Raw genomic sequence first — 72089 nt, 5'->3', positions numbered from 1 at the left:
ACTGTAGACGTTAGGTTCCTGGAGAAGACAATGTAAGAGGACATATGGTTGCAGAATAATAACTTGTCAATCTTCTCTGTTTTTCCAGAAATCTTGGTTGAAGGATTCACGCTAATATTTCCTGCTAATACCACGGCTATAACATCCTCACACACATTGCAGAATAATAACTTGTCAATCTTCTCTGTTTTTCCAGAAATCTTGGTTGAAGGATTCACGCTAATATTTCCTGCTAATACCACGGCTATAACATCCTCACACACATTTGCCTGTAGAAATGTGTTCATCATCCACTGTAGTTGCTAGCAAGTTTGGTATGATGAAGGATATCTCATGTATTGTACTCAAACGTTTGTATTGCTAATACCACGGCTATAACATCCTCACACACATTTGCCTGTAGAAATGTGTTCATCATCCACTGTAGTTGCTAGCAAGTTTGGTATGATGAAGGATATCTCATGTATTGTACTCAAACGTTTGTATTGTAATCAAACATGGTTGCATACTGTAATTCTGCTGTAGCGTTGATGAGCGCCTCCTGACTGATCTGCCAGTTACCGATGTCTCCCTTGACGAAGCCCGCAATAATGACAAACAGAAGAACCAGGATGTTGATGGCCGTGAAAATCTTGTTGACTATTGCCGATTCCTGGACACCGAAGGCCAGCAGACCTTCACAGGATGGAAACACATGGAACATGTGATCATCACCATCATCATCATTATTATTATCACCACCCTCTTCATCATCATAATCACCATCTTCATCATCATTATCATCATCATCATTATCACCATCATCATCACCATCATCATCATTATCATCACCATCACCATCATCATCATCATCATTATCACCATCATCATCACCATCATCATCATTATCATCACCATCATCATTATCATCGTCATCATTATCACCATCATCATCATCATCATTATCACCATCATCATCACCATCATCACCATCCCCATCATCATCACCATCATTATCACCATCATCATCACCATCATCATCACCATCATTATTATCACCAGCATCATCATCATTATTATTATCACCACCCTCTTCATCATCATAATCACCATCTTCATCATCATTATCATCGTCATCATTATCACCATCATCATCATCATTATCATCACCATCATCATTATCATCACCATCATCATTATCACCATCATCATCACCATCATCACCATCCCCATCATCATCATCATCATTATCACCATCATCATCACCATCATCATCACCATCATTATTATCACCAGCATCACCATCATCATCATTATCATCACCATCGCCATCATCATTATCATCACCATCGCCATCATCATCATCACCATCATCATCACCATCATCATCATTATCACCACTATCATCGTCATCATTATCACTATCATCATCATCATTATCACCATCATCATCATTATCATCACATCATCATTATCACCATCATTATTATCACCATCATCACCATCATCATTATTATCATCATCGTCATCATTATCATCATCATCATCATTATCAACATCATCAGTACCAGACAGTTTTAATGTCTGTATGTGGTTAAACGAACCAATGATCAATCAATCAATCATCAGATTCAGTTTACCTGCCAGGAGCATAATGAGTCCAGCAGCAAAGAAGTCTGGGTATTCTGCGAGGCCCGGGAGGTTCATGGATACGTTTTCTTTGAAGAAGTTCCCCATGGCGTTGCCGATGAGGTCATCAAAGGTTCCGCTCCATGCCCTCGCCACACTGGACGTCCCTGACAGGATAATGACGAGAGGAGATTAGCCAATATGACAATAGATGGATCAATCAACCCTTTAGACTAGTGGGAATCGGCCTTTATGGATAGGGATAAATGGAAATGTTTCTTACAGAAGAAATATAAAAAGCACATGCGTAACCATGGTAGCAATTGAAAAGGAACAGTTTAGAAATAATGGGACAAGTATTATATCAAAAAAGGTGAGAGGACGCAACAGTTCACCTGACGCTAGACTGAATCCAAACATTTCCCTGTTGATTTGATGTGCATTTCACATTTACTGTCCTCTTTCGTTCTCTCTCTCTCTCTCTCTCTCTCTCTCTCTCTCTCTCTCTCTCTCTCTCTCTCTCTCTCTCTCTCTCTCTCTCTCAATTCAATTTAAGGGCTTTATTGGCATGGGAAACATATGTTTACATTGCCAAAGCAAGTGAAATAGATAATAAAGAAAAGTGATACTAAACAATAAAAAAAAAAAAGATTAAAGACATTTCAAATGTCATATTATGTGCAAATAGTTAAAGTACAAAAGGGAAAATAAATAAACATAAATATGGGGTGTATTTACAATGGTGTTTGTTCTTCACTTGTTGCCCTTTTCTTGTGGCAACAGGTCACAAATCTTGGTGCGGTGATGGCACACTGTGGAATTTCACCCAGTAGATATGGGAATTTCTCAAAATTGGGTTTGTTTTTGAATTCTTTGTGGGTCTGTGTAATCTGAGGGAAATATGTCTCTCTAATATGGTCATACATTTGGCAGGAGGTTAGGAAGTGCAGCTCAGTTTCCACCTCATTTTGAGGGCAGTGTGCAAATAGCCTGTCTTCTCTTGAGAGCCAGGTCTGCCTTCGGCGGCCTCTCTCAATAGCAAGGCTATGCTCACTGAGTCTGTACATAGTCAAAGCTTTCCTTAATGTTGGGTATGTCACAGTGGTCAGGTATTCACTGTGTACTCTCTGTTTAGGGCCAAATAGCATTCTAGTTTGCACTGTTTTTTGTTAATTCTTTCCAATATGTCAAGTGATTATCTTTTTGTTTTCTCATGATTTGCTTGGGTCTAATTGTGTTGCTGTCCTGGGGCTCTGTGGGGTCTGTTTGTGTTTGTGAACAGAGCCCCAGGACCAGCTTGCTTAGGGGGCTCTTCTCCAGGTTCATCTCTCTGTAGGTGGCTTTGTTATGGAAGGTTTGGGAATCGCTTCCTTTTAGGTAGTTGTAGAATTTAACGGCCCTTATCTGGATTTTGATAATTAGCGGGTATCGGCCAAATTCTGCTCTCTATGCGTTATTTGGTGTTGTACACTGAGGATATTTTTGCAGAATTCTCTCTCTCTCCCTCTCTCTCTCTCTCTCTCTCTCTCTCTCTCTCACACTCTCGACATCTCTCTCTCTCTCTCTGCCTCTCTCTGCCTCACTCTCCCTCTCTGACTTTCTTTCTCTCTCTCTCTCTCTCTCTCTCTCTCTCTCTCTCTCTCTCTCTCTCTCTCTCTCTCTCTCTCTCTCTCTCTCCCTGCTTCTCTTTCTCTCTCTCTCTTTGCATCTCTCTCTCTCTGTCACTCTCTTTGCCTCTCTCTGTCTCTCTCTGTCTCTCTCTTTGCCTCTCTCTCACTCTCTCTCTCTTTGCCTCTCTCTCTGCCACTCTCTCTCTCCCTCTCTTTCTGCCTCTCTCTTTCTGCCTCGCTCTCGCTCTCTCTCTCTCTCTCTCTCTCTCTCTCTCTCTCTCTCTCTCTCTCTCTCTCTCTCTCTCTCTCTCTCTCTCTCTCTCTCTCTCTCTCTCTCTCTCTCTCTCTATATATATATATATATATATATATATATATATATATATATATGCTGTCTATAGCTCTGGACTGGAGCCAATAAATGGATAATGGTGAATCACCGTTTTACTGCAGGGGGTTAAAGTCAGAGAAGAAAGGTTAAAGGAAGACATTGGATTCTTGTTCTTCTTGATTCTTGATTTATGGTTGATCATTTACGGTTCTCAGTGTTCCCAGGCACTGAGCCAAAATGTTTAGCGTCACACCAGGGAGCCAATGTTATATTAACAACATTATAAACATGCCTCAATAAAGATAAACACTCGCAGCCTAAATTCTTTGGTATTCTACAAGGTGTCGGAAATGTTCCACAGGGATGTTGATTCATGCTGACGTGATGGCATCACGCTGTTGGCGACAGGTTGGACGGTGGAGTATTCATGCTGACGTGATGGATTCACGCTGTTGGCGACAGGTTGGACGGTGGAATATTCATGCTGGGAACAGCCCGTTCCATCTCATCCTAAAGATGTTCTATTGGGTTGAGGTCTGGGGACTGACCAGGTCTGGGGACTGAGCAGGTCTGGGGGACTGAGCAGGTCTGGGGACTGAGCAGGTCTGGGGACTGACCAGGTCTGGGGACTGAGCAGGTCTGGGGACTGACCAGGTCTGGGGACTGAGCAGGTCTGGGGACTGAGCAGGTCTGGGGACTGACCAGGTCTGGGGACTGAACAGGTCTGGGGACTGAGCAGGTCTGGGGACTGAGCAGGTCTGGGGACTGAGCAGGTCTGGGGACTGACCAGGTCTGGGGACTGAGCAGGTCTGGGGACTGAGCAGGTCTGGGGACTGAGCAGGTCTGGGGGACTGAGCAGGTCTGGGGACTGACCAGGTCTGGGGACTGACCAGGTCTGGGGACTGAGCAGGTCTGGGGACTGAGCAGGTCTGGGGACTGAGCAGGTCTGGGGACTGAGCAGGTCTGGGGGACTGAGCAGGTCTGGGGACTGAGCAGGTCTGGGGACTGAGCAGGTCACTCTAGTAAACTAAACTCACTGTCATGTTCCAGGCGATGTGTTTCCGCTCCTCAGTTGTCCAGTGTTGGTGATGGCGTGCCCACTGGAGCCGGTTCTTCTTGTTTTTAGCTGATAGGAACCCGGTGTGGTCGTCTGCTGCAGTAGCCCACCGTGACAAGGATCGACGAGTTGTGCGTTCCGAGACGCCGTTCTGCACACCACTGTTGTACTGGGCCGTTATCTGTCTGTTCGTGTTCCGCCTGTTAGCTTGCATGGTACTTGCCATTCTCCTTCAATCTTTCATCAACGATTTGTTTCCTCCCACAGGACTGCCGCTGACAGGATGTTTTTTGTTTGTCACACCATTCTCGGGAAAATCCCTAGACACTGTCGTGCGTGTAAAGCCCAGGAGAGCGGACATTTCTGAGATACTGGATACTGTGCGCCTGACACAGACGATCATACCATGCTCAAAGTCGCTTAGGTCATTCCTTTTGCCCATTCTAAAGTTCATTCGAACAGTAACTGAATGCCTCAATGCCTGTCTGCATGCTTTATATAACAAGCCACGGCCACGTGACTCACTTGCTGTAGGAGCGATCCATTTTTGTGAACGGGGTGGTGTACCTAATAAATTGGCCGGTGAGTGTAGATCAGATAGGAACTAGAAGGAAGAATCAGCCTGAACTAGAATGAAGTAGTATATTGTTGTATCTTACCTATGACATAGGACAGCAACAGATTCCACCCGGTAATAAACGCCAGTAGCTCTCCTACCGTCACATAGCTGTACAGATACGCAGACCCCGTTTTGGGGACGCGGGCCCCGAACTCAGCGTAGCACAAGCCGGCAAAGACAGAGGCCACGGCAGCAATGAAGAAGGATATGATGATGCTGGGACCTGACGACGTCCTTGCAACCTGATAAACACGACAATCAATCAATAAAATAGATTTTATAAAGCTCTTTTTACATCAGCAGATACCCGGACAAAACCCCAAAGCGCAAGCAATGCAGAAGCAGAAGCCCAGTGGCTAGGGAAAACTCCCTAAGAAGAAACCTAGAGAGAAACAAACATTCCTGAGTCATCTGATAATGATGATAGCAATCAGACATTACATTTGTATAGTGACTTTCATTAGAAGAGATAGATAGAAATACATCATCTTAAGGAAATTCAAAGTGGATCAGGAGAATTTTAAAGGAGAATTTTTACTTTTTATAAGCAATCTTAAAAAATATATATATGTAAATGGTGTGTTTTAGAAAGTAAAGTGTTTTAGAAAGTAAAGTGTTTAAGAAAGGCCCAGACACTTATTTATTTTTTTACAATTTTACAATTTATTTATTATTTTTTACCTTGAACAGCGATTCACATCCTCATCCACATTGTGTATTATATTCCATTGTGCATTATATTCCATTGTGCATTATATTCCACTGTGTACGACTCAAACTGTTTCCCTATCTAGCTGTTCCATTCTCCATGTAGACTGCTGCTAGAATGGACGGAGACGTATCACTCGAGCCGCAACAAAATAAAGCGTTACGTTGCGGATAAAGTTCGGAATGACACACTTTCATGTGTGCAACATCTACAGACCTGTATCACTATACTGGGACCGGTTCCGTCTCTAAAATGACCTATTTGGGTGTTTTTGTTTATGTTTTCTCAGAGCATCCATACTGCACAACGAGAAGGAGCAAGTGAATCGATGGTTGGGGTAAGTTTCTCAAAAACAAGTGAAATTGCACCCTTGTGTAACATTCCATTTAAAAAAAAATAGAGATTTGGTTGTAAAAAAGCTAAATTCTCCTTTAATTGTTGAAGTGTTACATTGTTAAGTTAAAGTGTAAAAGTAGTTCAGGTGTCTAAACTAAAATGTTCTTAACGATTGTTTATTTTTTGTGAAAAAAAAGCACCACATTTTGCCAATGTCTTCATCAAATACCATCAGAGCATCCCCCTCCTTGCTTTAGGCCAACATATCATTCCTGTCAAGAGTCGTTCCTGTCAGTCCTGTGCTGTTTACTCCTGCATCAAGGTTCATCCCAAACTCAACCTTCCTGGATACGTTTATTCATTGAAAGTGGCACTCCAGTCTCCTTTTCACCTCATTTAACACCTGATTTACTGAACAAAAGTCACATCTCAATAGGTGGTCCAGGTATCCTCATGACATGGCACAAGTGGGGTGGGGGGGGGGGGGGGGGGGTGTTACGTTGAAGTGTTACGTTAAATTGTTACATTGAAGTGCTACGTTAAATTGTTACGTTGAAGTGTTACGTTGAAGTGTTATGTTAAAGTATTACGTTGAGGTGTTACGTTAAAGTGTTACTGAACAACATTAAAGTGTTACCTTAAGGTGTTATGTGTTACGTTAAAGTGTTACATCGAAGTGTTACATTAAAGTGTTACGTGAAGTCTTACATTAAAGTGTTACATTAAAGTGTTACTGAAGAACATTAAAGTGTTACGTTAAGGTGTTACTGAACAACGTTAAAGTGTTACGTTAAAGTGTAACATTGAAGTGTTACATCGAAGTGTTACGTTGAAGTTTTACGTTGAAGTGTGACTTTGATGTGTTACTTTGAAGTGTTACATTGAAGTGTTACATTCAGGTGTTACATTGAAATGTTACGTTAAAGTGTTACATTAAAGTGTTACTGAACAACATTAAAGTGTTACGTTGAAGTGTTACGTTGAAGTGATACGTTAAAGTGTTACGTTGAAGTGTTGCGTTAAAGTGTTACTGAAGAACGTTAAAGTGTTAAGTAGTAGTGTTACATTGAAGTGTTACGTTGAAGTGTTACTGAAGAACGTTGAAGTGTTACGTTGAAGTGTTACGTTGAAGTGTTACGTTGAAGTGTTACATTAAAGTGTTACTGAACAACATTAAAGTGTTACGTTGAAGTGTTACGTTGAAGTGATACGTTAAAGTGTTATGTTGAAGCATTACGTTAAAGTGTTACTGAACAACATTAAAGTGTTACGTTGAAGTGTTACCTTGAAGTGATACGTTAAAGTTTTACTGAACAACTTTGAAGTGTTACGTTGAAGTGTTACATTGAGGTGTTACGTTAAAGTGTTACTGAACAACATTAAAGTGTTACCTTAAGGTGTTATGTATTACGGTAAAGTGTTACATTGAAGTGTTATGTTAAAGTGTTACATTGAAGTGTTACGTTGAAATGTTATGTTAAAGTGTTACATTGAAGTGTTACGTTGAAGTGTTACATTGAAGTGTTACGTTAAAGTGTTACGTTGAAGTGTTGCGTTAAAGTGTTACTGAAGAACGTTAAAGTGTTACGTTGAAGTGTTACGCTGAAGTGTTACGTTGAAGTGTTACTGAAGAACGTTGAAGTGTTACGTTGAAGTGTTACGCTGAAGTGTTACGTTGAAGTGTTACTGAAGAACGTTGAAGTGTTACGTTGAAGTGTTACGTTGAAGTGTTACTGAAGAACGTTGAAGTGTTACGTTGAAGTGTTACTGAAGAACGTTGAAGTGTTACGTTGAAGTGTTACTGAAGAGCGTTAAAGTGCTACGTTGAAGTGTGACGTTGAAGTGTTACGTTAAAGTGTTACATTGAAGTGTTGCCTTAAAGTGTTACTAAAGAACGTTAAAGTGTTAAGTAGTAGTGTTACATTGAAGTGTTACGTTAAAGTGTTACTGAAGAACGTTAAAGTGTTAAGTAGTAATGTTACATTGAAGTGTTACATTGAAGTGTTACATTAAAGTGTTACGTTAAAGTGTTACTGAAGAACGTTAAAGTGTTACGTTGAAGTGTAACGTTGAAGTGTTACATTGAAGTGTGACGTTGAAGTGTTACGTTGAAGAGTGACGTATAGTTAAGTGTTAAAGTGTTAAAAATGTTAAGAGGTAAAAAGGTGAAGAAAAAATAGAGCATAAGTGCAACTATCAGATTGTTACTATGTTACTATTCATACATCTCCCCTGCCCCCAAGGTAGTCCCAACCCCTAGGGCAACCAACTCAACAGTGTTAAGTTAAAATAAGTTAGTTAACTAAGAAGAAGTTGTATCCATACCTCTCCAGAGAGAACGTAGACCCCTGCCCCCAGGGTACTCCCCACCCCAAGGGCCACCAGGTCCAGGGTGGTCAGACAGCGGTTGAAAGTGGACTCCTCTCCCTCGGGCTCCAGAGGTTTTCTCCTGGACAGGCTCCGTACAAAGGAGCTCAATGAGTGGCAGGTCATCCTTCTACTAGGGTCAGGGTCAGGGGTTAGGGGTTGGGGGAGGAAGAGAGGGGGGATGTAATGAGAGAAGGTAGAGAGAGAAAAGGGGATCAGTGAGGGTGGGAGTGAGTGAGAGAAGGGGAGAGAGAGAGAGAGAGAGAGAGAGAGAGAGAGAGAGAGAGAGAGAGACAGAGAGAGACAGAGAGAGACAGAGAGAGACAGAGAGACAGAGAGAGAGAGAGAGAGACAGAGAGACAGAGAGAGACAGAGAGAGACAGAGAGAGACAGAGAGAGACAGAGAGAGACACAGAGAGACAGAGAGAGAGAGAGAGAGAGAGAGAGAGAGAGAGAGAGAGAGAGAGAGAGAGAGAGAGAGAGAGAGAGAGAGAGAGAGAGATAGAGAGAGACAGAGAGAGAGAGAGAGAGAGAGAGAGAGAGAGAGAGAGAGAGAGAGAGAGAGAGAGAGAGAGAGAGAGAGACAGAGAGAGAACAGAGAGAGACAGAGAGAGAGAGAGAGAGAGAGAGAGAGAGAGAGAGAGAGAGAGAGAGAGAGAGAGAGAGAGAGAGAGAGAGAGAGAGAACAGAGAGAGAACAGAGAGAGAACAGAGAGAGACAGAGAGAGAGAGAGAGAGAGAATGGATGAGTGAACATGTTGGTGAATAATTGTCAGATCACCCCTCACACTGAATAATTTCTGACTACATGATGTTCAAGAACATTACTTTCTAGTAATTTAGCTATTCAAAAGCTACATTGAAGAAAATAAACACTGGAAATCAATGTAAAACTGTCTGTCTTTACCACGTAGTTTAAGACATACCTCTAAGTTTTTAAAAGATCAGAAGTATAATATCAGAAACATTATTGATAACATGTATCGGTTTCCATGTATTTTATGAAGTCTTCTATATACAACCGTGCTCTTTGTAAATCTACTGTCAAATCCATAAGCTACTCTATGGATTGTCCCATTCTTACACAAGGCATACTAATTCCAAAAGTTCAGCACCATTGAGTGGAAACCTTGCATTCTTCTTTTATAAATTTTATAACACCAAAATCACTATAATTAGTCAAATATTTGTTTTGTCTGCTTACCTGTTGGTGAGTGATTCCCTGCTACAGAGCTGTGCTGTGTTTAAGAGAGACAATTGATAGTGTTTGTTAATCTGTCCTTCAATCACTTCATTATTTTATGCCTCCTCCTTTATCACCTGCCGGACTGAAGAGTGCTGATGCTTACCGTTTTTCTCCTGATGCCCATTGGTTCTACAACTACGCCCTAATCTGCTACATGACTCTGGGTTTTACACAACCTCTAATAACTAACCACACACACATATCTAGCCAAAACGGACAACTTTTATCCATAGGATAAACCTAAATGAGTCAAGTATGTAATAAGGAAATATTTACAGTATGTAAATACATGTTAATTAAACATTTATGTCATATAAAAAACATGAATTAGAAATGTAATATCTAATAACAGGTGTGTGAATCAATAGAACGTATACTCACCTTACGATAGAAGTTTTATGTTGTCATGTGTTCTGAGATGGAACATTGACAATCAGAGACATGCTGTTCTGTTCTGCTCTGTTCTCTCTCTCTCTCTCTCTTTCTCTCTCTCTCTTTCTTTCTCTCTCTCTCTCTTTCTTTATCTCACTCTCGCTCTCTCTCTCCCTCTCTCTCCCTCTCTCTCTCTCTCTCTCTCTCGCTCTCTTTCTCTCTTTCGTTCTCTCTCTCTCTCTCTCTCTCTCTCTCTCTCTCTCTCTCTCTCTCTCTCTCTCTCTCTCTCTCTCTCTCTCTCTCTCTCTCTCTCTCTCTCTCTCTCTCTCTCTACTGGTTATTCTGTAGGGCCACCACTCGTTGCTTCCTTTTTTTGGAGGGGACAGAGACGGAGGGGGGCAGAATGAACCAGGGTATGATCCACTAGCCAAATGGAACTATCTCTAAGGAGAATATATACAGTGGGGTCTATAATTATTGACACCCTTGATAAAGATGAGCAAAAATTATTTTAAATACTGAGCTATATTGTATGCTCTTTTTAAAGAGAGAAAGAGATCTTGTTTAACAAGTAATGTATGTCATGTAAATACATGTTAATTAAACATTTATGTCATATAAAAAACATGAATTAGAAATGTAATATCTAATAACAGGTGTGTGAATCAATAGAACGTGTACTCACCTTACGATAGAAGTTTTATGTTGTCATGTGTTCTGAGATGGAACATTGACAATCAGAGACATGCTGTTCTGTTCTGCTCTGTTCTCTCTCTCTCTCTCTCTCTTTCTCTCTCTCTCTTTCTTTCTCTCTCTCTCTCTTTCTTTATCTCACTCTCGCTCTCTCTCTCCCTCTCTCTCCCTCTCTCTCTCTCTCTCTCTCTCGCTCTCTTTCTCTCTTTCGTTCTCTCTCTCTCTCTCTCTCTCTCTCTCTCTCTCTCTCTCTCTCTCTCTCTCTCTCTCTCTCTCTCTCTCTCTCTCTCTCTCTCTCTCTCTCTCTCTCTCTCTCTACTGGTTATTCTGTAGGGCCACCACTCGTTGCTTCCTTTTTTTGGAGGGGACAGAGACGGAGGGGGGCAGAATGAACCAGGGTATGATCCACTAGCCAAATGGAACTATCTCTAAGGAGAATATATACAGTGGGGTCTATAATTATTGACACCCTTGATAAAGATGAGCAAAAATTATTTTAAATACTGAGCTATATTGTATGCTCTTTTTAAAGAGAGAAAGAGATCTTGTTTAACAAGTAATGTATGTCATGTAAATACATGTTTATTAAACATTTATGTCATATAAAAAACATGAATTTGAAATGTAATATCTAATAACAGGTGTGTGAATCAATAGAACGTGTACTCACCTTACGATAGAAGTTATATGTTGTATGCTCTTTTTTAAAGAGATAAAGAGATCTTGTACAAGTAATATTTTTGTTTCTTCAAAAGGTAGTGGTCAAAATTATTGACACCCTTGTTTTAATACCTTTCAATACCTCACTATGAGAATAACAGCACTGAGACATTTCCTCACATGTTTTATGAGATTGGAGAACACATTAAGAGGGATCTTAGATCACTCCTCCATACAGAATCCTTACAGATCTTTGATATCCTCGTCTGCGCTTATGGACTGCGCTCTTAAATTCAAACCACAGGTTTTCAATGGGTTTCAAGTCCAGAGACTGAGATGGCCTTTTTACAAAATGTTGATTTTATTGCCAGTTAACTATTTCTTTGTGGATTGTGTTGTGTACTTGGTGTTATTGTCTTGATGGTCAAGTTTTACTTGGTGTTATTGTCTTGACGGTCAAGTTTTACTTGGTGTTATTGTCTTGCTGATCAAGTTGTACTTGGTGTTATTGTCTTGACGGTCAAGTTTTACTTGGTGTTACTGTCTTGCTGATCAAGTTTTACTTGGTGTTATTGTCTTGCGGCCAAGTTTCAGCCTACTGGCAACAAGGTTTTTGTCTCGAATGTGCTGGTAAGGGAGAGTAGGGTACGTTGAGCCAGCATCACTCCGTCAAGGGAAATATCACAGTATTTCTAACAAAGATATATACACATATTTCAGGATGTTGTGTATCCCTGGAAATAATCTGAATTAATGTAAACATAGCAGTTTTGAAAACATTGCAGTTTTGAAAACATAGACCCCAAAAAAGTGGTCTCTTTGCACAACTTACCCTGGGTATGGGCCGTGGTACAGGGTAAGTTGAGCCGTCTATACATTTCTGTGCTGAATGAAATATTACCACTAGCTTTTGAAAACCATGTCCATCTTTATTTTCCAAACACAATTCAACACAATCACAATCGCTTTTTGTCTTTTAATAATTTTAAGTTTCTTTTAACACACCTAAGAAACACTTTGCACTCTTTTTTTTACACTATTAAAGGGGCAATCTGCAGTTGCTGTATCCATTTGTGGACTTGTGAATAAATGATATGTAACCATTGATTCTTAAAGAATATAACTTGTAAATATGAGCATGTTTTACTCTACTGTCTGTAAACAAAGTAAATGGTTGAAGGATTCTGTATTTGCTGCTTATTGTCCCCTGATTCCTGGAATGTTCCAACCAGGATTTCGGAAAACCAGGGAATTTATTGAAAGTTCCAGGACTTTTGTAACCCTAACCCCAAGGTTAACATTTCACCTATATTAGCCCTTACAGCTTCGAGGATGCACTTTCAAGCTAGGTTTAAGACCTCATAATGAAGCTTATAGAGACTCACAGACTACATGAAAGTATGACCTCTTCCTAAATAGTTGGTCAAATTATTTATTTTGTTTATGGTTTCCTAGAATCAAGGGTGGCTCAACTTACCCCTTTGGGTCAATTTACCCAATGCTGTTTAGCGAACACCAGGCGTTTAAATTTGTTGGATGACATGAATGTAGAGCTCTTTGGCCACACACACCAGTGGTGGGTTTGTCGTCCAAATGAGAATGCATAAGCAGAAAAGAACCCCATACCTACTGTAAAATACGGTGGTGGCTCTATGATGTTAAGGGGCTATTTTGCTTCCACTGGTCCTGGGGCCCTTGTTAAGGTCAACGGCATCATGAGTTTTACCCAGTACCTGGACATTTCTGTCAAAACCCTGTCTGCGTCTGCCATCAAACTGAAACTTGGCCACAAGTGGATCTTCTAGCAAGACAACAACCCCAATAACCACATCAGAATCTAAAAATAAATATTTAATTGGCCACAAAACCAACATTTCGCAATGGCCATCTCTGTCTCCAGACATTACATTTATTGAAAACCTGTGGTTTGAATTAAAGAGGGCAGTCCAGAAGCGCAAAGGCTATCAGGGATCTGGAAAGATTCTGTATAGAGGAATGGTCTAAGATCCCTCCCAATGTGTTTGTCACGGTCGTTATAAGGAGTAGACCAAGATGCAGCATGGTATGTTTCCATCCTTTATTTTGGAATAGAAAACTTAAAAGAACAAAAGAACAAACAAACCTTGAAGCTAAATAATAATGCTCACAGGCAACTATACATAGACAAGATCCCACAAAGCACAAAGGGGAAATGGCTGCCTAAATATGATCCCCAATCAGAGACAACGATAAACAGCTGCCTCTGATTGGGAATCATACCAAGCCAACATAGATGTATAATTACCTAGATGACCCACCCTAGTCACACCCCGACCTAACCAACATAGAGAATAACAGGCTCTCTATGGTCAGGGCGTGAGTGTTCTAGAACTCATAAAATATCTGGTAGGATTCTGTATAGAGGAAGGGTCTAAGATCCCCCCTAATGTGTTCTAGAACTCATAAAACATCTGGTAGGATTCTGTATAGAGGAAGGGTCTAAGATCCCTCCTAATGTGTTCTAGAACTCATAAAACATCTGGTAGGATTCTGTATAGAGGAAGGGTCTAAGATCCCCCCTAATGTGTTCTAGAACTCATAAAACATCTGGTAGGATTCTGTATAGAGGAAGGGTCTAAGATCCCCCCTAATGTGTTCTAGAACTCATAAAACATCTGGTAGGATTCTGTATAGAGGAATGGTCTAAGATCCCCCCTAATGTGTTCTAGAACTCATCAAACATCTGGTAGGATTCTGTATAGAGGAATGGTCTAAGATCCCTCCTAATGTGTTCTAGAACTCATAAAACATCTGGTAGGATTCTGTATAGAGGAAGGGTCTAAGATCCCTCCTAATGTGTTCTAGAACTCATAAAACATCTGGTAGGATTCTGTATAGAGGAAGGGTCTAAGATCCCCCCTAATGTGTTCTAGAACTCATAAAACATCTGGTAGGATTCTGTATAGAGGAAGGGTCTAAGATCTCTCCTAATGTGTTCTAGAACTCATAAAACATCTGGTAGGATTCTGTATAGAGGAAGGGTCTAAGATCCCCCCTAATGTGTTCTAGAACTCATAAAACATCTGGTAGGATTCTGTATAGAGGAAGGGTCTAAGATCCCCCCTAATGTGTTCTAGAACTCATAAAACATCTGGTAGGATTCTGTATAGAGGAATGGTCTAAGATCCCCCCTAATGTGTTCTAGAACTCATAAAACATCTGGTAGGATTCTGTATAGAGGAAGGGTCTAAGATCCCCCCTAATGTGTTCTAGAACTCATAAAACATCTGGTAGGATTCTGTATAGAGGAATGGTCTAAGATCCCTCCTAATGTGTTCTAGAACTCATAAAACATCTGGTAGGATTCTGTATAGAGGAATGGTCTAAGATCCCTCCTAATGTGTTCTAGAACTCATAAAACATCTGGTAGGATTCTGTATAGAGGAAGGGTCTAAGATCCCCCCTAATGTGTTCTAGAACTCATAAAACATCTGGTAGGATTCTGTATAGAGGAAGGGTCTAAGATCCCCCCTAATGTGTTCTAGAACTCATAAAACATCTGGTAGGATTCTGTATAGAGGAAGGGTCTAAGATCTCTCCTAATGTGTTCTAGAACTCATAAAACATCTGGTAGGATTCTGTATAGAGGAAGGGTCTAAGATCTCTCCTAATGTGTTCTAGAACTCATAAAACATCTGGTAGGATTCTGTATAGAGGAAGGGTCTAAGATCCCCCCTAATGTGTTCTAGAACTCATAAAACATCTGGTAGGATTCTGTATAGAGGAATGGTCTAAGATCCCTCCTAATGTGTTCTAGAACTCATAAAACATCTGGTAGGATTCTGTATAGAGGAATGGTCTAAGATCCCCCCTAATGTGTTCTAGAACTCATAAAACATCTGGTAGGATTCTGTATAGAGGAAGGGTCTAAGATCCCCCCTAATGTGTTCTAGAACTCATAAAACATCTGGTAGGATTCTGTATAGAGGAAGGGTCTAAGATCTCTCCTAATGTGTTCTAGAACTCATAAAACATCTGGTAGGATTCTGTATGGAGGAAGGGTCTAAGATCCCTCCCAGTGTGTTCTAGAACTCATAAAACATCTGGTAGGATTCTGTATAGAGGAAGGGTCTAAGATCTCTCCTAATGTGTTCTAGAACTCATAAAACATCTGGTAGGATTCTGTATAGAGGAATGGTCTAAGATCCCTCCTAATGTGTTCTAGAACTCATAAAACATCTGGTAGGATTCTGTATAGAGGAATGGTCTAAGATCCCTCCTAATGTGTTCTAGAACTCATAAAACATCTGGTAGGATTCTGTATAGAGGAATGGTCTAAGATCCCTCCTAATGTGTTCTAGAACTCATAAAACATCTGGTAGGATTCTGTATAGAGGAATGGTCTAAGATCTCTCCTAATGTGTTCTAGAACTCATCAAACATCTGGAAGGATTCTGTATAGAGGAATGGTCTAAGATCCCTCCTAATGTGTTCTAGAACTCATAAAACATCTGGTAGGATTCTGTATAGAGGAATGGTCTAAGATCTCTCCTAATGTGTTCTAGAACTCATAAAACATCTGGTAGGATTCTGTATAGAGGAAGGGTCTAAGATCCCTCCTAATGTGTTCTAGAACTCATAAAACATCTGGTAGGATTCTGTATAGAGGAAGGGTCTAAGATCTCTCCTAATGTGTTCTAGAACTCATAAAACATCTGGTAGGATTCTGTATAGAGGAAGGGTCTAAGATCTCTCCTAATGTGTTCTAGAACTCATAAAACATCTGGTAGGATTCTGTATAGAGGAAGGGTCTAAGATCCCCCCTAATGTGTTCTAGAACTCATCAAACATCTGGTAGGATTCTGTATAGAGGAAGGGTCTAAGATCCCCCCTAATGTGTTCTAGAACTCATAAAACATCTGGTAGGATTCTGTATAGAGGAAGGGTCTAAGATCCCTCCTAATGTGTTCTAGAACTCATAAAACATCTGGTAGGATTCTGTATAGAGGAATGGTCTAAGATCCCTCCTAATGTGTTCTCTAATCTCATAAAACATCTTAGAAAAAGGTGATGTATTGAAAGGTATTATTTTGAACCCTACCTTTTTGAGAAACAAAAATATTACTTGTTAAACAAAATCGCTTTCTCTGAGCAATTGTATTAGTATAAAATAATATAATTTCCCCCAAAATGCTAGCATACAATATACAGGTATCTGCCAAAATAAAGGAAACCCCAACATGAAGTGTGTTAACAGGGTGTTGGGTCACCACGAGCCAGAACAGCTTCAATGCACCTCGGCATAGATTCTACTAGTGTCTGTGTCAGGTTTTGGCCAAGACTGTTCGGGTTTTGGTCACTAGATGTCCCCATTGCACCTTTTTTGTACCTTTTGTTTTTCTTGCTCTAATTATTGTTTGCACCTGTAGGTCATTCCCTTGTTAGTATTTAAACCCTGTGTGTTCCTCAGTTCCTTGCTCAGTGTTTGTAAGTTAGCACCCAGCCCCAGCCCAAGCCTTGTTTTATATAGATTTTCTCTTGTTGGATTTTCCAGAGGTTCTCTGGTTTAGTTCTTGTGTATTATTTGAGTAGTCTTTTGAGGTTTGTTTTTCCCTGCTGTTTTTTACCACTTTGTGGAGTTTCTTTTGTATTTTGGAGGATTTCCATTTTGTGCCTCTTGGCTTTATTTTTGGACATTGTGGATTTAGTTTCTTTGCCTGAAGATTTTGTTCTTTAATTAAACCACCATCTCTAGTACTGCTGTGTCTGCCTCATCTTCTGGGTTCTGACGATTATTAGTGACTGTTTCTCGCACCGGGTCCTGACAGTCTGGAACTCTATTGGAGGGATGTGACATCATTCTTCCACGAGATATTCCGTTATTTGATGTTTTGTTGATGGTGGTGGGAAAACGCTGTCTCAAGCGCCGCTCCAGAGTCTCCCATAAGTGTTCAATTGGGTTGAGATCTGGTGACTGAGACGGTCATGGCATGTGGCTGACATCGTTGTCATGCTCATCGAACCATTCAGTGACCACTCGTGCCCTGTGGACGGGGGCATCGTCATCCTATTGGGGCGTAGCCATGGTAACCAAAAGAATGTCCTGCCCAGCATTTTCATTCATGACCCTAAGCATGATGGGATGCTAATTGCTTAATTAACTCAGGAACCACACCTGTTTTCAATATACTTTGTATCCCTCGTTTACTGAAGTTTCACCTTTATTTTGGCACTACTGTAGCTAAACATTTGATTTGTTTATTTTATACAGTCATTTTTTTGCTTCTCTTTATCAAGGGTGTCAATCATTTCAAAACCCACTGTAGCTGTCTGTCCACACCGTTTATTTATCAGCCAACACCACGACACACCCTGCACCCCACGACACCATGACACAGCCTGCGTTGTTGCCCTGTCCCCAACATCTCAGTTAGGGCCGACTCTGGGGAAGAGGTTATGTTTTTCTCTGTCAACAGCTGACAGGCAGCTCTAACTATCAACCCTGACAGAAAATGGCAAAATAATCACTATTAACTGATAGATGAAGTCATAATTATCCCTATCGGTCTTGTTAGCTAGATAATTAAGATGAAAAAGAGAGCAAGCGAGAGAGCGAGAGAGAGAGAGAGAGAAGGGGACAAAGCTGCTTTCATGGTTTATAACCTTGGTTCGGGCTGTACACTTACTCTTTGTGACTGTGGGGTTGTTTCGTTTTATTTCCCCCTGAGCCTCCTCTCGTCTCCCGTAAAGGGACTTCAGCCAACCCTAATCTCTCCTGGCGTCCACCTCCCTACTTAGGGACGGACTGGGATCAGAAATCGGCCCGGGCATTTCTAACACACAAGCCCATTTCCCCCCCTGAGGCCTCTTTTATTAGTCAAATCATTATAATTCTTCTCACTGGGCTAAAGATGAACCAGCCAATCTGGCCTATGGCCAGACCTTTTCTTTCACTACCCCAGGCCTGCCTCTCCACCCCCAGGCCACCCCTGCCCTGCCCACCTGCTCCAGTGCACGCCCGTGTACCTTTGACCAATCTCCTCATGGCTCAGGCCTCCTGCCCCAGGGCCCCATATCTGCACATCTTAATAACACAGATAAGTTCTTCAGAGTGCCAGTAATGATATTAGTAATGTTAAACCACAGAGGTGCTTCGGGAAAACAACAGAAGGACAGAAGAGTCATGCTCTCACACACACGCACGCACACGCACGCGCACGCGCACGCGCACACGCACACACACATACACATACACACACACACACACACACACACTGCTGCTGTGAAACAGAACAGTCATGGTTCGTGAGGAAGGTTTATAAGCAGAGAGAGATAACGAGGAGGCAGAATCACACTGAACCTCAGTAAAGTCCACATGCATGGAGGCAGTGTCCCAAACCGCACCCTATTCCCTATATAGTGCACTACTTTTGACCTGAGTCAAGTGACCTGAGTGACCTGAGTGACCTGAGTCCTAACCTGAGTCAACAACCACCCGGGCCACTGCCTGTTCACCCCGCTATCAGCCAGAAGGTGAGGTCAGTACAGGTGCATCAAAACTGGGACCGAGACTGAAAAACAGCTTCTATCTCAAGGCCATCAGACTGTTAAACAGCCATCACTAACATTGAGTGGCTGCTGCCAACATACTGACTCAAATCTCTAGTCACTTTCATAATTAACATTTGGATGTAATAAACCCTCATAGCTGGATCATGACTGTACTTACATCACTGCCAGATGTAAGCACTCACTCCCTGAACTTGCTTCCCGACTCTCAGCGCACACGTTACAGAATGACGCCTCACCTAAGGGAAGCATCAGGGAGTGTTTTTTGTTTCGGTGGGAATTGCGTCGGGTCTGGGAGCCGCTACAGGCTCTCATGCCTCAGACAGATCGCCAGGCTCCCCTGCTACAGCCGGCTCGTCAGGCTCTCATGCCTCAGACAGATCGCCAGGCTCCCCTGCTACAGCCGGCTCGTCAGGCTCTCATGCCTCAGACAGATCGCCAGGCTCCCCTGCTACAGCCGGCTCGTCAGGCTCTCATGCCTCAGACAGATCGCCAGGCTCCCCTGCTACAGCCGGCTCGTCGGGCTTTCATGCCTTCACCGGATTGCCAGGCTCTCCTACCTCCACCGGCTCATCAGGCTCTCATGCCTTCACCGGATTGCCAGGCTCTCCTACCTCCACCGGCTCATCAGGCTCTCATGCCTTCACCGGATTGCCAGGCTCTCCTACCTCCACCGGCTCATCAGGCTCTCATGCCTCAGACAGATCGCCAGGCTCTCCTACCTCCACCGGCTCATCAGGCTCTCATGCCTCAGTTGGTCTGTCAGGTTCCCACACCCCAGCCGGCGACAGGTCCCACGCATCAGCAGGGGTGACCGTTCGGCTCCTGATCCCCGGGATCGTCCCTTTGGTTGGCGTCCTGCAGCTGAAGCCAAACCGGGGAGGGGGTACGTTCACGTATGCTCTCTCCGGGGTCTAGGTCGCCATGCTCCCGCGTCTCAGTCGGACTGTCAGGTTTCCCGCGCCTCAGCAGAGGTGACCGGTCCGCTCCTGATCCCCGGGATCGTCATTTTGATCGGCATCTGGCGGCTGAAGTCGCGTGTCGGGGAGGGGGTACTGTCACGTGTGCTCCATCTCCAGCCTCTAGGTCATCAGGCTGCTCGTTATAGCGCACACCTGTCACCATCATTACACGCACTTGGTGTCGTCAGACTCACCTGGACTCCATCACTTCCCTGATTACCTTCCCTGATTAACTTCCCTATATGTCACTCCCTTTGGTTCCTTCCCCAGGCGTCATTGTTTCTGTTTCATGTCTGTGTGCTGTTAGTGTTTCTTGTTTTGTATTACATTCCGTTTATTTTATTAAAACACTCACTCCCTGAGCTTGCTTCCCGACTCAGCGCACTCGTTAATTTAGACAGTTACATTTTGTTGTAAAACTATGACAGTAGGACAGTAATCTAGGGAATTGTTTCACATTCTGCTCAGGGAAAAGCAAAGAAAAACAGACTTATCTTTCCCTGGGATGTGATTGAAAGGTATCAAAGACAGCATACAGTGGCACATGGACTAATCTTCTAAAAAGTCTCAAAATGCCGTCATACTTTGGAGGGAGTTAGGAACATTTTAATCTCCAAAAACAGTCTACTCTGTTTGTGCTGTAAGGTGCATGAGCAGGAAAGCCAGGTGACTTCCGGGAAGCTCTGAGTAACAGGGGAGAAGTAGTGGTCAGTATTTCTGGCAGTGATGTACGTACAGTCATGATCCAGCTATGAGGGTTGTCAATGTCTCTATTTCTCTCTTACTCTCTCTCTATTTCTCATTCCCTTACACCCATGGAGAGATTATGCGTGTAGATGAGGACTGGGACTGAATGGGAAGGACAACCAGTCCTTCAAGGATTCCACGATTGCCAAATATTATGAGAGGGCTTCTTAAATTTGACCTATCACCACACTATTTCTGCATATAACAGTAAAATTGTTGCAATATGATCGCATAAAACTGACCAATCACCGCAGTAAAAAACGAGAGCTCACAATTTCAACCAATCATCACACATTTACTGCATAATATGTCACGTCAGCAAACTTTTTCCCTCTTCAGCACATTTTCGCAACAAATTGGACAAAATCATCACATATTGTCATGCAAAATGTCAGAATTTCCCCAGAAAAATCAAGCATTTTGCCCACAAATATCTCAAATAATCCAAACGAAATCCTGGGGGGACTGGATAACGAGCAACATTAGCTAATTTTGGGGGGGTTTTCATCACTGGTTATTTGGATGTATGATGATTGGACAAAGACGGTGCTTAGGGTGGCTTCATGTGCTCGTGGGAAATGGGAAACTGGGAGGTGGGAAGTGATCAGTCTGACGTGATTGTGTTTATGTGCCTTTGAAGTCGGAACAATTGCTCAACCAATAAGATTTTAGCTAGCTTGCTAACATTGCTAATAATAAAGTTAGCTAGCTTGCTAACATTGCTAATAATAAAGTTAGCTAGCTTGCTAACATTGCTAATAATAAAGTTAGCTAGCTTGCTAACATTGCTAATAATAAAGTTAGCTAGCTTGCATAACATTGACATAAGGTCAAACTAGCTGCATTCTCCACATTGATAATTTTGTAATTGTCAAAACTGAATTTGTTGTCATCTTTTGGTTGAAAAGGTAAAAATTAAAAGGTAAAAAGTCTGCAACTCGGGTAATATACATTTTTTCTCACTTGTGATTCTGACTTGGAGGGTCGTTCAAGTGGAATTTCCCACTGAAAACTAGGAGCTTCCGACAACTCCAATAGCACGTGAACGCAGCACGCGTGAGTAGAAACTGATCGGAAGGGAGGGGGATGCTTTGGCTGAGAGTTTCCTTTTGCTGGAACTCTCACTTTCTAACACAGTACCAACACGCGGCTGACCAAATTACACACGATTTTACTTCTGGGTTAACAAGAAGTAACCCCCCCCGCCCCCCCCCCCCCCTCTCTCTCTCTCTCTTTACTCACACTCTGAACTCTCTGCCCGTTCTCGCTCTCCCCCCCTCTCTCTCTCTCTCTTTACTCACACTCTGAACTCTCTGCCCATTCTCCCCCCCCCTTTACTCACACTCTGAACTCTCTGCCCGTTCTCCCCCCCCCCCCCTCTCGCTCTCTCTCTTTACTCACACTCTGAACTCTCTGCCCATTCTCCCCCCCCTTTACTCACACTCTGAACTCTCTGCCCGTTCTCCCCCCCTCTCTCTCTCTCTCTTTACTCACACTCTGAACTCTCTGCCCGTTCTCCCCCCCCCTCTCTCTCTCTCTCTTTACTCACACTCTGAACTCTCTGCCCATTCTCCCCCCCTTTACTCACACTCTGAACTCTCTGCCCGTTCTCCCCCCCCCTCTCTCTCTCTCTCTCTTTACTCACACTCTGAACTCTCTGCCCGTTCTCGCTCTCCCCCCCTCTCTCTCTCTCTCTTTACTCACACTCTGAACTCTCTGCCCATTCTCTCCCCCCTTTACTCACACTCTGAACTCTCTGCCCATTCTCCCCCCCCCCCCCTCTCGCTCTCTCTCTTTACTCACACTCTGAACTCTCTGCCCATTCTCCCCCCCCTTTACTCACACTCTGAACTCTCTGCCCATTCTCCTCCCCCCCTCTCTCTCTCTCTCTTTACTCACACTCTGAACTCTCTGCCCGTTCTCGCTCTCCCCCCCTCTCTCTCTCTCTCTTTACTCACACTCTGAACTCTCTGCCCATTCTCCCCCCCCTTTACTCACACTCTGAACTCTCTGCCCATTCTCCCCCCCTTTACTCACACTCTGAACTCTCTGCCCATTCTCCCCCCCCCCTCTCTCTCTCTCTTTACTCACACTCTGAACTCTCTGCCCGTTCTCCCCCCCCTTTACTCACACTCTGAACTCTCTGCCCATTCTCCCCCCCCTTTACTCACACTCTGAACTCTCTGCCCATTCTCCCCCCCTTTACTCACACTCTGAACTCTCTGCCCATTCTCCCCCCCTCTCTCTCTCTCTCTTTACTCACACTCTGAACTCTCTGCCCATTCTCCCCCCTCTCTCTCTCTCTCTTTACTCACACTCTGAACTCTCTGCCCGTTCTCGCTCTCCCCCCCTCTCTCTCTCTCTCTTTACTCACACTCTGAACTCTCTGCCCATTCTCCCCCCCCTTTACTCACACTCTGAACTCTCTGCCCATTCTCCCCCCTCTTTACTCACACTCTGAACTCTCTGCCCGTTCTCGCTCTCCCCCCTCTCTCTCTCTCTCTTTACTCACACTCTGAACTCTCTGCCCGTTCTCGCTCTCCCCCCCTCTCTCTCTCTCTCTTTACTCACACTCTGAACTCTCTGCCCATTCTCCCCCCCTTTACTCACACTCTGAACTCTCTGCCCATTCTCCCCCCCCTTTACTCACACTCTGAACTCTCTGCCCGTTCTCCCCCCCCCCTCTCTCTCTCTCTCTTTACTCACACTCTGAACTCTCTGCCCGTTCTCCCCCCCCCCCTCTCTCTCTCTCTTTACTCACACTCTGAACTCTCTGCCCGTTCTCTCTCTCTCCCCCTCTCTCTTGTTACCCCAAATTCTGATCTCTCTGGCCCTCCCCCTCTCTCGTTCTCTCTCACACTCTACCCCCTTTTTTTTCTCTCTCTCTCTCTCGCTCTCTCTGTCTCTCTCTCGTGCTCCCCTCTCTCTTGTTCCCCCAAGTTCTGATCTCTCTGCCCCTTCCCCCTCTCTCTTGCTCTCTCTCTTCGCCCCCTCTCTCTCTCTCACTCGCTCTCTCTCTCCCTCTCTTTCTCTATCGCTCTCTCTCACTCTTTCTCCCCCTCGTTCTCTATCTCTCCTCCCACCTCCTTCTCTCTCACTCTCTATCCCTCTCTCTCCAATCTAGCCTTACATTCCGCACCGTCTTACCGGAATGGCTCTCTCTATGGCCAGCAGAGACAGAAATAGCCCAGTCACAATCGCTCACAAGGCATGCTCTGCTCCGGCATAGTCACAAACCGGCAGGCCTCACATCTCACACACACCAGTCTCTCTCTCTCTCTCTCTCTCACTAAAGTTCAAACTGTTATAACAGTGGAATACTAGATCTGATATGGTTGTACAGAAGGCCCTGCATGTTGTATCTTTGTTTCAATACTGGTTCCTCTCATATCTTAACATGATTGTAACATAAAGAAGGGGAGTATTCACTCTAGTGGTGGTGGCTCCTCTGCATGCAACCTGGACTCAGGGATAGACGTAACATAGTAAACATAGCTGAAATCAGGTTCATTTTAAGGTTTATGAATAAAAGTTTAAAATATGTAATTTACAGACATTGAAAATACATATTTTTTGGTCATGTATTCCATTGCCAAATGTGTACAGTACATTCTCAATGAAGGAAGCACTATATGACAAAGATCATTTTTTGAATCCATTTAAAATAGGAAAGAGGAGTCAACTGCAGGGTGCGAACATATAATATTTATCATTGCTCCCATCTGTCAAATGCACTTTTGTTAGCTTTTTCAAAAGCTATACATCTGGAGGCAATAATGTTCAAAGTAGTCCAATCACAAAATATACCACTAGACCACTTCAACTCCAATAACATTCTCGGTATAACAGTTACATTCATATTTTTTCTTTGCTATGACTGTGATATGTTGTTGTTCATCTACCTTATTTGAATGCACTGTCTGTAAGTCGCTCTGGATAAGATGGTCTGCTGAATGACCCAAATCTAAATGGAAAACTAAACAATTGCAAAGCATGCTGGGTATTATTCTAATGAGCTCCGCCCCCAAACAAGTACACATTTGGTTGTCCGGACCAGAAAAAATCTGAACAAATCATGAACGTCTAGGTTATGTTTTACAAGTTTGAACAGCACAGTACAGTATGGTGTAGTTTAGTACAGTAGAGTACAGTAGAGTATAGTACATTACGGTAAATTACAGAGTTTAATTCAGTAGAGTACAGTAGAGTTTAATTCAGTAGAGTACAGTACAGTACAGTTTAATTCAGTAGAGTACAGTACAGTACAGTTTAATTCAGTAGATTACAGTACAGTACAGTTTAATTCAGTAGATTACAGTACAGTACAGTTTAATTCAGTAGATTACAGTACAGTACAGTTTAATTCAGTAGAGTACAGTACAGTACAGTTTAATTCAGTAGAGTACAGTACAGTACAGTTTAATTCAGTAGAGTACAGTACAGTACAGTTTAATTCAGTAGATTACAGTACAGTACAGTTTAATTCAGTAGATTACAGTACAGTACAGTTTAATTCAGTAGAGTACAGTACAGTACAGTTTAATTCAGTAGATTACAGTACAGTACAGTTTAATTCAGTAGAGTACAGTACAGTACAGTTTAATTCAGTAGAGTACAGTACAGTACAGTTTAATTAATTAGATTACAGTACAGTACAGTTTAATTCAGTAGAGTACAGTACAGTTTAATTCAGTAGAGTACAGTACAGTACAGTTTAATTCAGTAGAGTACAGTACAGTACAGTTTAATTCAGTAGATTACAGTACAGTTTAATTCAGTAGAGTACAGTACAGTACAGTTTAATTCATTAGAGTACAGTACAGTACAGTTTAATTCAGTAGATTACAGTATAGTACAGTTTAATTCAGTAGATTACAGTACAGTACAGTTTAATTCAGTAGATTACAGTACAGTTTAATTCAGTAGAGTACAGTACAGTACAGTTTAATTCAGTAGAGTACAGTACAGTACAGTTTAATTCAGTAGATTACAGTACAGTTTAATTCAGTAGAGTACAGTACAGTACAGTTTAATTCAGTAGAGTACAGTACAGTACAGTTTAATTCAGTAGATTACAGTACAGTACAGTTTAATTCAGTAGATTACAGTACAGTTTAATTCAGTAGAGTACAGTACAGTACAGTTTAATTCAGTAGAGTACAGTACAGTACAGTACAGTTTAATTCAGTAGAGTACAGTACAGTTTAATTCAGTAGAGTACAGTACAGTACAGTTTAATTCAGTAGAGTACAGTACAGTTTAATTCAGTAGAGTACAGTACAGTACAGTTTAATTCAGTAGAGTACAGTACAGTACCAAAACAAATCTGAGCCAATTATAGACATCAGTACTTGGGCCAAATATAGGCCAGTACGGACCGAACGCCTGTGGATGCGGACCGAACGCCTGTGGATGCGGTCCGGACTGGACCATATATGAACCAAACATAGACGTCTATGTTTGGGCCAAATCAAGGCCATTGACGTTGAAATCAAGGCCGGACCACACCAAAAAAAGACCCCCAAAAAATGGCTGGACCAGACAATAGTAACTGCAGGCCGCAAATCAGTGCGTTCCTGCATGTGATCATTCCTGCCCCCCCCCCCCCCCCCCTCAAGCACCCCATTGGTTCCTGACACCGGTACAGACGGGGCGAAGGACACTGTCTACCGGTCACTCCTGCCTCCTGCTAACACAGCAGACACCGTGTGTTAGCTAACTAGCTACCTTGCTAGTTAGGGACACAGTGTGCTAGCTAACATAGTTAGCGGTGTCGCTCCTGCCTGCTGTGTGCCTGCTAGAAAACAGTGCTCACAGGCGGGGACGAAGGACACTGTCTACTGGTGCATGGCTAGCTAGCTAGCTATCGTTGTCACCCCTGCCCCTTCTTCGGTGGGTTTTACCTTCTTTTTTTAACCTTTATTTAACGAGAGGCAAGTCAGTTAAGAACAAATTCTTATTTACAATGACGGCCTACCCCGACCAAACCCGGACAACGTTGGGCCAATTGTGCGCCTTCCTATGGGACCCACAATCACGGCCGGTTGTGATACAGCCCGGGGATCAAACCAGGGTCTGTACTGACGCCTCTAGACCGCTGCGCCACTGGAGCGCCCACAAGCCTCCCGCCTGTTCTAGGTTGACAATTCACCAATGTAAGTATAAAGAGGGGTTCCCATAGAGGTGGGAATGGCCACATGCAGGAACGCCCCGATTTGCAGGCTGCAATTCTACCCTTCTCTGAATTGACAAGACCAGAAAAAGACGTCTAAAAGACGGTCTGTGCTTAGTGTGTATATGGGGCGTACAGAAAAACCACACAGCACGAGTGAATAGGTTGTTTACATATTTGTTCATTCATCATAACACCGTTTTTATCTAGCGTGGACGGGCTCCCTGTTAGAAAGGGGAAACTCTTTTGACGCACCGCTGGTGAGCACCGCAGTTATTACGTGAGCTCGAGGACAGGGAATAAGACAGCTGGCGTTTGCAACACCGGACTAAACGCAACCGATAAAAACAGGATAGAGGAGGTCAGGACTGCAGCGGGGTTGATTTGGATCAAATTAGTTCGGTAAAAGAGGTGAGTTTGGGTTTTGCTTTGTAGTGAATTTTTTATAGTGTCAAATGCTCAACAATATAGACTAAGATAATATTGGCGCAAGTCATGTAAAGACAATAACGGAGCTATAACGGTTTGTTTAGGATATTATTAGCCCAGCCCAAGTCTATAATATGAGAATAATAGACAGACAAAACAGTTCCATTTTACAAACCAAGATTCTAAGTTTTAAGAACAACAGAGAGAAATGGATTGAACAATGTTGTAAATGTATAGTAATGGATTGAGCGTAGACATGAGTCATGTTTATCATTGATGTCCATTGTGTGAACAGTATAATTCTAAGTTATGTGTTTTAAACAGAATTCAAACCAAAGAAAGTTATGCTTTATGAATAAAAAGTTGTATAGTTTTGGGGTGGAAGACTGAGAGATGGGGTGTGGTCGTGGACATGTTCTGTAGATATAGCAGATGATCGGATCGAACCGTGCTTGATGGATATTTCAGGAGACTAAACAATGCTGTAGGCTTATTTTAATAACATATTCTCACTAAAGGAGAAACTATCTGAAATTCTACAATTGACTGCAATACTGCGTGCTATGCCAGAGGACAGCTTGTCCTCACTGAGTGCTTCTCCTGTGATATATATTCTTAATGCGAATTTAAATGACTTACATCTCATTTGGAAGTCTGACAGGATTCCCTTTACTTATACACAATTTCATAAGCCAAACTGTTTTTCCATCTACTGTAGAATCCATCATCATAGACCATGTGGGTTTTAGTTCAACAAGAGTGTGAGAACAAGTTTAACCTTTGTTAAAAGTAGATGTTTCTTTATTAAATGTCCCTTTCTCCACCTCACCAGATGTTAAAGCCTATGGTACCACTCTGAAAGGGAACACTGTAGCCTTACTGAACTGCAGGAGAAGAGCAGACAACATGTTTCCTGTGGAAAACGTGGCTATGCTTTAACCACTAGGCCATAAGCCAACAACCCTACAAGTAATCCAATTCAAAATGGCCTCCTTGGTCCCCCTCATGTCTTCTCCCTGCATAATCCTATAGGAATCTGTAGCAAGCCCACTAGTGACATTTATTATGAAACAGTATTTTGACTTTCCAATGCAGTCTTCTCTGGCGCAGGTTCTTTGGATGGTGTTGTGCTGAAAGAGCAGAAACCTGACCACCACCACCATTCAATGACATATCAAGTATATTTTCATCAGCCCATGGTCCAATAGCATCTCTTAGTTCATCCAGCCATACATGTTGTTCACAATCATATCCTATTCACATTGACAATTAGGATCGATAAGATGGCACAGCCAGAAGAGGACCGGCTACGCCTCAGAGCCGGGTTCCTCTCTAGGTTTCTTTCAAGGTTCCTCCTCTTTCTAAGGAGTTTTTCATGGCCACTGTGCTTCTACATCTGCATTGCTTGCTCTCTGGGGTTTTAGGCTCAGTTTCTGTATATCGGTTGTCTCAAGGACTTTGTGACAGCTGCCGGTTATATAAAAGGCTCTATAAATACATTTGATTGATTGATATTGATACCATCTTAAACAGCATGTCAACAAGTTTCTCTGTTCTCATTTCTGCTTCACATATCTTGTCGTGCAGGTCGATTGTTTCCTGCATATCCTTAAAAGACCAAATATGGGAATGGTAAGTCAATATGGTAATCCTGTCTCTTTACCATTCTCTCAGTGCTATGTGTAGCTACAGTATAGCTATAAGGATAAACGTATCCTATTCCATAATGACTGTATGATAATGATGCAAGGACAGAGGAGGTGTCAGATGAGAATCATTCATTCACTAGCAGCAGTCATCAGCCCTGGCGCGTCTGTTTGTTGTAATGGCAGTAGGCTAGTATAATGTGTCACTCTTCCCTCTGGTAACCTGGACATGCTATTGGCAGACACACAGAGAGAGCTCCAGAAGGCATATGACAGGACACCTTCTCTATCTTATACCTAGCCTCGGACTCCCAGGTTCCGCTCACGTAAGTCCAGTCAATAAGAGGAGATTTGCAAGGATGGCCCTGCTAGACTATCTAATATCAAAACCATGTCCAAGGATGGCCCTGCTAGACTATCTAGTATCAAAACCATGTCCAAGGATGGCCCTGCTAGATTATCTAGTATCAAAACCATGTCCAAGGATGGCCCTGCTAGACTATCTAGTATCAAAACCATGTCCAAGGATGGCCCTGCTAGACTATCTAGTATCAAAACCATGTCCAAGGATAGCCCTGCTAGACTATCTAATATCAAAACCATGTCCAAGGATGGCCCTGCTAGACTATCTAATATCAAAACCATGTCTAAGGATGGCCCTGCTAGACTATCTAGTATCAAAACCATGTCCAAGGATGGCCCTGCTAGACTATCTAGTATCAAAACCATGTCCAAGGATGGCCCTGCTAGACTATCTAGTATCAAAACCATGTCTGAGGATGGCCCTGCTAGACTATCTAGTATCAAAACCATGTCTAAGGATGGCCCTGCTAGACTATCTAGTATCAAAACCATGTCCAAGGATGGCCCTGCTAGACTATCTAGTATCAAAACCATGTCTAAGGATGGCCCTGCTAGACTATCTAGTATCAAAACTATGTCTAAGGATGGCCCTGCTAGACTATCTAGTATCAAAACCATGTCCAAGGATGGCCCTGCTAGACTATCTAATATCAAAACCATGTCTAAGGATGGCCCTGCTAGACTATCTAGTATCAAAACCATGTCCAAGGATGGCCCTGCTAGACTATCTAGTATCAAAACCATGTCCAAGGATGGCCCTGCTAGACTATCTAGTATCAAAACCATGTCTGAGGATGGCCCTGCTAGACTATCTAGTATCAAAACCATGTCCAAGGATGGCTCTGCTAGACTATCTAGTATCAAAACCATGTCGTTTTTGGTTCTGCTGGATCTGAGGGTTGGAGCATGGTATCAGCTACACCAGAGTAGTGGGTTTGATTCATACCGCTGTACATGGCCTCTGCACTCCACCACCCTAGCTGCATTGCCTTGGCAAGACAACCACAAGTTGGCCATAGTACAGACAGACTGGTGCCAAGGATAGTGCAGTATCTGGATGGAAGTAACGTGCAGCCAAGCACTGCTGTAGTTTAAGCTTTATCAACAAAAACGAATAGCTCTGGTAAGTCACTTGTATCATCTGAAGATAATGTGATTATCTATGTTCTACTACACTTATTTGCTGCCTGAACAGTCTGGTTGCTGAAAGGACCGTTGCTATGGGCCCATTGTTTTGGTCCTGTTGCTATGTGGGTGGGACCTCCCAGCTGTCCTGGGGAGTGATGATCTCTATGGTAGAGCTGTAGTAGGGCCACATCTTGAGCATGTGCAGTGGCCTCCCTGGCTGGCTGGATTTCTGGGTAGGAGACATTGGCTGTGTGCCTCAATGCAGCCGAAAGAATCTCCACAGAAACAGCAGCTGAACGGATATGTTTCTCAGATACAGGATAAGAAATACATGAACACTGGTATTTTCCACACTGCATGTTTGATTGAACTGCAGCCCTGGCGGCTGTATTGTATTTGCTTGTTTCTGTGTTGATTGGAGGCTTCTCTGAAGCCGTGTCAGACCCCTGCAGAGTGAGCAGGTCTGTGTGTGTGTAACCTGACTCCCTGTTCCTCCCTCCTACACACACTGCTGTTCTAGAGGGTGCAGCTGTAGACAGGGGAACAGACCGGTTTCAGCTGTCTGTCTGCCTGTCAGCCCTCTGCTCAGGGCAGGCTGGGACGCAGTGACTGCAGCCACAGCCCCTTCCTGCCCCATGTACACCCACACAGCCACTTCCTGCCCCATGTACACCCACACAGCCCCTTCCTGCCCCATGTACACCCACACAGCCACTTCCTGCCCCCTCTACACCCACACAGCCCCTTCCTGCCCCCTCTACACCCACACAGCCCCTTCCTGCCCCATGTACACCCACACAGCCACTTCCTGCCCCCTCTACACCCACACAGCCCCTTCCTGCCCCCTCTACACCCACACAGCCACTTCCTGCCCCCTTTACACCCACACAGCCCCTTCCTGCCCCATGTACACCCACACAGCCACTTCCTGCCCCCTCTACACCCACACATTCCGTCCTGCCCCCTGTACACCCACTTCCTGCCCCCTGCACACCCACACAACCCCTCAAAGGCCGTAACATTCTCCTACACAGCCCACATACACACCCAGGGCCCCTTATACGGCCCCCCACTCCCCTGTGACTTTAATTAACCCTGGGATAGGCCCAGAGTAATTCCTGGCCCAGAGTAATTCCTGGCCCAGAGTAATTCCTAGCCCTTCGTTCATTCTTCTGTGCCCAACTAGTTATACCCAGCATCCAGTTGGCTCAATCAACCCTTTTCCCCTCCTATGAAACTGATTGTTGTGAATAAGAATGTGTTCTTTAACAACTGACCCGATAAAGTTGATAAAACCCTCCTCTGAAACTGTGCCCCGGGCCATTGTTGTGATGAGGTTGATTAAAGGTAATGAATGTTCTTACAGGGGATCCGAGGCACAGTAACAGATGCTCCAGACTTTGATGCCAGTGCAGATGCTGAGACTCTCTACAATGCCATGAAAGGCATCGGTGAGTAACACTGTAGCTACACTTAGTGTCCACTGTAGGGCAGGGGTACGCTAGCCTGGTAAAACCAAACAGAACACTGCACATCTTTGTTTCAGTTTACTTCAGTTCTGTCTGGTTTATTAACCAGGCTAGAGACTCCAATACCAGTATTAACAACTGCTTAGAACAGGGCTGTCCAACCCTGTTCCTGGAGAGCTACCCTCCTGTAGGTTTTCACTCCAACCCTGTTCCTGGAGAGAGACCCTCCTGTAGGTTTTAACTCCAACCCTGTTCCTGGAGAGAGACCCTCCTGTAGGTTTTAACTCCAACCCTGTTCCTGGAGAGATACCCTCCTGTAGGTTTTAACTCCAACCCTGTTCCTGGACAGCTACCCTCCTGTAGGTTTTAACTCCAACCCTGTTCCTGGAGAGCTACCCTCCTGTAGGTTTTCACTCCAACCCTGTTCCTAGAGAGCTACCCTCCTGTAGATTTTAACTCCAACCCTGTTCCTAGAGAGCTACCCTCCTGTAGGTTTTCACTCCAACCCTGTTCCTAGAGAGCTACCCTCCTGTAGGTTTTAACTCCAACCCTGTTCCTCGAGATACCCTCCTGTAGGTTTTCACTCCAACCCTGTTCCTAGAGAGATACCCTCCTGTAGGTTTTAACTCCAACCCTGTTCCTGGAGAGCCACCCTCCTGTAGGTTTTAACTCCAACCCTGTTCCTCGAGAGATACCCTCCTGTAGGTTTACACTCCAACCCTGTTCCTAGAGAGATACCCTCCTGTAGGTTTTAACTCCAACCCTGTACCTAGAGAGCTACCCTCCTGTAGGTTTACACTCCAACCCTGTTCCTAGAGAGATACTCTCCTGTAGGTTTTCACTCCAACCCTGTTCCTAGAGAGATACCCTCCTGTAGGTTTTCACTCCAACCCTGTTCCTGGAGAGCCACCCTCCTGTAGGTTTTAACTCCAACCCTGTTCCTAGAGAGATACCCTCCTGTAGGTTTACACTCCAACCCTGTTCCTAGAGAGCTACCCTCCTGTAGGTTTTAACTCCAACCCTGTTCCTAGAGAGCTACCCTCCTGTAGGTTTACACTCCAACCCTGTTCCTAGAGAGATACTCTCCTGTAGGTTTTCACTCCAACCCTGTTCCTAGAGAGATACCCTCCTGTAGGTTTTCACTCCAACCCTGTTCCTGGAGAGCCACCCTCCTGTAGGTTTTAACTCCAACCCTGTTCCTAGAGAGATACCCTCCTGTAGGTTTACACTCCAACCCTGTTCCTAGAGAGCTACCCTCCTGTAGGTTTTAACTCCAACCCTGTTCCTAGAGAGCTACCCTCCTGTAGGTTTACACTCCAACCCTGTTCCTAGAGAGATACTCTCCTGTAGGTTTTCACTCCAACCCTGTTCCTAGAGAGATACCCTCCTGTAGGTTTTCACTCCAACCCTGTTCCTGGAGAGCCACCCTCCTGTAGGTTTTAACTCCAACCCTGTTCCTAGAGAGCTACCCTCCTGTAGGTTTTAACTCCAACCCTGTTCCTAGAGAGCTACCCTCCTGTAGGTTTTAACTCCAACCCTGTTCCTGGAGAGCTACCCTCCTGTAGGTTTACACTCCAACCCTGTTCCTCGAGAGCTACCCTCCTGTAGGTTTTCACTCCAACCCTGTTCCTAGAGAGCTACCCTCCTGTAGGTTTTCACTCCAACCCTGTTCCTGGAGAGCCACCCTCCTGTAGGTTTTAACTCCAACCCTGTTCCTAGAGAGCTACCCTCCTGTAGGTTTTAACTCCAACCCTGTTCCTCGAGAGATACCCTCCTGTAGGTTTACACTCCAACCCTGTTCCTAGAGAGATACTCTCCTGTAGGTTTTCACTCCAACCCTGTTCCTAGAGAGATACCCTCCTGTAGGTTTTCACTCCAACCCTGTTCCTGGAGAGCCACCCTCCTGTAGGTTTTAACTCCAACCCTGTTCCTAGAGAGCTACCCTCCTGTAGGTTTTAACTCCAACCCTGTTCCTAGAGAGATACCCTCCTGTAGGTTTTAACTCCAACCCTGTTCCTAGAGAGCTACCCTCCTGTAGGTTTTAACTCCAACCCTGTTCCTAGAGAGATATCATCCTGTAGGTTTTCACTCCAACCCTGTTCCTGGAGAGCTACCCTCCTGTAGGTTTTCACACTAACCCTGTTCCTAGAGAGCTACCCTCCTGTAGGTTTTAACTCCAACCCTATTCCTAGAGAGATACCCTCCTGTAGGTTTTCACTCCAACCCTGTTCCTGGAGAGCTACCGTCCTGTAGGTTTTCACTCCAACCCTGTTCCTGGAGAGCTACCCTCCTGTAGGTTTTCACACTAACCCTAATATAGCACACCTGATTCTAATAATTAGCTGGTTAATAAGAATCACATTAGTTACAACTGGGGTTGGAGCAATAATGTACAGGAGGGTAGCTCATAAAAACAGAATAGAATCATCCAATGCTGTAGCTCTCCAGGAACAGGGTTGGGCAGCTCTGGCTTAGAAAGTTCGAAGGTCAAATGTTGCTGATGATGTTACTGATGATCTTCCTCTGTTCTCTACAGGCAGCGACAAGGAGGCCATCTTGGATTTGGTCACTGGCAGAAGCAATGCTCAGAGACAGGAGATTGTACAGGCGTACAAGTCTAGCTATGGGAAGGTACAGGAACATCACATCATAACATCCAACATCACGTCTATCCTCACGTTTCTGTACCTTTCCAGAGCTGGACCTGGATTGCATAGAAATGACCGTTTGTGTTTTTTTTTTTGTATTTACATAAACATCACTATGTATCATTTGGTGTTGAATGCTTTGAGTATCCATTGGTTACTGTGACCCACTCTATGATCTATAGTTAATACCTGGTCAATACTGGGTCAGGTAAGTACCAGCTAAAACCACGGTGTAAAATAAAGCTTTACCACAAATTACACAATTCAGTGTGCCCATTTGTTAGAAGGTACAAAACATTCTTAGTTCAATTCCAGACATTAGCTAACATTTGTTTTGTGCTAACGTTAGCTAACAGTCTGGGAATGTAGTGTGCAGCGAACGTCAGTGTCCGTTTCGGTTCTAAACTTCCACTACAAATAATAATGTAACCGTGTAGGCTTTCTGTTACATCTAGTAGGAATAGCAAAGTCCTTTAAAGTTTGATTATTGTCCCTAAACTGCCACAGTTATACTTACAAAAATTAGCTGTTTGATGTTTCAACTGTAACATTTTTGGAATGTTTATTCAAATCGTTCATCAACTGAAATTGTTACTAGGTAACAGGTTCACCTCAAACAGAACCGTTGTTGAACTCACTCAGATATGATTTACTGAGCCTTCTGCACATTGTCTCACATAACATGACAGAATAACTTCATAACAGACATGTGTCTCTCACCAATTATGTTGAAATCTTTGAGGTAAGTTTTTCCAGTTCATTCGCTACTCACAATTCAGTGTGCTCACACCACGACGAGAGGGTAACTTCACAACAGACATGTCTCTCTTCCCCAGAACCTGATTGATGACCTGAAGTATGAGCTGACAGGGAAGTTTGAACGCCTCATCGTCAGTCTGATGAGACCCCAGGCCTACCATGACGCCAAAGAGATCCACGATGCCATCAAAGTGAGATTCTGTAGTAGAGATCCACGATGCCCTCAAAGTGAGATTCTGTAGTAGAGATCCACGATGCCCTCAAAGTGAGATTCTGTAGTAGAGATCCACGATGCCCTCAAAGTGAGATTCTGTAGCAGAGATCCACGATGCCATCAAATGATTATATTTAGGAAGTAAAAAGTTAAGAAATAGGAAAATTATAAGAATTGAGAATAGCCACATCAGACACCAACTGTTACACAGCCTTGTTAGTAACATGTGCCATTCTGTATTTAATGTAATGCTTTATTTCTAAGGGGGCAGGAACAGATGAGAAGTGCCTGATTGAAGTCTTGGCCTCCAGGAACAACCAACAGATACACAACCTTGTGGAGGCATACAAGGATGGTAAGATATATTTCTGCCTCCCATTAGAATAGATGGTAAGATATATTTCTTCCTCCCATTAGATGGTAAGATATATTTCCTACCTCCCAATAGATAGTAAGATATATTTCTGCCTCCCATTAGAATAGATGGTAAGATATATTTCTGCCTCCCATTAGAATAGATGGTAAGATATATTTCTGCCTCCCATTAGATGGTAAGATATATTTCCTACCTCCCATTAGATGGTAAGATATATTTCTTCCTCCCATTAGAGGGTAAGATATATTTCCTACCTCCCATTAGATGGTAAGATATATTTCTTCCTCCCATTAGATGGTAAGATATATTTCTGCCTCCCATTAGAATAGATAGTAAGATATATTTTCTACCTCCCATTAGATGGTAAGATATATTTTCTACCCCCCATTAGATGGTATGATATACAGTTGAAGTCAGAAGTTTACATACACTTAGGTTGGAGTCATTAAACCTCGTTTTTCAACCACTCCACAAATTTCTTGTTAACAAACTATAGTTTTGGCAAGTCGGTTAGGACATCTACTTTGTGCATGACACAAGTAATTTTTCCAACAATTATTTACAGACAGATTATTTCACTTATAATTCACTGTATCACAATTCCAGTGGGTCAGAAGTTTACATACACTAAGTTGTCTGTGCCTTTAAACAGCTTGGAAAATTCCAGAAAATTATGTCATGGCTTTAGAAGCTTCTGATAGGCTTATTGACATAATTTGAGTCAATTGGAGGTCTACCTGTGGATGTATTTCAAGGCCTACCTTCAAACTCAGTGCCTCTTTGCTTGATATCATGGGAAAATCAAAAGAAATCAGCCAAGACATCATAAAAAGAATTGTAGACCTCCACAAGTCTGGTTCATCCTTGGGAGCAATTTCCAAACGCCTGACGGTACCACGTTCATCTGTACAAACAATAGTACGCAAGTATAAACACCATGGGACCACGCAGCCGTCATACCGCTCAGGAAGGAGATGCGTTCTGTCTCCTAGAGATGAATGTACTTTGGTGCGAAAAGGGCAAATCAATCCCAGAACAACAGCAAAGGACCTTGTGAAGATGCTGGAGGAAACAGGTACAAAAGTATCTATATCCACAGTAAAACGAGTCCTATATCAACATAACCTGAAAGGCCGCTCAGCAAGGAAGAAGCCACTGCTCCAAAACCGCCATAAAAAAGCCAGACTACGGTTTGCAACTGCACATGGGGACAAAGATCGCACTTTTTGGAGAAATGTCCTCTGGTCTGATGAAACAAAAAGAGAACTGTTTGGCCATAATGACCATCATTATGTTTGGAGGAAAAAGGGGGATGCTTGCAAGCCGAAGAACACCATCCCAACCGTGAAGCATGGGGTGTGGCAGCATCATGTTGTGGGGGTGCTTTGCTGCAGGAGGGACTGGTGCACTTCACAAAATAGATGGCATCATGAGGATGGAAAATTATGTAGATATATTGAAGCAACATCTCAAGACATCAGTCAGGAAGTTAAAGCTTGGTCGCAAATGGGTCTTCCAAATAGACAATGACCCCAAGCATACACCCAAAGTTGTGGCAAAATGGCCTAAGGACAACAAAGTCGAGGTATTGGAGTGGCCATCACAAAGCCCTGACCTCAATCCTATAGACAATTTGTGGGCAGAACTGAAAAAGCATGTGCGAGCAAGGAGGTCTACAAACCTGGCTCAGTTATACCAGCTCTGTCAGGAGGAATGGGCCAAAATTCACCCAACGTATTGTGGGAAGCTTGTGGAAGTCTTCCTGAAACGTTTGACCCAAGTTAAACAATTTAAAGGCAATGCTACCAAATACAAATTGAGTGTATGTAAACTTCTGATCCACTGGGAATGTGATGAAAGAAATAAAAGCTGAAATAAATGATTCTCTCTACTATTATTCTGACATTTCACATTCTTAAAATAAAGTGGTGATCCTAACTAACCTAAGACAGGGAATTTTTTACTAAGATTCAAATGTCAGGAATTGTGAAAAACTGAGTTTAAATTTATTTGGCTAAAGTTTATGTAAACTTCCGACTTCAACTGTATTTCCTTCATCCCATTAGAAGCTGAATGTCCATCAATCAATTGATCTCGAACATCAGAACATGATTATAATGAGAGCAAAATGCCAAATACAGTTACAGTATGACATACTGTACACCATATAATAATAATAATACAACTTTTATAGCGCTTTCCATTACAATCTCAAAGTGCTTTAAGCAACAACAAACAAAAGAAAGACATGCAATTTTGAAAAACCCAAACAAATCGTTAATGGCCGATCATGGCAGGCAAGGTCGTTCATTAGTGGCTTGAGGCAGTCGGCACCAGGAGGAAGGCTCGAGGAGAGGCAGTTCAGAGGTGAAACAGAGGGGCGGGGATCACATCCAGGGGGTGTCAGACTGGTCCAAAGCCGTTCATCAGGGCACCTGATAAGGGCACCTTAAATAAAGGTTAAATAAATAAATGAAATAAACTACAGTATGAAATCCACCTGTATTCAGCTGACACACCAAATACAACTACAACATGACATAGGGCAAATACAGATGTAGCATTTTAATTTGATCACTATTTTGCTGCTGAACATTTTCCTGCAAAGCAGGAAATGCAAACTTGTAGTGTGACGTTTGTAATTTCCACTTGAATTCACATTTCCTGTTGCTTCAGTATTATTTTCCTGCTGTGAGTAACTGGTCAAATTAAGATTAGACATCTGTACAGCTACTGTATGACACATAACGAACACAGCATATTCCAGTCAAATCCTGGTTGTATTATTAACCGTCTGTGTTGTTACTTTCTTCAGCTTATGGCTCAGACATCGAGGAGGATATTACAGGAGACACGTCCGGACACTTTAAGAAGATGCTGGTTGTTTTACTCCAGGTTAGTTAATGCTATGCCAGTAGCCTGGTCAGGACACTTTAAGAAGATGCTGGTTGTTTTACTACAGGTTAGTTAATGCTATGGCAGTAGCCTGGTCAGGACACTTTAAGAAGATGCTGGTTGTTTTACTACAGGTTAGTTAATGCTATGGCAGTAGCCTGGTCAGGACACTTTAAGAAGATGCTGGTTGTTTTACTACAGGTTAGTTAATGCTATGCCAGTAGCCTGGTCAGGACACTTTAAGAAGATGCTGGTTGTTTTACTACAGGTTAGTTAATGCTATGCCAGTAGCCTGGTCAGGACACTTTAAGAAGATGCTGGTTGTTTTACTACAGGTTAGTTAATGCTATGGCAGTAGCCTGGTCCGGACACTTTAAGAAGATGCTGGTTGTTTTACTACAGGTTAGTTAATGCTATGCCAGTAGCCTGGTCAGGACACTTTAAGAAGATGCTGGTTGTTTTACTACAGGTTAGTTAATGCTATGGCAGTAGCCTGGTCAGGACACTTTAAGAAGATGCTGGTTGTTTTACTACAGGTTAGTTAATGCTATGCCAGTAGCCTGGTCAGGACACTTTAAGAAGATGCTGGTTGTTTTACTACAGGTTAGTTAATGCTATGGCAGTAGCCTGGTCAGGACACTTTAAGAAGATGCTGGTTGTTTTACTCCAGGTTAGTTAATGCTATGCCAGTAGCCATAGTGGATCTAATATGATTTTATTATTTGAAAGGCTGTCAATAGCTTGTTTTTTAGGTAGATTTTTTTTCCGTAAGTAGATATAACCAATCTGTTAACTAACTTGTTGTTGTCCTAACCAAAGCATTTGTGTAGCTGTTTAGTCAGACATTGTGTGTGTGTGTGTGTGTGTGTGTGTGTGTGTGTGTGTGTGTGTGTGTGTGTGTGTGTGTGTGTGTGTGCGTGCGTGCGTGCGTGCGTGCGTGCGTGCGTGCGTGCGTGCGTGCGTGCGTGCGTGCGTGCGTGCGTGCGTGCGTGTGTGTGTTTCCAGGGAACCAGAGATGAACCAGGAGTAGTGCATGCAGACCTAGTGGAGGAGGATGCTCAGGTGAGTGTTTAAAGCAGTAGAACACGTTCACCACAATACAAACCCACCAGCTGTTTCTTCCCTTCCCCTTCCTAACCCGATCAACTTCACTCCTTTCTACCTGTCTGTAACTATCCCTTTTCAACACTTTTCAACACTTTCAGGCGCTGTTTGCAGCCGGGGAGGAGCAGTGGGGCACAGAGGAGTCCATTTTCATTATGTTGCTGGGAAACCGTGGTGTCAACCACCTCCAGATGGGTGAGTATAACTCCGGGGTACATAAACATGAGGCTGAGAGCGACAACAGTATCATGACCTCAGCCTGACCAGAACACTGGCTATACATCCCAAATGGAACGCTACTCCCTACATAGTGCTCTGTCTATAACCCATAGATGTTAAAAGTAGTGCACTATGTAGGGAATAGGGTTCCATTTGGAACGCATCCATTATGACGTGAGTGTGACATTTACTTGTGTGAATCGGTCATTTCTTCTCACACCCACAACACACGGGGATCCTGGTTGTATCAGGCTGTTGAGTTATGTGTCTGTGGTCTGGTCTCAGTAGTTCACTGACTAGGATACCATGCCAGGGAATGACTCCGTTCTCTGTCTTCTTCCTGCAGTGTTTGATAAGTACCAGGAGATAGCAGAGAAGCCCATAGAGGACAGTATCAAGAGTGAGCTGTCTGGGGACTTTGAGAGACTCATGTTGGCTGTCGGTACGTGTTGACTCTTTCTGATAACACACATGAAGATCCTTCCGTCTGGTTAAAATCAGACTGAACCAAATTGAAATCAAATTGAAAACCGTTGAGATCACTCACCGTTGTTCAGTCTGGTTTAATCAGGCTAAAAGATCATACCTAGTCAAGTCATCCATGAACTCTTATTTCAACATGTCTGTCTTGTGCTCACTGTTTCCTACAGTCCAGTGCATCAGGAGTGTACCTATGTACTTTGCCAAGCGCCTCTACAAGTCTATGAAGGTAAACCTCAACGGTTTATTCTTCTTTCAGGCTCAGCTGCACTCATACCAACCTCACTCTGACCAACCTCAGTCATACCAACCTCAGTCATACCAACCTCAGTCATACCAACCTCACTCATACCAACCTCAGTCATACCAACCTCACTCATACCAACCTCACTCTGACCAACCTCAGTCATACCAACCTCAGTCATACCAACCTCAGTCATACCAACCTCACTCATACCAACCTCACTCTGACCAACCTCACTCTGACCAACCTCACTCATACCAACCTCACTCTGACCAACCTCAGTCATACCAACCTCAGTCATACCAACCTCAGTCATACCAACCTCACTCATACCAACCTCACTCTGACCAACCTCACTCATACCAACCTCACTCTGACCAACCTCACTCTGACCAACCTCACTCATACCAACCTCAGTCATACCAACCTCACTCATACCAACCTCAGTCATACCAACCTCACTCTGACCAACCTCACTCTGACCAACCTCACTCTGACCAACCTCAGTCATACCAACCTCAGTCATACCAACCTCAGTCATACCAACCTCAGTCATACCAACCTCAGTCATACCAACCTCACTCTGACCAACCTCAGTCATACCAACCTCAGTCATACCAACCTCACTCATACCAACCTCACTCATACCAACCTCACTCTGACCAACCTCACTCTGACCAACCTCAGTCATACCAACCTCAGTCATACCAACCTCACTCATACCAACCTCACTCATACCAACCTCACTCATACCAACCTCACTCATACCAACCTCAGTCATACCAACCTCACTCTGACCAACCTCACTCTGACCAACCTCAGTCATACCAACCTCAGTCATACCAACCTCAGTCATACCAACCTCAGTCATACCAACCTCAGTCATACCAACCTCACTCATACCAACCTCACTCTGACCAACCTCAGTCATACCAACCTCAGTCATACCAACCTCACTCATACCAACCTCACTCTGACCAACCTCACTCTGACCAACCTCACTCTGACCAACCTCACTCTAACCAACCTCACTCATACCAACATTCCATCTCTGTCTCTGTCTCTCTCTGTGTCTGTCTCTCTCTGTGTCTGTCTCTCTCTGTCACTGTCTCTCTCTGTCTCTGTCTCTCTCTGTGTCTGTCTTTCTGTCTTTGTCTCTCTCTGTGTCTGTCTTTCTCTGTCTCTGTCTCTATTTCTCTCTATTTCTTTATTTCTCTATCTCACCTCCCTCACTCTCTCTCCCCCCTCAATCTCTCCCTCTCTCTCCATCCCTCCTTCTCTCCAGGGTCTTGGTACGCAAGACAACACTCTGATCAGGATCATGATCTGTCGTTCTGAGATAGACATGCTGGATATCCGGGAGTGCTTCCGTATGTGTTATGAGAAGTCCCTGTACAACATGATCAAGGTGATACAACTTAACTTATCTTAAACCCATAGATGCTTTTATCCTATAGACTGTAACCTCTAGATGTTACAATGCCTTTTCTTTGAAGTTCCGTCTGGTCTTCTACCCAACAGGAAGACACATCAGGAGATTACAAGAGGACTCTGCTCGCCCTGTGTGGAGGAGATGATGAGTAAGTTAGTTATTGCTGATTGATAGAGCTCATCATTACTGTGTTTTGCAGTAATTCATGTACACCACTTGGGGGAGACATTGCACCATCTCAATTTATTCACATTTGGCAGATTTAATAATGCCTTTTCTGAGGAAACATTAAGCCAAAGCGTTGAAACCCAAAGCTTCCCTGAAAAGTGAGAGAATTTAGAATTAAATGTTGTCATAGTTCAGGAATGAGTCAGAGGAGAAATACTGTTAATATATAACTCTCAAAGGGCAAGCCTGAAGGGGTGCATGTCACTCATTGTCATGCCAACATGATGTTTGGCTTGACAAGGACAGCAATGAAGTTGGCAAGAGTACAAACAGACCTGTGACCAGGTTAGTGTAGGCTCGGGCTACAGCTGGGTTGTTCCAACAATTCAATTCTGACTTGGTTAAAAATAAACTTTTGAATTTACATTCTTTCATAAAGAGCACACGTTCAATTTAATAAAAAAACATGTTTTCCCATCTCAAGAAGTAAAAATAAATAAATGACTATTCAGTGCCAAATATAGCAACAGGGCTGACCGTGACATAGCTGACCGTAACAGGGTTGATGATTTCATCTTAAAATCCGCCATAAATCCCCTTGTGACAGGGGGATTGGGAGCTTGTTGTGTGCAACACGGAGTAGCAATTCAATTCAAGCGTCACAACAACAACAAAAAAATGAAATTGCTAAAACTTTTCTATCTGGGTATTGGATGACGTGGATTATGAATCACTAATCAGATGAAATAAATCATGATCTCCAGAAAGGACTTGGGCTTCACGATGATGGTGTGACTTAATTTAATGGGTTAAAATCTTCCTAGAAGTCACTCAGGGTTGATAGAGGCACATGTCAAAATGCTGAATTTTGTTACTTTATCAAGCCTTTACTCATATAAAAAAAAGGGATTTATTCAATTCTCCATGTGGTCTATATTATTAAAGGGCTCTTCATTTAATATAGCAGTTTTTTTATTTTTTATTCAATGGTGCACAATTTTTACTTAAAATATCAAAGGGAAGCAAAAGGCAGTCATTTCATGGAACGACCTACGACCTGGCTACTTTAGTGACCTATTATCAGGAGAGGAAACAAAGGAAAGGAACATGATGTCATGTTGAATGTGTCAGATCTCAGAATAGCATATTTTGTCTAGGAAATTACCCCAGTCGGTTTTCTTTGGATATGTTGGGGGGGGGGGGGGGGTCAAGGGGGGGTTAGCTCTTGTTTTGTTGTTGGGGGGGTCAAGGGGGGGTTAGCTCAGTTTTGTTGTTGGGGGGGTGGGGGGGGGTCAGGGTTAGCTCTGGTTTTGTTGTTGGGGGGGGTCAGGGTTAGCTCTGGTTTTGTTGTTGGGGGGGGGTCAGGGTTAGCTCTGGTTTTGTTTTTGGGGGGGGGTCAGGGTTAGCTCTGGTTTTGCTGTTGGGAGGGTCAGGGTTAGCTCTGGTTTTGTTTTTGGGGAGGTCAGGGTTAGCTCTGGTTTTGCTGTTGGGAGGGTCAGGGTTAGCTCTGGTTTTGTTTTTGGGGAGGTCAGGGTTAGCTCTGGTTTTGTTGTTGGGGGGGTCAGGGTTAGCTCTGGTTTTGTTGTTGGGGGGGTCAGGGTTAGCTCTGTTTTTGTTGTTGGGGGGGTCAGGGTTAGCTCTGGTTTTGTTGTTGGGGGGGTTGGGGCTGTGGCGGTCATGAAATTTCGTCAGCCGGTGATTGTCAAGCAAATAACAGTCGGTCTCAGTAATTGACCTGTTAATTAACAGAAACACATTTAGCATCTCCTGGCTTCCACACACAGCCTACAAGCCACTGAGGCTGCCCTTTGGAACATCTACATTTGAAAAAAGTCTAATAAATCCATGTAATATAGCCTACAGCATCACAATAAATCCATTGTTTATTTTAGACAGGTCAAAAGAAACATGATATGAAGAAAACGTAGTCTATTTCAGAAGAACAGAATAGCATACTCTGAGTTGTCCTTATGTTAAGCCCTGATCTGGCTATGCATACGGCTGTGGGCTACTCTAGTTCATTTAGCAGACAAGATTTGTTTACAATTCCGTGGCATTATTTTATATTATTTAATAGTATGAAGAATGCAATATAATATTAGGAAAGTTGAGAAATAAATATAGCAGGCCTAGCCTATAGAAAGCTGATGGGATCCTCCTCTTTTTAATAGAGGCCATCACTCTGTTTTCTCGTGCAATTGCAGAGCCTATAGAAATGTTGCGGAACATGAGCTCATGGGCTCTCATGAAGTGTTTGATTAGATTTTCCATTACATTTGCATTGATGTCAGAGGGATTAGAGGGACACTAGAGGGCTGAGTACAAGGCAGTGATCAAGTTTAGTTGCCTACTTATGACCATCAGCAGCATCAGAGCTTGGAGAAGCCTAATTACGGTCACGTGGAATTTGACTGCCTTCATGACTCGGTAATACGGTCACCGCAACAGCCCTAGTCAGGGTTAGCTCTGTGGTTTTGTTGTTGGGGGTGTTATGTTGACTCATGGTTAGATTCAATTAGACACATTGTATTATTACAGTGTCTTTTATCTTCAGGATGCCCAGCCCAGATGGGCTTATAAACCGCTGTCTGTTTTTGTGATTCACTGTGTTCCGTACTCCTTGACTCATTGGTCTATAATTGGTCATTGCAGCCTAGCAGGAGAGTTCTTCCCAGAGGCAGCTCAGCTAGCCTACAAGATGTGGGAAACAAGTGCCATGACCAAAGTTCAGGTTCGGCCCTCTGCCCTCTGCCGTCTACTCACACATAACAAATGGCACTCTATTCCCCCCCATTCCAGCTGTGTCCTAAATGGCCCTATGTAGTGCACTAATTGAGCTCTGATCAAAACTAGTGCACTTTATAGGGTTCCATTTGGCACACATATTTTTTTGCTCGTTTTGGCCCTCAAAAACAGCACACTATATTGGGTGCCATTTCAGAGTTGCTTATAGTATAGATTGCATGTTTCTTCTGGCTCTGCCATGCATCTCATTACCTTTACAAGGATCTCTTCCCTGGCTGTGGCCCCTCAACCCGTGCTGATAACTCTACCATCTCTTCCCTTGCTGTGGCCCCTCAACCTCCCCTCACAACATTTCACTAATTACACTGTTGAAATACAGACAGTTCCTGTTACAATGATCCTGTGCAGACATGGACACACAGACACACAGACACGCACACACATACTCTGATTCAGTTGTTTTCCAGGCCTCCCTCCAGGACTTCTGATCATAAACTAAACAATAGTGATAGAAGATTAATTGATATTTGGTTTCCGTGACAACACTCAGTCTGAGATTGTTCCTGGACTGCACATCTGTGCATGTTTGCTGCTCTGACCCTTTGAAGTCTGTCCTGTCTGTCTGGCTGTCTGTCTGGCTGGTTGGCTGTCTCGCTGTGTGTGTCTGTGTGTGTGTACTATATCTGATTTGACCCCTGCCCCCTCTCATCCTCTCTTCTTCAGCTCAGACCAACCATCCGTCCTGCCAGTGATTTTGACCCGGCTGATGATGCTCAGAACCTGAGGAAAGCCATGAAAGGCTTTGGTACTTCACTCTAACCGTGTTAATGACATTGTTGTTGTTCATACATCATAGGATATTGTATTAAACATATATGTGGAAGTGTTTGATAAAAACAGGTATTTATAACCATTGTTCCCGTCATGTCTTCAGGCACAGATGAAGACGTCATCATTAACATTGTGGCTAACAGGAGCAACGAGCAGAGACAGGAGATCAGACAGGCCTTTAAGTCCATCCTCGGCAGGGTAAGACAGACATCCCCCGACACTCGCGCTTTACACTGTACCGTGAAACCCACCGTATCCAAAACTCAATCTGTTTGCTGGAATGTGATGACGTCATTCCAGTGAGTGGGTGATGCACAGCAGCCATTTTGTGCCAGTAGTTCCACACATGGGCTACAGATGTACACAGGATAAGATGGTCAACTGTTCTGTGTGTTAACTATGACCTCTCCTATAGGACCTGATGAAGGATCTGAAGTCTGAGCTCTCTAAGAACCTGGAGAGGCTGATTATCGGCCTGATGCTGACACCCGCTGAGTTTGACGCCAAGATGATGAGGAAAGCGATGGAGGTAGGAGGAGGTGGCGGTCAATGTATATAATATATAGAAATGTATAGAGACACTGAATGTTTGTGGAGATGGTGGATCTCTCAGTGTGATACATATCTAGTAGACAAGTCTTAGTATGAGATAACATTGTCTGTTCTGTGTGATACATATCTAGTAGACAAGTCTTAGTATGAGATAACATTGTCTGTTCTGTGTGATACATATCTAGTAGACAAGTCTTAGTATGAGATAACATTGTCTGTTCTGTGTGATACATATTTAGTATGTTCCGCAGACAAGGGACAGCCTACAGATTCTTTCTCCAGTGGGTGGATTGATGTTTGAGACCGATATGACAAACTATGAATTTAAAAAAAAATATGCCTTTCGACAAGAACAGGAGAGGAGAGGAGAGAGAGAGAGAGAGAGAGAGAGAGAGAGAGAGAGAGAGAGAGAGAGAATATATAGACATAATATGGCATTTGAAATAAAACTTCTGTGAGTGTAATGTTTACTGTTCATTTGTATTGTTTATTTCACTTTTGTTTATTATCTATCTATTATCTCTCTCTCACTTACTTTGGCAATGTTGATAAGAGAGAGAGAGAGAGGGAGAGAGAGAGAGAGAGAGAGAGAGGGAGAGAGAGGGAGAGAGAGAGAGAGGGAGAGAGAGAGAGAGCGAGAGAGAGGGAGAAAGAGAGAGGGAGAGAGAGAGAGCGAGAGATAGAGAGAGGAGAGAGAGAGAGAGAGAGAGAGAGAGAGAGAGAGAGAGAGAGAGAGAGAGAGAGAGAGAGAGAGAGAGAGAGAGAGAGAGAGAGAGACCCATTATTGAGTCAGACTGGCAGACACAGTGTTGACCAAGGTAGGGGTTTCCGTGTTGACTAAATCCAAAGATTCTCAAATGTAAATCCCAGCATTTAGAATACATGCAATGTTTGTCTGCTCAAACAAACCAGAATGACAACATCTCATTCCTATTCCGGGAGTCACACTAATTATTTCCATATTTTGCCAGGGGGCGGGGACAGACGAACATTCTCTGATTGAGATCCTGGTAACCAGGAGCAACGGGGAGATCCATGCCATGAACGCTGCCTACCGGGCTGGTGAGGCCTATAGCACACTCCATAATAATAATAATAGCCCTCTAGTCTGTGTTATAAGCAGTGGTTGTTGCCACACAGGCCATCACTGTTAAATAGTCACCACTAGCCAGCCTCCACCAAGTACACGCCATCCTATATAACTACTGCTGTACATACCTTTTCTATTCATATGCTGTCTATACACACCATCCTATATAACTACTGCTGTACATACCTTTTCTATTCATATACTGTCTATACACATCATCCTATATAACTACTGTCTATACACACCATCCTATATAACTACTGCTGTACATACCTTTTCTATTCATATGCTGTCTATACACATCATCCTATATAACTACTGTCCATACTGTCTATATACACCATCCTATATAACTACTGTCTATACACACCATCCTATATAACTACTGCTGTACATACCTTTTCTATTCATATGCTGTCTATACACACCATGCTATATAACTACTGTCTATACACATCATCCTATATAACTACTGCTGTACATACCTTTTCTATTCATATACTGTCTATACACATCATCCTATATAACTACTGTCTATACACATCATCCTATATAACTACTGCTGTACATACCTTTTCTATTCATATACTGTCTATACACATCATCCTATATAACTACTGTCCATACTGTCTATATACACCATCCTATATAACTACTGTCTATACACATCATCCTATATAACTACTGTCCATACTGTCTATATACACCATCCTATATAACTACTGCTGTACATACCTTTTCTATTCATATGCTGTCTATACACACCATCCTATATAACTACTGTCTATACACATCATCCTATATAACTACTGTCTATACACACCATCCTATATAACTACTGTCCATACTGTCTATATACACCATCCTATATAACTACTGTCTATACACACACCATCCTATATAACTACTGTCCATACTGTCTATACACACCATCCTATATAACTACTGTCTATACACATCATCCTATATAACTACTGTCTATACACACCATCCTATATAACTACTGTCCATACTGTCTATACACATCATCCTATATAACTACTGTCTATACACATCATCCTATATAACTACTGTCTATACACACCATCCTATATAACTACTGTCTATACACACCATCCTATATAACTACTGTCCATACTGTCTATATACACCATCCTATATAACTACTGTCTATACACACCATCCTATATAACTACTGTCTATACTGTCTATACACACCATCCTATATAACTACTGTCTATACACACCATCCTATATAACTACTGTCTATACACACCATCCTATATAACTACTGTCCATACTGTCTATACACACCATCCTATATAACTACTGTCTATACTCATCATCCTATATAACTACTGTCTATACTCACCATCCTATATAACTACTGTCCATACTGTCTATATACACCATTATATACATACAGTATTTATTGATATTGCAGCTCGTTCTGATATTTCTTAATTTCTTTCTTTTAATTCTGGGGGTATTAGTGTGTATTGTTTTGTGTTGCTAGGTACTGTATTACTGCACTGTTGGAGCTAGAAACACAAGCATTATATATTACTGTACTGTTGGAGCTAGAAACACAAGCATTATATATTACTGTACTGTTGGAGCTAGAAACACAAGCATTAGATATTACTGTACTGTTGGAGCTAGAAACACAAGCATTATATATTACTGTACTGTTGGAGCTAGAAACACAAGCATTATATATTACTGTACTGTTGGAGCTAGAAACACAAGCATTAGATATTACTGTTGGAGCTAGAAACACAAGCATTATATATTACTGTACTGTTGGAGCTAGAAACACAAGCATTAGATATTACTGTACTGTTGGAGCTAGAAACACAAGCATTACATATTACTGTACTGTTGGAGCTAGAAACACAATCATTAGATATTACTGTACTGTTGGAGCTAGAAACACAAGCATTATATATTACTGTACTGTTGGAGCTAGAAACACAAGCATTATATATTACTGTACTGTTGGAGCTAGAAACACAAGCATTATATATTACTGTACTGTTGGAGCTAGAAACACAAGCATTATATATTACTGTACTGTTGGAGCTAGAAACACAAGCATTATGTATTACTGTACTGTTGGAGCTAGAAACACAAGCATTAGGTATTACTGTACTGTTGGAGCTAGAAACACAAGCATTATATATTACTGTACTGTTGGAGCTAGAAACACAAGCATTATGTATTACTGTACTGTTGGAGCTAGAAACACAAGCATTATATATTACTGTACTGTTGGAGCTAGAAACACAAGCATTATATATTACTGTACTGTTGGAGCTAGAAACACAAGCATTATGTATTACTGCACTGTTGGAGCTAGAAACACAAGCATTAGATATTACTGTTGGAGCTAGAAACACAAGCATTATATATTACTGTACTGTTGGAGCTAGAAACACAAGCATTACATATTACTGTACTGTTGGAGCTAGAAACACAAGCATTAGGTATTACTGTACTGTTGGAGCTAGAAACACAAGCATTATGTATTACTGCACTGTTGGAGCTAGAAACACAAGCATTATGTATTACTGTACTGTTGGAGCTAGAAACACAAGCATTATGTATTACTGTACTGTTGGAGCTAGAAACACAAGCATTAGGTATTACTGTTGGAGCTAGAAACACAAGCATTAGATATTACTGTACTGTTGGAGCTAGAAACACAAACATTATATATTACTGTACTGTTGGAGCTAGAAACACAAGCATTATGTATTACTGTACTGTTGGAGCTAGAAACACAAGCATTAGATATTACTGTTGGAGCTAGAAACACAAGCATTAGGTATTACTGCGCTGTTGGAGCTAGAAACACAAGCATTAGATATTACTGTTGGAGCTAGAAACACAAGCATTATATATTACTGTACTGTTGGAGCTAGAAACACAAGCATTATGTATTACTGTACTGTTGGAGCTAGAAACACAAACATTATATATTACTGTACTGTTGGAGCTAGAAACACAAGCATTATGTATTACTGTACTGTTGGAGCTAGAAACACAAGCATTACATATTACTGTACTGTTGGAGCTAGAAACACAAGCATTACATATTACTGTACTGTTGGAGCTAGAATACAAATCCATTTTTTCTGTACCTGCAACAACATCTGCAAAATATGTGTACGCGTCAAATAAAAAATATCATTTTATTTGTTCTTTCACCTGTGGTACCTATTGTTGCCTTTAGGGGGAGCCAGTTGTTCTGGTAGCTGTTACTAAACCATAACCCGCTGAAGCGCTGATCGTTACTGTAGCTATAAACACCTATGATGCATGAATAATAACCATGTATTGACCTTGGTCTGATGTCTTGCAGGCTATAAGAAGAGCATGGAAGAAGCTATCCAGTCGGACACCTCAGGACGCTTCAGTCAGATCCTCACATCGCTGGTGCAGGTAACGTTTATTTCCTCATACGTCTACAAAACAAAGGGACATAATATGGCCGTCCATATCTATTCTATAGGACTGAGTGAAGTCTTATCTACATTGAAAAAAATACCTGTCGTGCTCTTCCTCCCCTCAGGGGGCGAGAGAGCAGGGTCCAGCCGACTGTGACAGAGCACTGGTGGACGCCCAGGTGAGTACATCATGCAACATGACTCGCGCTCGTTCCATTTTCAATGGGGTTTATTGTGGAATATTGTTGATGCTCTTTTCAGGAACTGGCCGATGCCTGTAACGAAGACTCTGACGACATGGAGATTAAGTTCATGAGTATCCTCTGTACCAGGAGCTTCCCACATCTCAGGAGAGGTACCAGGGAAACACTGTTTTATCACTACTGACCACATCTCAGGAGAGTTACCAGAGAAACACTGTTTATCACTACTGACCACATCTCAGGAGAGTTACCAGAGAAACACTGTTTATCACTACTGACCTCATCTCAGAGAGGTACCAGAGAAACACTGTTTATCACTACTGACCACATCTCAGGAGAGTTACCAGGGAAACACTGTTTATCACTACTGACCTCATCTCAGGAGAGTTACCAGAGAAACACTGTTTATCACTACTGACCACATCTCAGGAGAGGTACCAGAGAAACACTGTTTATCACTACTGACCACATCTCAGAGAGGTACCAGAGAAACACTGTTTATCACTACTGACCTCATCTCAGGAGAGGTACCAGAGAAACACTGTTAATCACTACTGACCTCATCTCAGAGAGGTACCAGAGAAACACTGTTTATCACTACTGACCACATCTCAGGAGAGGTACCAGAGAAACACTGTTTATCACTACTGACCTCATCTCAGAGAGGTACCAGAGAAACACTGTTTATCACTACTGACCACATCTCAGGAGAGGTACCAGAGAAACACTGTTTATCACTACTGACCACATCTCAGGAGAGGTACCAGAGAAACACTGTTAATCACTACTGACCTCATCTCAGGAGAGTTACCAGAGAAACACTGTTTATCACTACTGACCTCATCTCAGGAGAGTTACCAGAGAAACAATGTTTATCACTACTGACCACATCTCAGGAGAGTTACCAGAGAAACACTGTTTATCACTACTGACCTCATCTCAGGAGAGGTACCAGAGAAACACTGTTAATCACTACTGACCTCATCTCAGGAGAGTTACCAGAGAAACACTGTTTATCACTACTGACCTCATCTCAGGAGAGGTACCAGAGAAACAATGTTTATCACTACTGACCTCATCTCAGAGAGGTACCAGAGAAACACTGTTTATCACTACTGACCTCATCTCAGAGAGGTACCAGAGAAACACTGTTTATCACTACTGACCTCATCTCAGGAGAGGTACCAGAGAAACACTGTTTATCACTACTGACCTCATCTCAGAGAGGTACCAGAGAAACACTGTTTATCACTACTGACCTCATCTCAGAGAGGTACCAGAGAAACACTGTTTATCACTACTGACCACATCTCAGGAGAGTTACCAGAGAAACACTGTTTATCACTACTGACCTCATCTCAGGAGAGGTACCAGAGAAACACTGTTAATCACTACTGACCTCATCTCAGGAGAGTTACCAGAGAAACACTGTTTATCACTACTGACCTCATCTCAGGAGAGGTACCAGAGAAACACTGTTAATCACTACTGACCTCATCTCAGAGAGGTACCAGAGAAACACTGTTTATCACTACTGACCACATCTCAAAGAGTTACCAGAGAAACACTGTTTATCACTACTGACCTCATCTCAGGAGAGTTACCAGAGAAACACTGTTTATCACTACTGACCACATCTCAGAGAGTTACCAGAGAAACACTGTTTATCACTACTGACCTCATCTCAGGAGAGTTACCAGAGAAACACTGTTTATCACTACTGACCACATCTCAAAGAGGTACCAGAGAAACACTGTTTATCACTACTGACCAGATCTCAGGAGAGTTACCAGAGAAATACTGTTTATCACTACTGACCTCATCTCAGGAGAGTTACCAGAGAAACACTGTTTATCACTACTGACCACATCTCAGAGAGGTACCAGAGAAACACTGTTTATCACTACTGACCTCATCTCAGAGAGTTACCAGAGAAACACTGTTTATCACTACTGACCTCATCTCAGAGAGGTACCAGAGAAACACTGTTTATCACTACTGACCACATCTCAGGAGAGGTACCAGAGAAACACTGTTTTAGCACTAATGCGGTATTAGATAGACATATTATTGGGTATACAAGCCTCAATATCTGGCTTTTACGATCGATGATTGGCATGTCATTTCTGTTTTTCAGTGTTCCAAGAGTTTGTCCGATGCAGCAATAAGGACATTGAACAGATCATCAAGAAGGAGATGTCTGGAGACGTGAAACAGGCCATGTATGGCATAGGTAAGGATTGTTGTGCATAGACTGCTTACTTACGTACTTACCTATTTAGGCCCTTGACTCCAGGGTGGAGTATAGGCCATTGAGGCTGTTGACAAATTACATCTTACAGGTTTGGGTATTGTAATATTTCATTTTTTGTTGACCTATCATATCTCTCTTTCTCTCTGCAGTTCGGAGTGTAAAGAACCAGCCTAGTTACTTTGCTGAGCGCCTGTACAAAGCCATGAAGGTAGGTCTATTTTGTCTTCTGTTACAAAATGGCTCCCATTGCAGTCCCGCTATATTTCACTGGCCTGTGGATAGCTAGCTGAATGCAGTTTTTACTAGGCTAGCTGTTAGTACTAGCAGGGGATGGATTCTCTGAGCAGTTCATGTTGTTGTTTATGTCTACCTGGTAGGCTATGTACTATGTGTTCTGTATTGTGGTTTTATTGTGTTTGTTATTGTGTTTTTTATTGTGTTTTGTGTTGTGGGTTTTGTTTTGTGTTGTGTTTTGTTTTGTGTTTGTTTTGTATTGTGTTTTGTAATGTGATTGTTTTGTATTATGTTTTGTGTTTGTATTGTGTTTTGTGTTGTGTTTTGTGTTGTGTGTGTTGTGTTATGTATTGTGTTTTGTGTTTGTTTTGTATTGTGTTTTGTATTGTGTTTGTTTGGTATTATGTTTTGTGTTTGTATGTGTTTTGTGCTGTGTTTTGTGTTGTGTTTTGTGTTGTGTTTTGTTTGTTATTGTGTTTTTTATTGTAGTTTGTATTGTGTTTTGTGTTGTGGTGGGTTTTGTATTGTGTTTTGTATTGTGTTTTGTGTTGTGTTGTGGGTTTTGTGTTTTGTGTTGTGTTGTGTTTGTTTTGTATTGTGATTGTTTTGTGTTTGTATTGTTTTTGTGTTGTGTTTTGTGTTGTTTTGTGTTGTGTGTTGTATTTTGTTGTGTATTGTATTGTGTTTTTTGTTTGTGTTGTGTTGTGTTTTGTGTTTGTTTTGTATTATGTTTTGTATTGCGTTTTGTGTTGTGTTTGTTTTGTAATGTGATTGTTTTGTATTATGTTTGTGTTTGTATTGTGTTTTGTATTGTGTGTTGTGTATTGTGTGTTGTGTTGTGTTTTGTATTGTGTGTTGTGTTTTGTGCTGTGTTTTGTATTGTGTTTTGTGTTGTGTTTTTTATTGTTTGTATTTTGTTGTGTTTTGTGTGTGTTTTTATTGTGTTTGTTATTGTGTTTGTTATTGTGTTTAGTATTGTGTTTTTTATTGTAGTTTGTATTGTGTTTTGTGTTGTGGTGGTTTTTGTATTGGGTTTTGTGTTGTGGTGGGTTTTGTATTGTGTTTGGTGTTGTGTTTTGTGTTGGGTTTTGTGTTGTGGGTTTTGTGTTTGTGTGTTGTGTTTTGTGTTGTGTTTGTATTAAGTGTTGTGTTTTGTATTGTGATTGTTTTGTGTTTGTATTGTGTTTTGTGTTGTGTTTCTGTTGTGTTTTGTGTTTGTTTTGTATTATGTATTGTGTTTTGTGTTGTGTTTGTTTTGTATTGTGTTTGTTTTGTATTATGTTTTGTGTTTGTATTGTGTGTTGTGTTTGTGTTGTGTTTGTTTTTTATTATCTATTGTGTTTTGTGTTGTGTTTGTTTTGTATTGTGTTTGTTTTGTATTATGTTTTGTGTTTGTATTGTGTGTTGTGTTTTGTGTTGTGTTTGTTTGGACCCCAGAAAGAGTATAGATGTTGATACATCAACAGTGAATACTAGGGATCCAGCTATATGGATAACCATGTCGCTCTTTCCTCTCTGCAGGGTATGGGCACAGACGACAGGGCTCTCATCCGCATCATGGTCTCACGCAGCGAAGTCGACCTTTTCAATATTCGCAAAGAGTTCAAGGAGACTCACGACTGCTCTCTCCATGAATTCATCCAGGTAGAAACTATGGTTGTAAGTTTTTATATTTTACATGGCGATTAACACACTGCTGTCTACTGTCTGCTGTGCTTTACATGTCCCTTTACTTGTCCCTGTACCCTCGCACTGTCTGGTGTGTGCGTGCGTGCGTCTGTCTGTCTGTCTGTCTGTCTGTCTGTCTGTCTGTCTGTCTGTCTGTCTGTCTGTCTGTCTGTCTTGTTTTCTGTCGTACCACTCCGCTGCACATCCTCTTTTGGTCGAGACGGGTGGAACGGGGAACGGTTCTCTATAGCTTCCTGTGTTGGGTGGGGCTTTTGGCGCTGCGGCTGCCAAAATACAGCTGTTTAGGAATTTCCCCAGCATGCTCGACTTCCTCTATGTAAGCCGCCAAGCGTGATTGGCTAGGAGATGCCGAGGCAGGAAGTGCCTCAATAACAGATCTATACTGGCTCTCACATGTAAAAAAAATAAAAAACACAAAAAAAGAAGAAAAAAAAACTGGGTCGTGTACTAAATGTCACCCTATACCCTATGTAGTGCACAACCCTATGGGTCCTGGAGAGAATAGGGTTCCATTTGGGACACTCACCCCAGTAATAACTTCTGCAGGATAGGGTGGCCTTTTAATAATGTCTATGATATTAGCTTTGTCCCAGAGGAGGAAGTGATAATGGTGCCGGAGGGGACGGCCGCCATTTTCCGGCCTCCTAACCAACTGTGCTATTTTGTTAGGTTTTTTTGCATTGTTTTTAACTCATTTTTGTACATAATGTTGCTGCTACCGTCTCTTATGACCCGAAAAGAGCTTCTGGACATCGGATGTGAGCAAGACCTTCAAACAGGTCAACATTCACAAAGCCGTAGGGCCAGAAGGATTACCAGCATGTGTACTGAAAGCATGCGCGGACCAACTGGCAAGTGTCTTCACTGACATTTTCAACCTGTCCCTGACCGAGTCTGTAATACCAACATGTTTCAAGAAGACCACCGTAGTCCCTGTGCCTAAGAAGAACGCAAAGGTAATCTGCCTAAATGATTAACGCCCCGTAGCACTCACGTCAGTAGCCATGAAATGCTTTGAAAGGCTGGTCATGGCTCCCATCAACACCATCATGCCGGAAACCCTAGGCCCACTCCAATTTGCATACCGCCCCAACAGATCAACAGATGATGCAATCTCAATTGCACTCCACACTGTCCTTTCCCACCTGGACAAAAGGAACACCTATGTGAGAATGCTGTTCATTGACTACAGCTCAGCGTTCAACACCATAGTGCCCACAAAGCTCATCACTAAGCTAAGGACTCTGAGACTAAATACCTCCCTCTGCAACTGGATCCTGGACTTCCTGACGGGCCGCCCCCAGGTGGTAAGGGTAGGCAACAACATATCTGCCACACTGATCCTTAACACGGGGCCCCTCAGGGGTGCGTGCTTAGTCCCCTCCTGTACTCCCCGTTCACCCACGACTGCGTGGCCGCGCACGACTCCAACACCATCATTAAGTTTGCTGACGACACAACGGTGGTAGGCCTGATCACCGACATCGATGAGACAGCCTATAGGGAAGAGGTCAGAGACCTGGCAGTGTGGTGCCAGGACAACAACCTCTCTCTCAATGTGTGCAAGACAAAGGAGCTGATCGTGGACTATAGGAAAAGGAGTGCCGAACAGGACCCCATTAACATCGACGGGGCTGTAGTGGAGCAGGTTGAGAGCTGCAAGTCCCTTGGTGTCCACATCTCCAACAAACTAACATCGTGAAGAGGGCACGACAAAACCTTTTCCCCCTCAGGAGACTGAAAAGATTTGGCATGGGTCCCCAGAGCCTCAGAAAGTTCTACAGTTGCACCATCGAGAGCATCCTGACCGGTTGCATCACCGCCTGGTATGGCAACTGCTCGGCATCTGACCATAAGGCGTTACAGAGGGTAGTGCGTACGGCCCAGTACATTACTTGGGACCAAGCTTCCTGCCATCCAGGACCTATATTATAGGTGGTGTCAGATGAAGGCCCCAAAAATTGTCAGAGACTCCAGCCACCCCAGTCATAGACTGTTCTCTCTACTACCGCACGGGAAGCGGTACCGGAGCGCCAAATCTAGGACCAAAAGACTCCTTAACAGCTTCTACCCTCAAGCCATTAGACTGCTGAACAATTAATCAAATGGCCACCCAGACTATTTACATTGCCCCCCCCCCCCCACCCCACACACTCTGTTTTTACACTGCTGCTCCTCGCTGTTTATTATCTATGCATAGTCACTTTACAAATTATCTCATCTAACCTGTACCCCCGGACATTGACTCGGTACCGGTACCCCATGTATATAGCCTCGTCATTGTTATGCAATTATCTTGTGTTACTTTTAGATTTTATTAGATATTTTTACTTTAGTTTATTTAGTATATATTGAACTGCATTGTTAGTTAAGGGCTTGTAAGTAAGCATTTCACGGTAAGGTCTACACCTGTTGTATTCGGCGCGTGTGACAAATAAAATTAGATTTGATTTGACTTGAAGAGCTATTATGGAATGGTGGGGATTGATTGACGGATCGGTTGATAGAGTGGAGGTGTCACATGCTGTCAATACAGTTGTTGTGCCATAAAAATACAATAAAATCGAACTCGATTTGGAGACATTCTTATTACTGTGTAAAATGCCGTTTTGCATGAATAATGTATTTCAAAATGAATTTTGAACTTAGGTTCTGACAAGCGATAACTTCTTTGCTTTCTATGAATGTTTTTCCACTAACCCTGTGTGTCTCTGTGAGGTACTGTGTGTGTCTCTGTGAGGTACTGTGTGTGTCTCTGTTATTGTACTGTACTGTATGTGTCTCTGTGAAGTACTGTACTGTATGTGTCTCTGTGAGGTACTGTGTGTGTCTCTGTTATTGTACTGTACTGTATGTGTCTCTGTGAGGTACTGTGTGTGTCTCTGTTATTGTACTGTACTGTATGTGTCTCTGTGAGGTACTGTGTGTGTCTCTGTTATTGTACTGTACTGTATGTGTCTCTGTGAGGTACTGTGTGTGTCTCTGTTATTGTACTGTACTGTGTGTGTCTCTGTGAAGTACTGTACTGTATGTGTCTCTGTGATGTACTGTACTGTATGTGTCTCTGTGAGGTACTGAATGTGTCTCTGTTAATGTACTGTACTGTGTGTGTCTCTGTGAGTTACTGTACTGTATGTGTCTCTGTGATGTACTGTACTGTGTGTCTCTGTTATTGTACTGTACTGTGTGTGTCTGTTATTGTACTGTACTGTGTGTGTCTCTGTGAGGTACTGTACTGTATGTGTCTCTGTTATTGTACTGTACTGTGTGTGTCTCTGTTATTGTACTGTACTGTGTGTGTCTCTGTGAGGTACTGTACTGTATGTGTCTCTGTGATGTACTTTATGTGTCTCTGTGAGGTACTGTACTGTATGTCTCTGTGAGGTACTGTGTGTGTGTCTCTGTGAGGTACTGTACTGTGTGTGTCTCTGTTATTGTACTGTACTGTATGTCTCTCTGTGAGGTACTGTACTGTATGTCTCTGTTATTGTACTGTACTGTGTGTGTCTCTGTGAGGTACTGTACTGTGTGTGTCTCTGTGAGGTACTGTACTGTGTGTGTCTCTGTGATGTACTTTATGTATCTCTGTGAGGTACTGTACTGTATGTCTCTGTGAGGTACTGTGTGTGTGTCTCTGTGAGGTACTGTACTGTGTGTGTCTCTGTTATTGTACTGTACTGTATGTCTCTCTGTGAGGTACTGTACTGTATGTCTCTGTTATTGTACTGTACTGTGTGTGTCTCTGTGAGGTACTGTACTGTGTGTGTCTCTGTGAGGTACTGTACTGTGTGTGTCTCTGTGATGTACTGTACTGTGCGTGTCTCTGTTATTGTACTGTACTGTGTGTCTCTGTGAGGTACTGTACTGTGTGTGTCTCTGTGATGTACTGTACTGTGTGTGTCTCTGTGATGTACTGTACTGTGCGTGTCTCTGTTATTGTACTGTACTGTGTGTCTCTGTGAGGTACTGTACTGTGTGTCTCTGTAAGGTAATGTACTGTGTGTGTCTCTGTGAGGTACTGTACTGTGTGTGTCTCTGTGATGTACTGTACTGTGTGTCTCTGTGATGTACTGTACTGTGTGTCTCTGTGAGGTACTGTACTGTGTGTGTCTCTGTGAGGTACTGTACTGTGTGTGTCTCTGTGAGGTACTGTAGTGTATGTGTCTCTGTGAGGTACTGTACTGTATGTGTCTCTGTGAGGTACTGTACTGTGTGTGTCTCTGTGAGGTACTGTACTGTGTGTCTCTGTGAGGTATTGTACTGTATGTGTCTCTGTGAGGTACTGTACTGTATGTGTCTCTGTGAGGTACTGTACTGTGTGTGTCTCTGTGAGGTACTGTACTGTGTGTGTCTCTGTTATTTTACTGTACTGTATGTGTCTCTGTGAGGTACTGTACTGTGTGTGTCTCTGTGAGGTACTGTACTGTGTGTGTCTCTGTGAGGTACTGTACTGTGTGTGTCTCTGTTATTGTACTGTGTGTCTCTGTGAGGTACTGTATGTGGCTCTGTGATGTACTGTACTGTATGTCTCTGTGAGGTACTGTACTGTGTGTGTCTCTGTGAGGTACTGTACTGTGTGTGTCTCTGTTATTTTACTGTACTGTATGTGTCTCTGTGAGGTACTGTACTGTGTGTGTCTCTGTGAGGTACTGTACTGTGTGTGTCTCTGTGAGGTACTGTACTGTGTGTGTCTCTGTTATTGTACTGTATGTCTCTGTGAGGTACTGTACTGTGTGTGTCTCTGTGAGGTACTGTATGTGTCTGTGTGACATTACTCAGTTGACAATGCTTTTACTGTGGGAGCTGCATCACTGATTAGTACCGCCACTGAATAATTTATAACTTTTAATATTTATATAGCTATATGATGTGTGATATAATCTAAGTTGTAAAATATGTAATATAATCTAAGTTATAAACTGGGTGGTTCGAGCCCTGAATGCTGATTGGCTGAATGCCGTGGTATATCAGACCGTATACCACGGGTATGACGTTGGTAACCAGTTTATAATAGCAATAAGGCACCTCGGAGGTTTGTGATATATGGCCAATATACCACGGCTAAGGGCTGTGTCCAGGCACTCTGCGTTACGTTGTGCGTAAGAACAGCCCTTAGCCGTGGTATATTGGCCATATACCACACCCCCTCTGGCCTTATTGCTTAATTATATAATATGTGATATAATCATGTAAACACTCAGTAAAAGAGACACTAAATACTCCTTCCTCTCAATATGTGTTCAATTTTGTGTTGAAAATCCGTTTCCTAAATAGGCTGTTTGGGACAGAGACTGTTTTAGTTTTTAAGTTCCTAAAAAGCTGTTGCTTCCTCTTTCAGGGTGATACCTCAGGAGACTACCGTAAGACCCTGCTGATGCTGTGTGGAGGACAAGACTAGAACCAGAACCACCCGGCAGGCTTCCAGAAGGCTCTAGAACACCAGTGGAGCTTCTAGAACCCTCTAGAACACCAACTGAAGCTGTCAATCTACCGGTCAACTGTGCTGTGCGTGCATCCCCATTGAACCCAGTGGGGATAGTCAGTCTGCTCTGTTTGTCCCACACCGCTGCCACTCCTCTGCCAAAGTGACCTATGACCTATGACCTCAACAGCCTCCCCACATAGTCCCTGTTCCGTTCAGCCTTCCTAGCTTCCTTGAAGTAATCACAGATCTAATTGGGTTCAAGTGATTTTAGGGTGCTAAACTTGCTATACTTACAACTATCGCTAACTAATGATGCATTTCTAAAGAAGTGGAACAGGAGCCAAAGCTCTGTGCTGTCACCTCCGTGTCAGCTAGCCTGTCTTCTTCATGTCAAACCTTTCTTTTTTTTACAGAACGTCTGTAGTGTTCGTGGTATTTACATTGAAAGTGAGAGATAGGAAACTGCTTGGCTATGTGTCTAACTGTCAACCTATTGAAGACTTGAAGTGTTTTTTTGTATAACGCTTCTACAATGCGATAGGTCAATAGGTCATCCATCCAATGAATACTGTATGGTTTTAGGAACGTTACATTGTTTCGCCTGATAATTAAAGGAATGCGTCATAGTACTGTATTCTGTTTCCTTGTCTTTTTTTAAAGATTTGACTGATAAGATATGACCTATATTATGACAAATACATATAAACATGCGTAAATGTTCAAACAGCATTGAATACATTTCAACTAAATTCCGCTTGGGTCCATATTGTGTGTAAAAATGCACATATTGCATGTCATTTGGCTGAGATTTTAAAGCCTCCTGTCGATCTCTGCTGACAGTGCTCCATATACAGCAGGACCGTGTCAATGTCTCTACGTACCAAATGGCACGTTATCCCCTATATAGGGCACTACTTTTGACCAGAGCCCTATGAGCCCTGGTCAAAAGTAGTGCACTACATAGGGAATAGGGTGCCGTTTGGTACGTGTCACTGTGGTTCACTATCTTTAGCTACCTGGGTAGCTTCTGGGTGCAGTTCAATGATTAACTATTGATGTTGCCAGAGGGGCACTGGGCAGAGCTTTAGAATCAGGAAACTCCCTACATACATCCTAAACAACACACTATTCCCTACACAGTGCGCTTCTTTTAACCAGACCCCTACGGGTCCAGGTCAAGTGTAGTGCACTATTTAGGGAATAGCAAATGGTACTCTATTCGGGAATAGGCTACCACTTTGGACACGGCACTTTTATATAATTCACTCAATGCCTCTCTCACTGAACCAACAGTACATAAAAGTTAACCAATCTTTAAAAAACAGGACGTTGTGGTCTTCCCAGTCCTCATAAATCACTGTGTCTCATTAAAGACGGGTTGATGCCCGTCATCACAGTCATCAAAAGGGTTTTCATTGATAATATAATTGCCATTTTCTTTTTAATCACATCCATTCTGTTCTTTATTTCATACACCTTGGCAGGACTATGAGAGATCTCTAAATTATACATCTTCTCTGGCATATACAGTTAGTGTACACAATATTAAGAACACCTGGTCTTTCCATAATATAGACTGGCCAGGTGAAAGCTATGATCCCTTATTGATGTCAGTTTTTATATCCACTTAAAGCAGTGTATATGAAGGGGGTGAGACAGGTTAAACAAGGATTGTTTGTTGTTGTTGTGCGCCATTCAGAGGGTGAATGGGCGAGACAAAATGTCAGTGTCTTTGAACGGGGTCTGGTAGTAGGTGCCAGGATCACCGGTTTGTGCCAAGAACTGTAACACTGCTGGGGTTTTTCACGCTCAACAGTTTCCCGTGTGTATCAAGAATGGTCCACCACCCAAAGGACATCCAGCCAACTCCCAACTGTGGGAAGCATCGGAGTCAACATGGGCCATCGATGTGGAGCGGGGGGTGGAACGTGGGGGGGGGGGGGGGGGGGGGGGTGCTACCCAATATTAGGAGAAGGTGTTCTTAATGTTTTGTACACTCAGTGTATAGTTAGTTACATGTACAGTTAGAATCAGTGGAGGCTGCTGAGGGGATGAAGGCTCATAATAATGTCTGGAACGGAGCGAATGGAATGGCATCAAACACATACTGTAGAAACCATGTGTTTGAAATCATTCCACTCATTCCTCTCCAGCCATTATCACGAGCCCGTCCTCCTCGATTAAGGTGCCACCAACCTTCTGTGGTTAAAATATAGTCATGTCAGACAACTACTGTGACTACTGACAAGAGGCCTCACAATGTCTCACTCTACTGAATGTAATGAGCTGTATAATGTACTGTATGATGTACTGTATAATGTACTGTATAATGTACTGTATGATGTACTGTATAATGTATGATGTACTGTATGATGTACTGTATAATGTACTGTATAATGTACTGTATGATGTACTGTATGATGTACTGTATAATGTATGATGTACTGTATGATGTATGATGTACTGTATGATGTACTGTATGATGTATGATGTACTGTATGATGTAGAGTATGATGTACTGTATAATGTACTGTATGATGTACTGTATGATGTACTGTATAATGTACTGTATGATGTACTGTATGATGTATGATGTACTGTATAATGTACTGTATAATGTACTGTATGATGTACTGTATGATGTACTGTATAATGTACTGTATGATGTATGATGTACTGTATGATGTATGATGTACTGTATGATGTACTGTATGATGTACTGTATGATGTACTGTATAATGTACTGTATGATGTACTGTATGATGTACTGTATGATGTATGATGTACTGTATGATGTACTGTATGATGTACTGTATAATGTACTGTATGATGTACTGTATGATGTACTGTATGATGTACTGTATGATGTATGATGTACTGTATGATGTACTGTATGATGTACTGTATGATGTACTGTATAATGTACTGTATGATGTACTGTATGATGTACTGTATGATGTACTGTATAATGTACTGTATGATGTACTGTATGATGTACTGTATGATATACTGTATAATGTACTGTATGATGTACTGTATGATGTATGATGTACTGTATGATGTACTGTATGATGTACTGTATGATGTATGATGTACTGTATGATGTACTGTATGATGTATGATGTACTGTATGATGTATGATGTACTGTATGATGTACTGTATGATGTACTGTATGATGTATGATGTACTGTATGATGTACTGTATGATGTATGATGTACTGTATGATGTACTGTATGATGTACTGTATGATGTACTGTATGATGTATTATGTACTGTATGATGTACTGTATGATGTATGATGTACTGTATTTTGTACTGTATGATGTATTATGTACTGTATGATGTATGATGTACTTCATAATGTACTGTATGATGTACAGTATGATGTATGATGTACTGTATGATGTACTGTATGTTGTATGAGTACCTTATGATGTATGATGTACTGTATGATGTAATGTATGATGTATGATGTACTGTATGATGTACTGTAGGATGTACTGTATGATGTATGATGTACTGTGTGATGTACTGTATGATGTATGATGTACTGTATGATGTATGATGTACTGCGTGATGTACTGTATGATGTATGATGTAATGTATGATCGATGATGTATTGTATGATGTACTGTATGATGTACTGTATGTTGTATGATGTACTGTATAACGTGTGATGTATGATGTACTGTATGATGTACTGTATGATGTATGATATAATGTATGATGTACTGTATGATGTATGATGTACTGTATGATGTACTGCATGATGTATGATGTACTGTATGATGTATGATATACTGTATGATGGATGATGTACTGTATTACATATGATGTACTGTATGATGTAGTGTATTGTGTACTGTATTATGTATGATGTACTGTATGATGTACTGTATGATGTACTGTATGATGTATTATATGGTGGGTGATGTACCGTATAACGTATAATTTACTGTATGATATACTGTATGATGTACTGTATGATGTACTGTATGATGTACTGTATGATATATGATGTACTGCATGATATATGATGTACTGTATAACGTATGATGTACTGTATGATGTAGTGTATTATGTACTGTATTATGTACTGTATGATGTACTGTATGATGTATGATGTACTGTATGATATATGATGTACTGTATGATATATGATGTACTGTATAATGTATGATGTACTGTATGATGTACTGTATGATGTACTGTGTGATGTATCATCTACTGCATAACATATGCTGTACTGTATGATGTACTGTATGATGTATGATGTACTGTATTATGTATGATGTACTGTATGATGTACTGTATTATGTACTGTATGATGTATGATGTACTGTATTATGTATGATGTACTGTATGATGTACTGTATGATGTACTGTATTATGTACTGTATGATGTGTGATGTACTGTATTATGTATGATGTACTGTATGATGTACTGTATGATGTACTGTATTATGTACTGTATGAGGTACTGTATGATGTAGGATGTACTGTATGATATATGATGTACTGTATGATATATGATGTACTGTATAATGTATGATGTACTGTATGATGTACTGTGTGATGTATCATCTACTGCATAACATATGCTGTACTGTATGATGTACTGTATGATGTATGATGTACTGTATGATGTATCATCTACTGCATAACATATGATGTACTGTATGATATATGATGTACTGTATGATGTATGATGTACTGTATGATGTACTGTATGATGTACTGTATGATGTACTGTATGATGTATGATGTACTGTGTGATGTACTGTATGATGTATTATGTAATGTATGATGGATGATGTATTGTATGATGTACTGTATGATGTACTGTATGATGTACTGTATGTTGTATGATGTACTGTATGATGTACGATGTACTGTATGTTGTATGATGTACTGTATAACGTGTGATGTATGATGTACTGCATAACATATGATGTACTGTATGATGTACTGTATGATGTACTGTATGATGTATGATGTACTGTATGATGTACTGTATGTTGTATGATGTACTGTATAACGTGTGATGTATGATGTACTGCATAACATATGATGTACTGTATGATGTACTGTATGTGATGAGCTGTATTTGTGAGTGCAGCTGTTGTCAAGCCGTCTCAGAGTTAAAAGCGGAAAGAAGAAAAAAGGGCTTTGAGAGAGGAGGAAATCCCCTACATCAGGCCAAGAGATCCATGGCAACATGTAGAGTGTAGACTGAACCATGCAGCAGCCCAACACTGCTCATTTAAACTGCACCGTGCAGCAGCCCAACACTGCTCATTTAAACTGCACCGTGCAGCAGCCCAACACTGCTCATTTAAACTGCACCGTGCAGCAGCCCAACTGCTCATTTAAACTGCACCGTGCAGCAGCCCAACTGCTCATTTAAACTGCACCGTGCAGCAGCCCAACACTGCTCATTTAAACTGCACCGTGCAGCACCCCAACTGCTCATTTAAACTGCACCGTGCAGCAGCCCAACTGCTCATTTAAACTGCACCGTGCAGCAGCCCAACACTGCTCATTTAAACTGCACCGTGCAGCAGCCCAACTGCTCATTTAAACTGCACCGTGCAGCACCCCAACTGCTCATTTAAACTGCACCTTGCAGCAGCCCAACTGCTCATTTAAACTGCACCGTGCAGCAGCCCAACTGCTCATTTAAACTGCACCGTGCAGCACCCCAACTGCTCATTTAAACTGCACCTTGCAGCAGCCCAACACTGCTAATTTAAACTGCACCGTGCAGCAGCCCAACTGCTCATTTAAACTGCACCGTGCAGCAGCCCAACACTGCTCATTTAAACTGCACCGTGCAGCAGCCCAACACTGCTCATTTAAACTGCACCGTGCAGCAGCCCAACACTGCTCATTTAAACTGCACCGTGCAGCAGCCCAACACTGCTCATTTAAACTGCACCGTGCAGCAGCCCAACACTGCTCATTTAAACTGCACCATGCAGCAGCCCAACACTGCTCATTTAAACTGCACCGTGCAGCAGCCCAACACTGCTCATTTAAACAAAGACTACAACCTCAAAATTATCCCTATTTCATGTTAATTATTATACATTCATAGATTTTTTTGAACCTTTTTTTAACTAGGCAAGTTTAATATAAATGAGATTAAACTTGGTTATTAGGCCTTATACTGTATGGACATTCATTTCTGTGTTATGTCAACTAAATGTGCAAAGCGACATTTAATGTAATTTCCAGCACACTTTAGTTCTGATTCACAAAGAGTACATTGCAACTCTAGTGTTCCTGTGTAGAATATAACTAACACATACAGTAGCAGACTGAGAGTATCGACTGTGTCTGTTTCTCTGGTTGTGTTGTTCACTTTAGGCCAGACTACACTACTGCGCAGTTAGACGGAACCTAGGTCGCCCTGCTCTGCTCTGTTCTCTTCTGTTGAGGCTATGAACTGTACCAGGCCCTTTCTCTATGTGGGAATTCCCCATGTCTCTCTAAAAACATTGAAATTGCTTTCCCCCCTTATTCACCAATTTCCTTAAAATGCGTCTCTCGGACACACGCTCAATGTGTGGGTGAGTTTATGTTTGTTCGCTCTTTTCCAAATTGTATATATAGATGTCGTTTTGTTTGATGTTATAAGATAGTTTTTCTAGGTTATAAAGAGTTCTTTGTTGAGGCTTTTTGACTCTGACTTGGTCAAGCTGAATGAATCATCTAATGTGCGTACATGGGCGAATCAAGTTAGTTTAAAAAAAATGCAATTTGATTTGTGAATGATTGTTAATATTAAAAAGGTTCATTTAATCTAGAATATAATTCTAATTATTTCAGACAAATACATAAAAAATATAAATATGATACTCTTCCAGTAATCTAAAATTAATGTTTTGATGTTTATTTAACTAGGCAAGTCAGTTAAGAACAAATTCCTAATTTCAATGACGGCCTAGGAACAGTGGGTTAACTGCCTTGTTCAGGGCAGAATGACAGATTTTTACCTTGTCAGCTCGGGGATTCGATCTAGCAACCTTTCCGGTTACTGGCACAATGCTCTAACCACTAGGCTACCTGCCACCCCAATGTAATATGTTATAAAAACATTTAATTCCATTTATGTGATGTCATATCTCTTTGACTGGTTTGATTTTTTTTAAATGGCTAACCTTAGTATGGGAGTAATTATAGGTCATATTTGTTGTTTTTTTAAAAACACATCCGAAATTATAACATGACATTTCTGTAATCAATCCAAAATAAAAAATTATAAACATGTTACTATTGGTGTGCATTAACAGTACATCTGAGTTATGAAAAACAAACCCTATACTGAACAGTGCAAATATCAGCCAGCTTTTCCAGACAGGCCTTCTATTCAGCACATATCCAACCAAGCTACAGTCCAGGCGTGGACTTTTCACAGTATTTTGTGCTTGAGGAGAAGCCAAAAAATTTAGCCATGTATTGTAGCAAATTCTTTGACGTTCATTCCTAGAAAGAAGAAAATAACTTTTGATAACTTTTGATATTTCAAATATATTCATTTAAATGTTTTTGTGAAACTTGAATGACCAAAGTGCTCGAGACCGAAAAGAGCAACTGACCGTCCTCCCATGACCCAAATCGTCCTCCAACGACACAAATTAAGAAAAACAATTGTATGTGATTTTCGATGTTTTCTCATAACTGACGACCCACTTCTCACATGCCCAGGGCCCACTAGATCAAGGGCCAGTATCCACCCGGACAGATGAATCTGAGTCCTGGACTAAAAAAAATATTTAAATAGAGATTGGAGATTTGTGTTAGATCTGGCTCCATCTACTCTATTCTACTCTACTGTACTCTATTCTATTCTATTCTATTATACTCTTCTGTACTCCACTGTACTCTATTCTATTATACTCTACTGTACTCTATTCTACTCTACTGTACTCTACTGTACATTTTACATTTTAGTCATTTAGCAGACGCTCTTATCCAGAGCGACTTACAGTAGAGTGCATACATTTTATTACATTTTACATACTGAGACAAGGATATCCCTACCGGCCAAACCCTCCCTAACCCGGACGACGCTATGCCAATTGTGCGTCGCCCCACGGACCTCCCGGTTGCGGCCGGCTGCGACAGAGCCTGGGCGTGAACCCAGAGACTCTGGTGGCGCAGCTAGCACTGCGATGCAGTGCCCTAGACCACTGCGCCACCCGGGAGACGGGTGGCGTCTGTACTGTACTCTATTCTACTCTACTGTACTCTATTATACTATATTCTATTATACTCTACCGTACTCTACCGTACTCTATTCTACTATACTTTACTGTACTCTATCCTGCTCTGCTGTACTCTATTCTACTCTACTGTACTCTATTATATTTTACTTTACTGTACTCTATTCTACTTTACTGTACTCTATTCTACTCTACTGTACTCTACTCTATTCTACTCTACTGTACTGTACTCTATTCTACTCTACTCTACTGTACTCTATTCTATTATACTTTACTGTACTCTATCCTGCTCTACTGTACTCTATTCTACTGTACTCTATTCTACTCTACTGTACTCTATTCTATTTTACTTTACTGTACTCTATTCTACTCTATTTTACTTTACTGTACTCTATTCTACTCCATTCTGCTCTAATGTACTCTATTCTACTCTATTTTACTTTACTGTACTCTATTCTACTCTATTCGATTCTACTCTACTGTACTCTATTCTACTCTATTCGATTCTAATATACTGTACTCTATTCTACTCTATTCTATTATACTGTACTCTATTCTATTATACTCTACTGTACTCTATTCTACTCTATTCTATTATACTCTACTGTACTCTATTCTACTCTATTCTATTCTACTCTACTGTACTCTATTCTACTCTATTCTATTATACTCTACTGTACTCTATCCTAATATATTCTATTCTACTTTACTGTACTCTATTCTACTCTACTGTACTCTATTCTATTATACTCTACTGTACTCTATTCTACTCTATTTTACTTTACTGTACTCTATTCTACTCTACTGTACTATATTATACTCTATTCTATTATACTCTACCGTACTCTATTCTACTATACTTTACTGTACTCTATCCTGCTCTACTGTTCTCTATTCTACTCTATTCTACTCTACTGTACTCTATTATATTTTACTTTACTGTACTCTATTCTACTTTACTGTACTCTATTCTACTCTACTGTACTCTACTCTATTCTACTCTACTGTACTCTATTCTACTCTACTCTACTGTACTCTATTCTATTATACTTTACTGTACTCTATCCTGCTCTACTGTACTCTATTCTACTCTATTCTACTCTAATGTACTCTATTCTACTCTACTGTACTCTATTATATTTTACTTTACTGTACTCTATTCTACTCTATTTTACTTTACTGTACTCTATTCTACTCTATTCTGCTCTACTGTACTCTATTCTACTCTATTTTACTTTACTGTACTCTATTCTACTCTATTCTGCTCTACTGTACTCTATTCTACTCTATTTTACTTTGCTGTACTCTATTCTACTTTATTCTGCTCTACTGTACTCTATTCTACTCTATTCTAAACCAGTGAGCCGATGTTCAAGATAAGCAATAAAACAAAATTACTCTTGTTTAACAAGGCAACATTTTTATGTTTTTCTTGTTTAACAATATAAACATGTTTTGTTGGTTACGTAACGCCAAATGTGAATTTTTGCAGCGCTAGAAGATTAATGTTGTCGAAAAACAGATTTGATTAAGCTTTAGGTCAGCGGGCTAACACTATCTTTAGTCCCAACTGGGTTTGAACCTAGGTTGTCTGCGTGACACACGACTGGGTTTGATGGAAAGGGAAGAATGAAAAGATAGCAGTGTGCCAAGTTTGAACCATTATGATGGTTACCTGGCCTGACATGAGTGAACTGTTGTGTCGCCCCCACACCGCAAACAAAGTTGTTCAGTCTTGTAGGCCTTAAGGTTAGCTTGTAGTGCTGGTTATGGCCAGGGTTGCCTAGGTTACTTTCTAAATGTAATCCGTTACAGTTTCTAGGCACCTGTCCAAAATTGTAATCAGTAATGTCAATTTTGGATTACCCAAACTCAGTAACGTAATCTGATTACTTTCAGATGGCCTTCCCTTTAAGAGGTATTAATTAGAAGATAAAAAGGATCCATAAAACACATTTGGTATGTTATCATAGTGGTCCCTGATTTGTAGTCAGATTCGCTGAGGTGGAACAAACTTAAACTTGCGCTTTTTTTCAATGCTGAATTGAATGTCATTTAGAAAACATCCTTTCAGAATTTAAAAGTAATCCAAGAAGTAATAATCTAGTTTTTCAAAAGTATCGATAATCTGATTACAATATGTTTGCTGGTAATGTAACTGATTACACTTAATGGTTTTTTGTAATCAGATTACATTACTCCTCAACCCTGAATATGGTGTCCAATGGGTCCTACAGACCATAGAGAATGAGAGAGGCCTCTAGTGGCCAAAAGGCTGTATTAGCATGGCCAGCTCAATTTAGGGCTTCCACCATTTTAATGTAGTCAACTAGGTGGGACTTCCAACTTCCTTGGCTGATCCCTGCTTGTGACTCTGTGGGACTCATGTCCAACCGGGTCATCAGGAGGGATCAGCCAATCGTGAAGAAGAAAATGTACATCTTCAAAATGGAGATAGCCTCAATGGCGCTGCCCATGCTGTCACAGACGCCATAATGGAACAGATACAAAATGAGTGCTCTATCTATCTCTATGGTACAGACGCACTGTCTCACCTATTTTTTTGTCAATAGCAGTTCATGTTTAGGCCTTATTGTATTTTCATTATTGGTTTTGGTTGCATCTAGTGTTTAGAGGTCACCCATCATGAGATTCCAATCTTTGAAAATAACTGAGCAGCTGAAAACTATCTGCAGTAAGCCTATGCATGCTGGCGTTGGCAGTTTTATTAAGGTTGTTCCAAAGTTCATATGTGCACAGATAGAACATCATGGAAA

At 42.0% G+C, this 72089-nt stretch overlaps 3 protein-coding genes across 5 annotated transcripts in view; 2 read left to right on the top strand and 1 right to left on the bottom strand.

Annotated features, from left to right (window-relative positions):
- LOC139574828 (cationic amino acid transporter 2-like) overlaps window positions 1-9950 on the bottom strand; it is a 20109-nt gene extending 10159 nt beyond the window's left edge. The window contains exons 1-6 of the mRNA XM_071399768.1: window positions 9841-9950; window positions 8596-8770; window positions 5266-5467; window positions 1620-1775; window positions 510-675; window positions 1-18 (exon numbers count right to left, since the gene is read on the bottom strand). The exon at window positions 1-18 is cut by the window's left edge and continues 119 nt beyond it. Of these exons, the coding sequence (XP_071255869.1) occupies window positions 1-18; window positions 510-675; window positions 1620-1775; window positions 5266-5467; window positions 8596-8763 (710 nt within the window). The 5' untranslated portion in view covers window positions 8764-8770; window positions 9841-9950. The remainder of the gene's footprint in view (window positions 19-509; window positions 676-1619; window positions 1776-5265; window positions 5468-8595; window positions 8771-9840) is intronic.
- Window positions 9951-27146: 17196 nt separating this feature from the next.
- LOC139574827 (annexin A6-like) lies at window positions 27147-61716 on the top strand. Of its 3 annotated transcripts, none has more exons than XM_071399766.1 (25): window positions 27147-27447; window positions 29053-29097; window positions 31969-32053; window positions 34608-34702; window positions 35556-35669; window positions 35957-36047; window positions 38884-38963; window positions 39969-40025; window positions 40169-40262; window positions 40633-40728; window positions 40937-40995; window positions 42296-42418; window positions 42532-42590; window positions 45263-45341; window positions 46079-46160; window positions 46290-46384; window positions 46602-46715; window positions 47710-47800; window positions 51193-51272; window positions 51403-51456; window positions 51539-51632; window positions 53618-53713; window positions 53884-53942; window positions 55490-55612; window positions 60996-61716. In XM_071399766.1, the coding sequence occupies exons 2-25, from the start codon at window positions 29089-29091 to the stop codon at window positions 61053-61055; spliced, it is 1989 nt and encodes a 662-aa protein (XP_071255867.1). In that variant the 5' UTR covers window positions 27147-27447; window positions 29053-29088; the 3' UTR covers window positions 61056-61716. The 3 variants fall into 3 exon arrangements, with proteins under 3 accessions (XP_071255867.1, XP_071255865.1, XP_071255868.1); XM_071399764.1 differs by having other exon boundaries at window positions 55490-55627; XM_071399767.1 differs by lacking the exons at window positions 27147-27447; window positions 29053-29097; window positions 31969-32053; window positions 34608-34702; window positions 35556-35669 and adding an exon at window positions 35801-35817 and having other exon boundaries at window positions 55490-55627.
- Window positions 61717-67517: 5801 nt separating this feature from the next.
- Window positions 67518-72089, top strand: part of tnip1 (TNFAIP3 interacting protein 1) — a 59817-nt gene continuing 55245 nt past the window's right edge. The window contains exon 1 of the mRNA XM_071399760.1: window positions 67518-67656. The gene's annotated coding sequence lies outside the window, so the exon portion shown is untranslated. The remainder of the gene's footprint in view (window positions 67657-72089) is intronic.

The sequence above is a fragment of the Salvelinus alpinus genome, chromosome 4, assembly GCF_045679555.1.
Source record: "Salvelinus alpinus chromosome 4, SLU_Salpinus.1, whole genome shotgun sequence".
Taxonomy (NCBI): Eukaryota; Metazoa; Chordata; class Actinopteri; order Salmoniformes; family Salmonidae; genus Salvelinus; species Salvelinus alpinus.
Note: the sequence above shows the minus strand (reverse complement) of the source record. Positions and strands in the feature narration are given on the sequence as shown.

Coding starts and splice junctions, on each gene's coding strand:
- LOC139574827 (XM_071399764.1), top strand. Junction 36,048..38,883: donor TGTGGAGGCATACAAGGATG/GTAAGATATATT, acceptor TACTTTCTTCAG/CTTATGGCTCAGACATCGAG. Junction 53,714..53,883: donor ACAGGCCATGTATGGCATAG/GTAAGGATTGTT, acceptor TTCTCTCTGCAG/TTCGGAGTGTAAAGAACCAG.